The sequence below is a fragment of the Meriones unguiculatus genome, chromosome 12 (genome assembly GCF_030254825.1).
Source record: "Meriones unguiculatus strain TT.TT164.6M chromosome 12, Bangor_MerUng_6.1, whole genome shotgun sequence".
Lineage (NCBI taxonomy): Eukaryota > Metazoa > Chordata > Mammalia > Rodentia > Muridae > Meriones > Meriones unguiculatus.
Genome location: NC_083360.1, coordinates 67,830,645 through 67,902,407, shown reverse-complemented (window position 1 = coordinate 67,902,407; position 71,763 = coordinate 67,830,645). Strand labels below are relative to the sequence as shown.

Genomic DNA, 71,763 nt, shown 5'->3' with positions numbered 1-71,763 from the left:
ACAGCTCACTCAGGATGATCCTTTCCAGGTCCCACCATTTACCTGCAACCATTTCATGATTTCCTTATTTTTTATTGCTGAGTAATACTCCATTGTGTAGATGTACCACACTTTCTGTATCCATTCTTCAGTTGAAGGGCATTTGGGCTGTTTCCAGCTTCTGGCTATTACAAATAAAGCTGCAACAAACATGGTTGAGGAAATGTCCTTATTGTGTACTTGAGCCTCGTTTAGATATATGCCTAGGAGTGGTATTGCTGGGTCTTGAGGAAGCGCTATTCCTAGTTGTCTGAGAAAGCGCCAGATTGATTTCCAGAGTGGTTGTACAAGTTTACATTCCCACCAGCAGTGGAGGAGGGTTCCCCTTTCTCCACAACCTCTCCAGCATGTGATGTCACTTGAGTTTTTCATCTTGGCCATTCTGATGGGTGTAAGGTGAAATCTCAGGGTCGTTTTGATTTGCATTTCCCTAATGGCTAATGACGTTGAGCATTTCTTTAAGGGTTTCTCTGCCATTCGATATTCCTCTACAGAGAGTTCCTGTTTAGCTCTGTTCCCCATTTTTTAATTGGATTACTTGGTTTGCTGCTTTTCAGCTTCTTTAGTTCTTTATATATACTGGATATTAGTCCTTTGTCAGATAAAGGGTTGGTGAAGATTCTTTCCCAATCTGTAGGCAGTCGTTTTGTTTTGATGACTGTGTCCTTTGCTTTACAGAAGCTTTTCAGCTTCATGAGGTCCTATTTATTGATTGCTGCTCTTAGAGCCTGTGCTGTTGGTGTTCTGTTCAGAAAGTTTTCTCCTGTACCAATGAGTTCTAGGGTATTCTTCACTTTTGTTTTTCTAGGCGATTTAATGTGTCTGGTTTTATGTTGAGGTCTTTGATCCACTTGGACATCAGGGTTGTACAGGGTGATAGGTATGGATCTATTTTCATTTTTTTACATGTAGACATCCAGTTGGACCAGCACCATTTGTTTAAGATGCTATCTTTTTTCCATTGTATGATTTTGGCATCTTTGTCAAAGATCAGGTGTCCATAAGTGTGTGGGTTTATTTTTGGGTCTTCTGTTCAGTTTCATTGATCTACCATTCTGTTTCTATGCCAGTACCATGCAGTTTTTAAGACTCTTGCTCTATAATACAACTTAAGATCAGGGTTGGGGATACCTCCAGAAGATATTTATTGTAGAGGATTATTTTAGCAATTCTGGGTTTCTTGTTATTCCATATGAAGTTGAGAATTTTTCCTTCCAGGTCTGTAAAGAATTGTGTTGGTAGTTTGATGGGAATTGCATTGAATCTGTAGATTGCTTTTGATAAGATGGCCATTTTTACTACGTTAATCCTGCCAAGCCATGAGCATGGGAGATCTGTTGTAAGCAGAGATTAATATTTGCTATTGTTTTATCTTCTTGTAATGTTGCTGTTAATCCTCAGCAGCTGTATAACCAAATCACCACACAGAGACTGGGTTTTTAGTTAACCTAGAACACAATGCTGGGCAATATTTACTCCCTCCTAAACCTCCAAGCCCTCAGTTTCCTAACATTTAGATTTCCCACATTATACTTGCTTTTTGTGAAATCTTAGGTCTGGTTCATGCTCCATGTCCTCCAAGATCTCTCCTCCTGCTCTGCTCTCCTCATGCTCTCCTCTCCTCGAGCTCCTCCTCCTTCTCATCCCTTCCTGTTCTTTAGCTCCTCCCCTCTTTCCTGTCCTCTGGCTCCTCCCATTGCACATCATTGTATCTAGTTGCTTTATTTGTGTCCTGTTTACACAAGAGTTGGGACAGGATGTTTATAGTGAGTATCACAATGCAATATCCAGATTGAAACCAGAGAGTTGGGGGTGGGGAAATCAGCATTTGAATTAACAAGGGTAAGGCATATACATTTTAAAAGAACATTATACCAACACTTCCCCCTTTAAGTCTAATAAAAGGCTCCTTTTCTTTCAATACAATAATAATTATGAAATTATGAAAACTGTTAGGTAAGATCTACATGTGCAATGTCTAGTCCATGTGTATTTAGCACATGGAGAGGGTATCTTAGGAGAAAGTGTCTGGTTATCCTATCTATCTTGACAAGTTTAAAGTTCTATACCTAAGTTAACTTTTATCCTTATTGGTATTACCTATATAAAAAGATTTCTTCATTTCTAAACAACTTAAGCTTAAATGTGGTACTGTAATTATTTGGTCTTCAACCCCAGCAGAGACTTGAGAAGGAATAAAATTAGTTATGAGAGTAAATAGGAAGTGCATGTTAGCAGCTTCCAAAAAATAAAAAAATTGACAGAGACAGTTTGCTGCTGAACAGTCACCCATAACTCTCTATAACGTTGGAGCATCATCTTCAGCCTTCTGGCTCAGAGTATTTTGACAGACATATACGTGAAGCAGGAACTTTTTAGGACTTGCTTACCCTGTCTTGACAGAGTTCTGCAGTCGACTTGTTCTGCATTTAAGCTTGCCCATTTTAGGCAGAATTTGTCTGTTGTAAAGTGAGGGTATTTTCTTTACCCAAGTGGCTTGTTTACCACATTTGAAGCCATCTCCATATGGAGGTTCTTTGATGCTCATTATCTTCTTTCAGATAGGCAGAATGCTGTCAGGAAATGACTTGTCTCATTGTCAAAGAATCTTTAAAAAATAAGAACATTTTAAATGCCATATTCTGTAGGTCTCTGAAGTTTTTGAAGACTACCTATCTTTATGTAATCGCTTTGTGTACAAAATCATATCTAATTGTTAAACCTATAATTTATACTCCTGTGATAAATTAGACTAGTGTCTGACATGACTATGAGTTGAATAACTAACAATTAACTTGCATACCTAATATCCTAACCACCTATAATGATAGTTTAAAAGTATTGGAAGTAACCTTGACTTTCTATCAATATAGTAAAGCTTATACCAATGTATTAAAAATACTTATTTTTGCATCAATATGCAAAATCCTATACCAGAGTTAAAATTAACCTTATTTGGTAATAACAAATAAAACCTTAAGTTGAGTAGATTCAATAATCTACCCTTTTTTCTATTTTTATGAAATATCCCTGTATATTCCTTGTTTTACTTTGAATAAAACCGTTAATAATAAATATCTCCTAATGACAATAAAATTTCATAGCCACAGCAAACAACCAAAAACATACCCAACCCCCTTTAAAGGAAATTGGACGCTGTTCTCATGAGTTTCTTCAAGCTGACATTGTGGACATGTAGAAATCCTGTAGGGGGCTCAAATAAAAATGGTAAATTAAGCAAGCAATAACATTTGTGGTCCAATAACATTTGAATGTTGAGAAATTTCAGGCTTAATAAATTCCTCTTTGGAACAGTCTAAAATGCTGCACCAGTTAAAATTAGTAGCTTTCTTCAAAGTTCTTTTGGGAGCAGGCTTTGATGAGAAAACAGCAATTGAAGCAGTTGAGGCAGGAACAAGCAGAATGCTGGAACATGCAAGATGCTGGAACAGATGTGTCAATTTCTCAGCATGCTGAAGAATGATTCTGTTAGGACTGATCCAGCATCTCTGGTGTCCAGTTCTTTTGTTCTGCAAACATATAATTCCTCACAAGCATTATAGAGTTCTAAAGTTATAAATGTATGAGATGTGCAGGATGAAACTAAACTGTAAGCCATTTTTAATCTATGTCAATTAAAAGGTTAGCATAATGCATTTTGAGGATATTATAGCCAAGGATTTATTGGCCAAGTATTGTTGAAGTTCTGGCTAGAGACATTTTTTTTTAATCTCTCAGTCAGTTTCAGAGTTGTTCCCATGTAAAGGGATCAGCAATATAAGGTATCATATTATTGAACATACAATCATTATCATGTTGAAATCAAAACAAGGTTGGATAGATCAAAATATCTTTCAGGCTCTTGCGTGCCTGTTGTATTAGGCCAAGCTGCTACCTATTTCCCTAGAGAAGCCTCCCATTAGAGAGACAAGCTGGTCACCTTGAGCAATAGAAAATGCATGTTTTAAGTAAACTTTACATAAGCTCCTTTTTAATTTAGAATATAAGGATACCGTAGGTATCTTGTACCTGTTTTGAGGTTTAGCCCTAGATTTTTATATATATTGTAGCTATTTGTCCTATCCCCTTGTTTATATAGAATGGGCAGTTATGCCTTTATAGCCAAACTTTATTTAAACTCCCTCTTACCTTTAGCATTTAAGCATACCCTAGGCATCTTGTACCTGGGCTTTACAGTGATAAGCATACCCTAGGCATCTTGTACCTGGGTTTTACATTGTTAGTGGCTATTTTTTGGCTTAACCCTTATTTATACAGGATGGGCAGTTATGCCTTTATAGCCAAACTTTATTTAAACTCTCTCTTACCTCTAGCATTTAAGCATACCCTAGGCATCTTGTATCTGGGCTTTACATTCATAGTGGCTATTTTTTGGCTTGCCCCTTTTTTATGCAGACTGGACAGTTATGCCTTTATCGCCGAACTTTATATATAAACTCTCTTAGCATTAGCATATAAACTCTCTTACCCTTAGCGTTAAGTATATCCTAGGCATCCTGTACCTGGATTTTTACATTGGTTTTGACTATTCTTTGGCTTGCCCTTTTTGTGATATGGGATGGACAGTTTTGTTTTTTAAACATATGAATATAATTTTTGAGTTTTTAGGACTAAACTAGGTTGGCATGTACTTTGCCATCTTTAAGCCTCTTGTGTCTTTTTTACATTAAGCATGACCAACATTTTTCCCCCGTGAAAATGTTTCACGTTTAAAAGGATAAGGTAGTTTCCAGAGCAGTGTGACAGTATCTCTCTTTACATAAACCTAAAAATGATGTGAATCCAACCTTTAGACCAGTAAGGATATAACATCTATTATTAAGAAAAAAGAATTTACATGGTAACCTTAAGGAAAATTTTGTCATTTAAAATCTTAGACTATCTCTGTAAGTGGCTAAACAGCAGGAGTTGCCATCCTGGCTTTTATTATGTAAATAAGCTTGATCCAGAATTCAGAGATCTGCCTGATTCTTTTTACTTTGTGTTGGGAAGAAAGGCATGTGCCTTCACCAACTAATTCAGATATATATAGTTTCAAATAAGTATATTTGTAACTCAAAGCCTTTAAATGAAAATCAAACAAAGAGACAAGAAATTTTTAAGTTTGGAATCAGTTGTGCCAATTTTCGCTGTAACAAACAAAGCCCAGTTGGTTATTTTAGTTGATGTTTCAATAAATTGGCGGACCCTTACCAGAAAGAGCTGACAAATACCTTGCAGCCAGAGAGCTTTGAATTTTAGCCGTTATTAACCTAATTATTTGGATGAGTACTATTTTCTGTAACTTAGTACCGCAATCCTTGGCTTTTTCCCCATTTTCTCCTTGAACTTTCTTGGAGAAGGCATGGAGAAGAACCAACACCATTAAACATATTGCAACCAGATCCATGAATATCACAGCCAAAATGAAGCCAAAAGATATTAAAACACCCTCTGCCATGGCAATTCTTTATTTTACATGCAGTTTAGGCCAAACTCTGTCTAGAGGTTTGTCTGCCTCCAGTTTCTTGCTTTCCTGCCATGGCTGTGGAGCTGAGCCAGTTGAGCCAGCCACAGTATAAAAGATCCATGCTTGTTTACCCCTTAGTTAAACTGCAGCAGCACCCAGTCTCAGGTCTGCCCACAGGAGGCTGTCTTTTGCTCTCAGACTGGTTTAAGACTTTCTCTTAAAGAAACAGTAATTGACCTGGGAGTTTTTTTGGTTTTAAGTTTGGGTTTTATCACTGGGAGCTTATTCCCCCTTCCAAATTATCATAAAATGTGATTTAAAGGGTGTGGATTCTTAGATTAGTTGGGCACCATTTGTTGTAGGAAGTTATTGATATTTGCTCTTCTTTTATCTTCTGTAACGCTGCTGTTAATCCTCCGCAGCTGTATAACCAAATCACCACACAGAGACTGGGTTTTTAGTTAACCTAGAACACAATGCTGGGCAATATTTACTCCCTCCTAAACCTCCAAGCCCTCAGTTTCCTAACATTTAGATTTCCCACATTATACTTGCTTTTTGTGAAATCTTAGGTCTGGTTCATGCTCCATGTCCTCCAAGATCTCTCCTCCTGCTCTGTTCTCCTCATGCTCTCCTCTCCTTGAGCTCCTCCTCCTTCTCATCCCTTCCTGTTCTCTAGCTCCTCCCCTCTTTCCTGTCCTCTGGCTCCTCCCATTGCACATCATTGTATCTAGTTGTTTTATTTGTGTCCTGTTTACACAAGAGTTGGGACAGGATGTTTATAGTGAGTATCACAATGCAATATCCAGATTGAAACCAGAGAGTTGGGGGTGGGGAAATCAGCATTTGAATTAACAAGGGTAAGGCATATACATTTTAAAAGAACATTATACCAACAGAGATCTTTCCATCTTCTCATATCTTCTTCTAATTCTTTCTTCAGAGACTTGAAATTTTTTTAATACAAGTCTTTGACTTGCTTGGTTAGGGTCGCTCCGAGGTACTTTATGTCATTTGTGGCTATTGTGAAGGATGTTGTTTCTCCAATTTCTTTCTCAGCCCTTTTGTCTTTTGTATACAGAAGGGCTACTGATTTTTTTGAGTTAATTTTGTATTCAGCCACTTTGCTGAAGGTGTTTATCAGCTGTAGGAGTTCCCTGGTAGAGTTTTTGGGGTCACTCACGTATACTATCATATCATCTGCAAATAGTGATAATTTGACTTCTTCCTTTCCAATTTGTATCCCCTTGATCTCCTTCAACTGTCTTATTGCTCTAGCAAGCACTTCCAGAACTATGTTGAAGAGATATGGAGAGATTGGGCAGCCTTGTCTTGTCCCTGATTTCAGTGGGATTGCTTTAAGTTTCTCTCTGTTCAGTTTGATTTTGGCTATATGCTTGCTGTATAAAATCTTACTGTGTTTAGATATGTGCCTTGTATCCCTGATCTCTCCAATACTTTAAACATAAATGGATGTTGGATTTTGTCAAATGCTTTTCAGCATCTAGGAAGATTATCATGTGTTTTTTTTTTCTTTCAGTTTGTTTATATGGTGGATAACATTGATGGATTTCCGTATATTGAACTACCCCTGCATACCTAAGATGAAGCCTACTTGGTCATAGTGGATGATATCTTTGATGTGTTCTTGTATTCGGTATGCAAGTATTTTGTTGAGTATTTTTGCATCAATGTTCATAAGGGAGATTGGCCTGAAATTCTCTTTCTTTGTTGGGTCTTTGTGAGGTTTAGATACCAAGGTGATTGTGGCTTCATAGAATGAGTTTGGTAATGTCCCTTCTGTTTCTATTTTGTGGAATAGTTTGAAGAGAATTGGTGTTAGCTCTTCTTTGAAGGTCTGGTAGAATTCTGCGCTGAAGCCATCTGGTCCTGGGCTTTTTTTTTTTTGGGGGGGGAAGACTTTTGATGACCGCTTCTATTTCTTTGGGGGATATAGGACTATTTAATTGACTTACCTGGTCCTGATTCAGCTTTGGTAAGTCAAATCGATCAAGAAAATTGTCCATTTCATTTAGATTTTCAAATTTTGTGGCATATAGACTTTTGAAGTAAGTCCTAATGATTGTTTGGATTTCCTCAGTGTCTGTAGTTATGTCCCCCTTTTCATTTCTGATTTTGTTGATTTGGATGTTGTCTCTCTGCCTTTTAGTTAGCTTGGCTAAGGGTTTGTCGATCTTGTTTATCTTTTCAAATTATCAGTGCTCTTGGTTTCATTGTTTCTTTGAATTGTTTTATTTGTTTCTAATTGATTGATTTCAGCCCTGAGTTTGATTATTTCCAGCCGTCTACTTCTTTTTGGTGTGTCTGCTCCTTCTTTTTCTAGGGTTTTTAAGTGAGCCATTAAGTTGCTTGAATGAGCTGTCTCGAATTTCTTCTTGAAGGCACTTAGTGCTATGAACTTTCTTCTTAGCACTGCTTCCACGGACCGGCCCAGTCTGGCTCCTGTCGTCCACAGGAGAACAAGGCTTTGGACAGGAAGACCCTTTTTCAGTGATGAATTGACAGACAGAGACACCTTGATGGTTTTGGCTCTGCTGCACTTTACTGAAATCAAGCTAGTATTTTTATAATGATTTCACAAAAGGCACCTTAAAATTAGCATACTTCCCAGAACATTTAGACTTTTACCAAGAATACAAAGTTTACATTTTAACTCAAAATGCTGTCAAACATAAAGCAGTGCCCACAAGAAATCTTGGCCTAAAAACTTTTTGATCAGAGCAAACAAAGAAAAAGAAACCTCAAATGTAGTTTCATTATTGCTACCAGTGAAGAGTAAAGTCAGGAGCTAAATCAGATGCCTGCCAAAATCTTTCTCTATATCAAAATCTAACTACACCTTTGTTAACCATCCTCCCATATGTCCTGCTTAAGATTTACGATCTTCCCTAGGAACAAAGCACTGAAGGGAGGGGAAACTCCCACCAGCTGCACCTCTCATGCTACTTTTTCTTAAGAAGGAGCCCATTATTTTTTCACTATTCTTAATGCCTATTAATACTAAATCTAATTCATTACTTTTTTAAACTTATTCCTTTTACATTTTATTTTTATTAAAGCCTTTAATAATCTACTATAATTTCTATTATAGTACTATAATTTCTATTATAATTTCTTTATAAAATTAGTTGTGCTCTTTCAGGAGTCACAGAGAAAGATCAAAAAACTCATTAATTTAGCCCCAGAGCCACAACTGAAAAAGTGTAGAAATCTCAGAATGCGTCTCTTTGCCAGACGGGGGGAGGGGAGGGTCTGCCAGGGACCTCCAGAGAGCATAATCCCGAAGGACACATATCTCTTAGTCTGAGTAGCACTATCTCTTGACATGCTACACCAGAAGCTGGAGTGGGTGTGGCACATTGTGTCCCACAAGTTTGGGTATGTTGTGTCTTCATTTTCATTGAATTCTAGGAAGACTTTAATTTCTTTCTTTATTTCTTCCCTGATACAGCTGTCATTTAGTAGCAAGTTGTTCAGTTCCCATGTGTGTGTAATCTTTTTGCTATTTCTGTTGTTGTTGAGGTCCAGCTTTATTCCATGGTGATCAGACAGGATACAAGGAATTATCTCAATCTTCTTGTATCTGTTGAGGCTTGCTTTGTGACCATCTATATGGTCTATTTTGGAGAAGGTTCCATGAGGTGCTGAGAAGAAGGTGAATTCTTTTGTGTTTGGGTGTAAAGTTCTGTAAATGTCTATTAGGTCCATTTGATTCATGACCTCTGTCAGAGACATTGTTTCTTTGTTTAATTTCTGTTTTGTTGACCTGTCCTTTGTTGAGAGTGGGGTGTTGAAGTCTCCTGCTATTAATGTGTGGGGATTTATGTGTGGTTTAAGTTTTATCAATGTTTCTTTTACAAATGTGAGTGCCCTTGTATTTGGGGCATAGATGTTCAGGATTGTGATGTCTTCCTGGTGGAATTTTCCCTTCATGAGTATGAAGTGTCCTTCTCCATCTTTTTTTATTAATTTTGGTTGAAAGTCTATTTTATCAGAAATTAAAATGGCTACTCCTGCTTCCTTCTTGGGTCCATTTGCTTGGAAAGCTGTCTTCCAACCCTTTACCCTCAGGTAATGTCTATCTTTGTGTCTTAGGTGTGTTTCTTGTAGGCAACAGATTGCTGGTTTTTGTTTACACATCCTTTCTGTTAATCTGTGTCTTTTTATTGGAGAATTGAATCCATTGATGTTGAGAGAGATTAATGACCAGTGGCTGTTAGATCCTTTGATTTCTATGTTGGCTGTGGTCATAAGGTTGTGTGCTTGGTTGCTTTTTGTTTTACTGTAGTGGGGTTAGTTATTTCCTGTGTTTTCTTGAAAGTAGCTAGTTTTCTTGGGTTGTATTTTCCCTTCTAGTATCTCCTGTAACACTGGATTTGTGTGTAGGTATTGTTGAAATTTGTTTTTGTCATTGAATATCTTGTTTTCTCCGTCTATGAGGACTGAGAGCTTTGCTGGGTATAGTAGCCTGGGCTGACATCTGTGTTCTCTTAGGGTCTGCATGATATCCATCCAGGCCCTTCTGGCTTTCATAGTCTCTGTTGAAAAGTCAGGTGTGATTCTAATGGGTTTGCCATTATATGTTACTTGGTCTTTTTTCCCTTGCAGCTTTTAGTATTTTTTCTTTGTTCTATATACTTACGGTTTTGATTATTATGTGGCAGGAGGATTCTCTTTTTCTGGTCTAATTTATTGGGTGTTCTATAGGCCTCTTGTATTCTTATTGGCCTCTCCTTTAAGTTGGGGAAATTTTCTTCAGTGATTTTTGTTAAAAATATTTTCTGGGCCTTGGAGCAGGGAATCTTCTTTTTCCTGTATTCCTATTATTCTCAGGTTTTGTCTTTTTATGTTGTCTTGAATTTCTTGGACAGTCTGTGTCAGGAATTTTTTAGATTTAACATTTTCTTTGACAGATACATCTATTTCTTCCATTGTATCTTCCACACCTGAGATTCTTTCTTCCATTTCTTGTAGTCTATTGCTTATGCTAACCTCAGTTAGCATAAGAAAGTTCCTGCTTTCTTCCCTAAGTTCTTTCTCTCCACAATTTCTTCCATTTGTGTTTTTTTTTTAATTTTTCCAGTTCTATCTTCAGATCTTGAGCCGTTTTGTTGATTTCCTTCAACTGTCTGACTGTATTTTCCTGTTTTTCCATCAATTCCTTCAGCTGTTTGTTTGTTCCTCTGTTTCTTTTATTTCATTCAGTGATTTAAGCATTTCCTCTCTAAAGGCCACAAACTGTTTGGCTGCAGCTTCCTCTATTTCTTTACGTATTTTATTTGTTTCCTCTGTTATCTTCTTCATGATCATAGATGTTAGATCATCTTCTTGAATTTCAATTATGCTGGGTGTCTAGGGCTACTTGCCCCTGGATAACTGGTTTCTGGAGATTCCATATTGCTCTGGGTTTTGTTGGTTGAACTTTTACGCTGGCCTCTACCCATTGGGCTATCTTAGGTGTTTGAGGTTAGTTTCTGGTGGTTCCTGGAATCCTGTGGAGGTGAGAATTCCGTTGACAGGAAGATGATTTTTCCTGAAGGAAGTCTTCTCAGCTTTTTGGGTATAGTCACTGGATGGCCTGTGTTTTTCAGGTTTTGCTACAGCATAGAGACCTGGGTGGTAACTGTGGTCCTTGCTAGTCGAGAGGGCTCTCCTGTCACCCGGTGAAGTCCTTAAGACAGCTGCCCTGCTTCTAGGCTTCTTGCTGTAAATTTAGTGATCTGCTGCTGTAACCTGTGTGTCCCGTGGTTAGGTCGGTTTTGTTAGGGATAACTGGTTGCCCCTTGGAGCAATATCTGGGGGTTGTTCTCAAGGATCCTGGGTTTTTGTAGGTCTGAGGTTGGGTCTATGTGCCCCGGTACCCAAGGGGTAATCTGTGGCGGGTGAGTACTGCTCTCCTGGTAACAGCAGGCTATCTGGGGCACAGCAGGTCTCTGGGTTGTGCCAGTCTGTGGGACCTTTTCTGGGGATATCCTGGGTGGTCTAGGTCCATCCCCTTTCCTTTGTTCCTTGTGAGGGTTTCCCCAGACAGTGACTCCAAGACTCTGGTGTCCTGGGGCACACAGTTCTGTCTGTGAGTAGTAGTTGGTACAAAGCAGGTCTCTGGGCTGGAGGTGCGCGCACCTGCCCTCTAGTCTGTGGGAGCTGGGTGCCCAACAACTCTGTGCTCCCTGCTTGGGCCCGGAACAGTGATGGCGGCACATACTTGCTGGTCTGGGTGAAACTTTCCCCGGGGAAAGCCTGGGTGGTCCTAGTCAGTTCTTTTTCCTTCCTTTCACTGTAGGGGGCCTCTCCCGACAGGTATTCCCAGTCTCTGTTGCCCTGGGGTGCACAGCTGTCTGTACTGGTGAGCTGTGCATGAAGCTGCTCTCAGTGCTGGTGCTGGCTCTTGGAGCTCAGTTCAGTGATGGCGGTGAGTACCCGCCAGTCTGTGAGACCTTCCTCAGGTAAAGACTGGGTGACCCGTGGCTAGTCTTGCTACTTTCCTTCTCTGTGGGCTTTTTTTGAGACTGGTGTTTTTGTGTCCACAGATCAGCCTGTGAAGGTGATCAGGACACACAAGCTTGTGGCTCTGGTCTGGCGACCTAGTGCCTCTGCAACTCGGGATCTCTTCTGAGTTCTGACTGGGTGGACTGAGCGTGGACCCTACTGGTTCCCACGCCGTGAGGGTTTCCTCCTACCTGGGAAACATGATCACTGTTGTTTTAGGGCCCAGAGTTCAGTCTCTTGGTCGCTGTATGGGAAATGTCCTGCTGCTCAGACACAGTGTTCTGGCGCCACCATCTTGCCCCTCCACCCAATTTTGACATTTTTTTAATCAGATGGCCACCATATTTAAAGCACATATGATCTATATTTATGTGTCGCTTAGTTTTTGTTGACTTGCCACAAGCTAGAGTTGCCTGGGAAGAGAAAGCTTCAGTTGAGCAATTGCTCCATCAGGTTGGTCTATAGGCAGGTCTGCCAGGTATTTTCCTAATTGCCAAATGATGTAGGAGGGCCCAGACCGCCATGGGCAGTGGCATTCCTAGAGGGCAGGGCCTGAGCTATAGAAGAAAGGTAGCTGAATGTGAACCTGTGAGCACACCAGTAAGCAGCATTCCCCTGTGGTCACGGTCCCTGCTTCAGTTCCTACCTCCATGCTCCTGCCTTGGCTTCCCTCCATGAGGGACCGTTAAAGCTGCCTTTAGTCTGTTTCATCACAACAACAGAAGTGGAGCGGAATAGCGCATCTTTTACATTACTCCCCAATGGAGGATCATAACTAAAAGGTATAATAGAACATTACATATATTTATATGTATATATATACATATATATACAGAGATGTATATGTATATATATATGTATATATATATATATATATATATATATATATATATATACACACACACACAACTTGTGCATATGTGCACATATATACACATGAAAAATACATGTCGGTATCATTTTAATGACTTCTTGGTTCAAGTTTACATTTCTACTGTGAAAAGATTTTCCCAGCTGGTGCTGTACTGCCACATAGACCTGCACATCTCTGTAGTCATGTGACTCCCAACACTAGAAGTTCCTTTCATGTATGGGAAAAGCTGGGAGTGCCAGCTTTTTTTTTTCCCCTGATGACTATATTATGGGCTTGCAGAACCAAGCCCAGGTTCTGCAGTAGTTCTGGGGTTTTATCACCTCACTCACATGGTGTCTGCTGAGAAAGAAGGTGAGGAGAGACCTTTGCTATGGAGTGCTTGTGGGAAATCACCATACTGTGACAGCTGGAGGCAGCTGCATTGCGACCTGGTCACAGTTTGCCCGTCTCCATATGAGAACCCCCCGCGCCAGTGGCAAGGCTACACATGGGACCCAGCAGGCACAGAAAAACAGATGGCATGGCATTTACCCTTTGTGGAAAAGGGTGTTTTCAAGGCACGTATAACCTTTTCATTTTATAAAAAACTGGATGCAACTTCTTAAGAGAAGTTGTGTGTGTTGTATACACACCCATGCCTTAGGAAGAGCCTCCCCCTCCCCCTGAGCAGCAATTCTGCCTTTTCCCCTTGAGATAAAGTTACTTCTTTAGGTTGATCTTGACTCATATAAAGTATGGACTTTTCATTATTGATGGTGTGTTTTTTTGTTTGTTTGTTTGTTTGTTTTTAATTGTGCTTTTGAGACAGGGTTCTTTTGAGACAGGGTTTCATCATATAGCCCAAGGTGGCTTGAATTCAAAATTCTCCTGCATCAGCTTTACCAATGCTGGGATGACAGAAACATGCTCACCAGAAGTGCAGTTGCTAATGATTTCTAGAAGGTGTAGGTACGTGGACGGAAGGCATACCAGAAACAGTAGCAGAAGCTTAAAAGTCTTATGAGTAAGAATCTGCATATGGATTGCAGGTCCATTGAGAGTTTTGGTGTTCACAGTGAACTGGAGCATTTCCCCTGATGACTATATTATGATTTTAAAGAATATTTTGACGACATTGATTATTGAATATACTAGACCTGATGTTATAGCTAGTTGGTCGGCATGGAAGAGCCTGGTCCACTGTGGGCGATGCCATGGTTATATAAGAAAGCAACCAGAGGGGCTGGAGATGTGGCTTGCTGTTCTTGGAGAGGACCTGGGTTTCATTCCCCGCACCCGTGTGGCAGCTCACAACTGTCTGTAATGCCAGTTCCAGGGGATCTGATGCCCTCTTCTGACCTCTGAAAGTCCCAGGTGTACATGTGGTGAACGTACATATATTCAGGCAAAACACTCATACATAAAATAAAAATCAATACATCTTTTAAGAGAGGGAGGAAAGAAGCAAGCAAGCAGGCTGAGCAAGCCATAGAAAGCAAGCAAGTAAGCAACACTCACTCCTTCATGGTTCCTGCCTCCAGATTTCTGCCCTGACTTCCCATCATGATGGTGTGTCTTGTAAGATGAAATAAACCCATTTGTTCATAAATTGTTTTTGGTAAGTGTTTTAGAGCCAAACTAGGACACCTGATTAAAAAGAAAAGGCAGATGAGTCATTAATAATTATGACCTACTGTTGGTATAACGTGTTTTTTTTTCATCCAACAAGAAGCCATAACTTTATTAGTGATAGAAACAGCACAAATTTCAAAGCTGTAGTTCCACTTTTCAAACACCCAAAAGGGAGGAAGGGGTGGGGGGAGATGTCCTTGCTGTCAAATAGTTACATTGTTAATTCCATAATAGCATTTACAATATCATTACTGCTGTTTTTCAGGGCTCGGACTGCTTTTGCTCTCGAGACATTTGCTTGTGACATGACTAATTCTATGTCCTTAACTTCCACACCTGTTTCATCAACCTCTTCCTCTTCACTCTCCTCTTGTACAGTTGGAGTCTGAGTATTTTCTTGAATGTTTGAAACAGCTTCACCTTGAACTTCGAATTTCTCAGCAGCTGCTAACTGTGCTTGCTGTGACAAATCTTCAATCTTGGTTTCTCCATAAACTATGTAGGTATCTGAAGCTGGGCCTTGTAGACATCTGGTTTTGTGATGACAAAGAGGATTTCCGGATAGTGACTCGAGTGACCCCTGTAACCTGCCGAAGACCAAGCTTGGACATACATAGCCTTCCTTGCCTTCTTTTCACTCCGACTCTGCTTTGCTTTACTGACTGGTTCTTCATCGATTTCAGCTGCTGCTACCAGCTGGGCTTGCTGTGTGGTTGTCTGTGTGGAGTCTTGTTCCTCACGCTCTGGCACTGACTCGTCACTGTCAGATTCTGTCCCAGACCCTGTCTCAGCCTGAGGCTGTGGCAACTCCTGCTCTGTAGCAGGTATGGTTTCTGTGGCTTCACCAGGCATTTTGTGCAGAGAACACAGAACCAAAATGGTGGTAGAAAGAGAGCGAGGGAGAGCGTGACCCACGCCTGTTGCCATAATGTGTTTTTTTTAATTTATACACCTTACCCTTGTTCATTTAAATGCTGATTTCTCCCTCCCACCCCCAACTCTCTGGTTTCAATCCAGATATTGCATTGTGATACTCATTCTAAGCATCCTGTCTCAACTCTTGTGTAAACAGGACACAAATAAAGCAACTAGACACAATGTTGAGCAGGGAGGAGCCAGAGGACAGGAAAGAGGGGAGGAGTGAGAAGGCAGGAGATGAGTAGAAGGAGAAGGAGCTGGAGGAGAGCTAGGAGAGCAGAGCTGGAGGAGAGATCTTGGAGGACGTGGAGCATGAACCAGACCTAAGATTTCACAAAAAGCAAGTATAATGTGGGAAATCTAAATGTTAGAAAACTGAGGGCTTGGAGGTTTAGGAGGGAGTAAATATTGCCCAACATTGTGTTCTAGGTTAACTAAAAACCCAGTCTCTGTGTGGTGATTTGGTTATACAGCTGTTTAATATTAGCAGCAAGCTTTATTAGAAGATAAGCCAATAGTAAATATTAATTTTCACTTACAACAACCTACCAGGTAAGTCTTCTTGCCTATCACCAAAGCGTTTGACTAGTTTTTGGCTGGTATGAATCAAAGAGCAAGTCTCCACTTTAATACCAAAAGAGCTGAGGGCACACACCATAAAGAGTTGGATGGGCTTTCACTGATACATGTTAGGAATGGGGACTGGGAGTGTCTGCATTAATAAAACAAACCAGATATCTGAGGAGCTTCATGCCCCTAGAAGATGAAAGTCCCTTGAAGGAGAGGACTTGTGACTCGTCTCCTAATCGGCACTAGTGAATAGGATAATGGCTGTTACCCAATTAAAACACACCACAGACCTTGTGTCAAATGGCTGTTCTTACATCAAGCCCTTCTTTCTGTAAAGTTTCAAAAGAGAAAATGTTAGTGTGAACAAGTACCTTATTGAGTAAATCACAGACTGTCCTAATTAGAAGATGAACATCTTCAATCCTTGTGTGTTGGTGGCTGAAGACTATACCAAAGGGGAGAAAACAAACAAACAAACAAACAAACAACAACAACAAACAGCTTCAGGCAGACCATGCCAAAGTGTATGGAAAGTGGGGATCAAATCTCATTTTCTAAAGCCAGGCAATTGAGTTGCCTTTGCCAATGTGGACTTTAGTGAGCTCTGGTGTGATGGCATAATATTCTCCATTGCTGTTCATTTTGATCTCTGGCAGTTGCAGTAAACAGATTTTCCATATGCTTTGTAAAATCTGTGTTCTTTTTAGTGGATAACACCCAATTCAAATAACCATGCTATGTATTTTCTTATTGCACTAAATAAAACTAAAATTCTCTATCTTTCCTTTCTTTACATATGTATCATTCTCATATTTCCAAGGTGGACCCCAAGGTGCAAAGGCGACACCTGCACTCTTGGAATAATAGCCCCATGATGCCGATGTTTCCTGGAGTTTGAAAACCCAGTATAATACTCAGAAGAGATTCACATTAGAATGTCAGATTTTCTTTATATTTAACTCAAAATCTAGAATTACATCTATCTCAAATATTTATCTTTTGTATGAATGTGATTAAAGCCACAAGAGGTCACTTACAAAAATATTATTTATTAAGAAAATTATTGAAGCTAGACTCATGCTAAATGTTGTGCTATGCTCTCAATATGCTGGCTAAACGGGAAAACTCTTCATGGCTTTCAGACTTCTAAAAGGTGTGCACAGGAGATTCCACTAGCTAAAGTACCAGTAGGCAGGTTTTCTATGGATTGTCAGGTTTTATTATTTTTATTTTATTTTATGTGCATTAGTGTCAAGTTGTCAGATCCCTTGGAATTGGCATTACAGACAGCTTTGAGGTCATGTGGGTGCTGGGAATTAAACCCATATCTTTTGGAAGAGCAGACAATGCTCTTAACCACTGAGACATCTCTCCAGCCCTGGACTGTCAGTTTTTTGGAAGCCAAATCTCCTAATTTTATTATGTGATAATTATCTTGTTTTTCTCAAGAGGTGATTAGGAAACTTGGAGTCTAGACTAACATTAAGTAAAATTTCTTTTTTACTACTGTGTCATAGGTAAAGAATCATGTTGCAGTCCTAACCCAAAGATACAATGAAAATACTTTTCTAGTTATAATGTCAAGAGATTGCTTATACCAATAAATTTTTGATGCTGAGAATTCACTGTTAAAAGATATTTGATGCAGCATCAAACTTGAGGCTTATTGAAAACTGCTTACAATTTTTTACCATCAGAACTTCAGATACTGTCTATCTCCTAGTTCAGTGTAGATACATCATTCATCAGGGTTCTTGGTTCAGCAGAGCTGACTGCAGGAAAAGAATACATGTTGGCCCCTTATATCTGCTTCTTATGCATGCACATGGAGGTCACAGGACAACTTGTGGGAGTCAGGTAACTCTTCTACCATATGAAATCATACTGGACTGTGGGGCTGTGCTGGATAAGGTTGAAGTTTATTTATTTGTGCTTAGTCTAAGATGATAGACTCCTTTTTCTCATCAGGGTTCTATCCCCTCTTATCTGGGTAATTCCAGATCTTGTAAGGAGGTCACATAGCCTTCAGGACAGATTACAGGCCAGACCCTTCCCTAATAAGAAAACTGTTCTAGGAATTCCTAGAAATGGCCCATCTGCTAAGGATCTTAGTCCAGCAGTGACCTTCAATTGTACTTGGAGATCCTGTGGCCACTTCCCCTGCCGACCCCTACCATAGGATAATTAAGGCCTGTATTTTTCTTTTTGTGATATGTATTACTGACCCCTTGACTCCAGAAAATCAAACACGTTTACCCTCGGAATCTCTCCCTTTGCCTAGGGTTTATCTTGCCCTTAATTTCATATGAATAAAAATTCTGCTTTCTCACTTCAAGACTGTCTGAGATTCATCATTTATCCTCTGCTGGGTCTTGCCGGGCCCACCCTTTGGAAGCTTGGGTTCTGGCCTTGCCAGGCCTGTGTCTTGGTTACAAGCCAACCAGGAACGGGCCTTGGCCCAAAGCACGTTGGAGCTTCCATTGCTACCTGCGATCTCACGCTGAAAGAGCCAAACTATAACACTGTGGAAAACCTTTTCCACTCCCGGGCTTAGTGTATTCAGGCCTCACTCTAAGGCACTGTAGCTGCCCCTGAGAGAAATGGGATTTGGTTCTCTGTTCGGAAGCTGAGTGCCAGAGCCCAACAGAAATCCAGGCCCTTACTGAATGGAGAATGACACTGGACCATCTCACTGGCCCCAAAGCAATAGCTTTTAGATGTGTTTCTTCTCTAATCCATCCTCTAGTCACTACTTTCTCTGGATCATCTTTCTATTGTCTGGCCATTCCATTCCAGTGCTCTTTCAAATTCCTCATTTTACTTCCCTACACTGCAATGTCAAGTTCTCATGATTTAACTTTGTAAATTAATTTCATCTCTACTCAATTACTCTGACTTCCTTCATCCTTCGGCTTTTGATGACCATCCTTAGTGTAGTTCCCAACTTAAAACCTCCTAACCACATCTTTCTGTAAATCCCAGACAATATATCCAGGTGTCAAGGTCAAACCGTCCAGTTTCTTGTAATGAGGACACTTTCATTTTGCCAACAATGTTAGCATATGATGTAATTAAAATTGAGTATCTGATCCTAGAGTGGTGATGTGCATCTCTAACACCAGCACTAAGGAGGCTAGCTTGCACCACACAGTGAGACTGTACTTCAAAATTATTAATAATTTTATGTTTCCTACCAATAAAGGAAATTTTCCATGAGAAAAATGAGGTCCCAACTGTTTAAACCATGTTCTATTTTATCTGAAAGCTATCATGACCAGGTGTTACTTGGCTTGTTGTTGTTTGTTTGCTTTTTAAGACAGGGTTTCACTGTGTTGCTCTGGCTGTCTGGGAACTCACTCTGTAGACCAGGCTGGCCTGGAAATTCACAGAGATCTTCTGGTCTCTGTTTCTCCAGTGCTGGGATCAAAGTTGTGTGCCACCACAGCCTAGCTTCAGGTATTACTTGTAATTTGATTATACTGAACCTTCATGCTTCATTTGAGATTAAAGAAGCATCCTTGACATTGAATTAAGAATAAACAGGTAAAGTGTCTAAAAGTAAAACTTAAATAAAAATATTAATTAAAATATGAAGGCAAATGCTTTTTGTTGCTAGTGAGATGTGAAGGTGAACATGATCTCCTATGTGCTAAATACTAAGATATAATAAATGAAAAGTACAGTAAGTGTATTGGAATTGTTATAAAAAAGCACAAGAGTAAACGCTGCTGCTGAATGGCCCTAAGTAGATGCTTTTAACACATACTGTTTAACATGGCCACCAAATGCGGGGACAAAATGGATTTATTTCATGATGAAAGCCGAAAGGATAGTCTTTTAAAATAAATGCTGGTGGCTGGCTCAGAGGTTAAGAGTACTGGCTGCTTTTCAGAGGACCCCGGGTTCAATTCCCAGCACCCAAGTGGCAGCTCACACCTGCCTGTAACTCCAGTCCCAGGGTTTCTGACATCCTCACAGAATCACACATACAGACAAAACACCAATGAGCATTAAAAAAAAAAAAATTAAACATTGGAATATGAGGAGCATCTGTCCCTAATAGCCATTAACGTTCTTGTCTGTTTTTTCATCTAGTAACCTTGCAAGCTTAATAGTGAAAGGATTGATGTCATGATTTTGCTCTGATAACTTCTCAGGTAGTGATCTTGTTCTTTCTTTTCCTGGTAGAAAGTAATCCCTTGGAAGTGCCTCTTCACAGTCAGGCCACATTTCACAGCCAGTGAGGGAATGCTCACCCCAACTCCTGTACCAAACACCTTCCCAGAAAGTCCCTTGCTGGTAAGAATTTCTCAAGACCAGTCTGGTTTCAACAAAGCTCTTGCATTAAACAGGATGGAGATCTGCGGGAGCAGCTGGGAGAAACAATGTTCTACTAGTCTCCCTGGGTTCCTGCAACTCATCAGAAACAACAGGGAAAAGAGGGAAGGAGGCCGGGAGGAAGACTAGTCACTCACAGTTAAGTAACTTATGGTGTATACATTTAGTGGTCAACACATGTTGTATGTAAGCTCTCCATACCAATTTTGGAAAATAAACTGAAAAAAAAAATCTAGCAGTGTATATGCCATTTAGAAAAGAACCAGGAAGTGGAAGAGAAGAATATATGTATATTCTTAGTTTGCATACAAGTAAACCCTAGAAGGAATTGAAAGACAGTAATAACTTCAAACTTCGGAGAATAGAGAATTATGGCAAGTTATATACATATTTTCAAATAAAAATTAAAATCTGCCATTAGCTAAAAAACCACGTTAGTAAAAATACCCATAAAAGGGAAATTTCACCGAAGGGAAATGCAAACCCAAGAATTCATGGTAACAATATTTTGGAAACATTGACTTCAATATTCTACCAAATATTATCATTATCCAAGAAAGGATAAAGTTTTGTCTCCAAATCCTCTAAGCTTATTACAGATTCGATAAGACAAGAGAGGACAAGGATTGTACACTCAGGAGAAAACAGTGGACCAAGTAAATTATAACATGTTTTAACTTTTGGGAAATTGTGTAACCATCTCTTTGGCCGCCTCCCCCTGATGGGGGAGCAGCCTAGCCAGGCCACAGAGGAGGACAATGCAGCCAGTTCTGATGAGACCTGATAAACTATGGTCAGATGGAAGGGGAAGAGGACCTCCCCTATCCTGGGACTTGTAGAGGGGCATGGGAGGACATGAGGGAGGGAAGTTGGAATTGGGAGGGCATGAGGGAGGGGCCTACAGCTGGGATACAAAGTGAATAAACTGTAATAAATATAAAAAATAAAATTTTAATTTAAAAAATAGTGTTTGAAAAACAAAATTGCGAACAAAGTATTTATAAGGGCATTATTTCTCTCGATAAAATAGTTAAAATATATCATTAGGACCAAAATTTGGTAACAAGTTAAATGTCATGTGTTTTAAAGGCTTAAAAAAACTTTTACAACCAACATTTTAATTGGTGTGCTTATTAAAGTGTGATTCAAACTGTAAAATTGTTCTTGAAGAAAAATAAAATAAAATAATACAATGATTTCTTCTGCCATGTTTCTTTTCAGTTTGGACAAAGGCTGCATTTCGTTGCTGTTCTGGCACGAGACAGTAGGCGCACATCTTAAAAAGAAAGCGCTCTTAAAAAGTGCTGAGAAAACATCGCACAGCTGGCGCTGGCTCACGCACGCGCATTCCTGAAAGCTTACATCATGGCCCCTCCCCAGGCCTCGCTGGCTGCGCGTAACCCCGCCCCCAGTCCCGCCCGCGCCCTGCCCCCACAGTCTCCCAGCCCGGCCAGCCGCGCAGGCGCACTAGCTGTGCAGCCGCTCCTAGCCCGGGGGATCCTGGGATTCGGCCTTTCCGGAAGGACGGGCTCGGTGTCGTGGCTAGGCCGCCGTTCCAGGCCCAAGCCGGAGTTCCAGGCCCCGCTCTGAGCCAAGCCTGTGGCCGCGGCGACGCGGCGGGGACCGCAGAGGGCGCAGCCGCGGCTCGTTGAGGTGCGGAGCCTGGCGGGCGGCGGCCGCGGAGCGCAGTCCGTGTCGGCCCCTCCCCCGCCCTGAGCGCCGCGGCGGAGGACGACAGCGCGGGCCGGTCGGGGTGAAGCGGTCCTGTAACTGCCTCAGGTGATGACTCACCCGCCCTCGGGTCAGATTTGAAGGCCGCGGTGCTCGTCGGTCCTGCTGCGGGGCGGGCGTCGGCGTGCCCGGAGCGGTGCTGCGGCGACCGCTTGCCCTTCGGTTGCCCCGCGTTTCCGCAGAGCGTTCTCTTCTGTAACGTTTGCGGCCTGCGGCTGGCTCGCTGCGAGCGCAGGGCTTTCACATGAAGGTGTCTCTCGGCAACGGCGAGATGGGCGTCTCTGCCCACTTGCAGCCTTGCAAGGCAGGAACTACTCGGTTTTTTACCAGCAACACGCACAGTTCTGTCGTGTTGCAAGGCTTTGATCAGCTCAGAATAGAAGGGCTGCTTTGTGACGTGACTCTCGTACCTGGAGATGGAGATGAAATCTTCCCGGTTCATAGAGCCATGATGGCGTCCGCTAGTGATTATTTCAAGGCCATGTTCACAGGAGGAATGAAAGAACAAGATTTAATGTGCATTAAGCTTCATGGGGTGAACAAGGTTGGTCTGAAGAAAATCATTGATTTTATTTATACTGCAAAACTGTCTCTTAATATGGACAATCTTCAGGACACTCTTGAAGCTGCCAGTTTCCTGCAAATCCTACCGGTTTTGGATTTTTGTAAAGTATTTCTTATATCAGGCGTTTCTTTAGATAACTGTGTTGAGGTTGGACGGATTGCTAACACCTACAATCTTATAGAAGTGGATAAATACGTCAATAATTTCATCCTGAAGAACTTTACTGCCTTGTTGAGCACTGGGGAGTTTCTAAAGCTCCCCTTTGAACGGCTTGCCTTTGTGCTTTCCAGCAACAGTCTCAAGCACTGTTCTGAACTTGAACTCTTCAAGGCAGCCTGCCGCTGGTTGAGGCTGGAAGACCCTCGGATGGACTATGCTGCAAAATTGATGAAGAACATTCGATTTCCACTGATGACGCCACAGGACCTCATCAACTACGTGCAGACAGTAGATTTCATGCGAACAGACAATACCTGTGTGAATTTACTTTTGGAAGCAAGCAATTACCAAATGATGCCATATATGCAGCCAGTAATGCAGTCAGACAGAACTGCCATTCGATCTGATTCTACTCATTTGGTTACCTTGGGAGGAGTTTTGAGGCAGCAGCTAGTTGTCAGTAAAGAATTACGGATGTACGACGAAAGGGCTCAGGAATGGAAATCGTTAGCCCCCATGGATGCTCCTCGATACCAGCATGGCATTGCTGTTATTGGAAATTTCCTTTATGTAGTTGGTGGTCAGAGTAATTATGACACAAAAGGAAAAACTGCCGTTGACACAGTTTTCAGATTTGACCCTCGGTATAATAAATGGATGCAGGTGGCATCATTAAATGAAAAGCGCACATTCTTTCACCTGAGTGCCCTCAAAGGACATTTGTATGCAGTTGGTGGGCGCAGTGCAGCTGGTGAACTTGCTACAGTAGAATGTTACAACCCAAGAATGAATGAATGGAGCTATGTTGCAAAAATGAGTGAACCCCACTATGGCCATGCAGGAACAGTGTATGGGGGCTTAATGTATATTTCAGGAGGAATTACGCATGACACTTTTCAAAATGAGCTCATGTGTTTTGACCCGGATACAGACAAGTGGACACAGAAGGCTCCCATGACTACAGTCCGAGGGCTGCACTGCATGTGTACAGTTGGTGACAAGCTGTATGTCATTGGTGGCAACCACTTCAGAGGAACAAGTGATTATGATGATGTTCTAAGCTGTGAATACTACTCGCCAACTCTTGACCAGTGGACACCAATTGCTGCTATGCTAAGGGGTCAGAGTGATGTTGGAGTTGCTGTCTTTGAAAACAAAATTTATGTTGTTGGTGGATATTCTTGGAATAACCGTTGCATGGTGGAAATTGTCCAGAAATACGACCCAGAAAAAGACGAGTGGCATAAAGTTTTTGATCTTCCAGAGTCACTTGGTGGCATTCGGGCTTGTACTCTCACAGTTTTTCCACCTGAAGAAAACCCTGGGTCACCTTCTAGAGAATCACCTCTTTCAGCACCTTCAGATCATTCTTAGATCCAAGGTGTAATACTTTTTCAGTGTATTATGGGTGATCTTATACTTCTTCAGTTGTCTCTTATTACTACAGTTAATAGACAAAAAGGTAACTTAGGTTTTCTTGTTTGGCTTAGTATGTTCATTAAATGTCTAACAAGTGCATTTTGAAAAATGTATTAAATATATTCAGTTGTTTAACAAGTAAAAAAGATACATAGAAAAATAGACGTCAGAAAATTAGATGTCTTTTGTGGTGTTATATATGTTAAATTTTAGATAATCATAGTAAATGTGTAATTATGTCTATTATGCTACAAAATTAAAAGTTTTGATTTGACTGAAACATTAAATGGAGGCCCCATATTCTAACCTAAAATAACAAAAAAAAGGTTGCCAAGGTACAGCTACCTCCATCTTGTATAGTTTTTGACAATCTGTTAACTAGGCTATGTGAGGTTTCTTAGGTAGACAGAAATAGTAAAAATACTAACTAGAAGAAACAGTAGGTCAGGATTTGTTATCTCATTGGAGAGAAAAAAAAACTTTAAAATGTTTGTACACTAATCAGATATACATGCTCACAGAAAAATCTGTGTGTACATAACTTTTAGAGTTGATAGAAACTTCAACTGTAGTGAAAATTTTTTTTTCTTCCAGAAAGCAGCTAATTTTATTTCAATGAAAATTCAATACCAGAGAGTTAGTGTCTAAAGTCTTAAATAGAACTTGGATAGCTACAACTAATTAAATTGACAGCCAAATTTGTCATTTTTTGGAATTGTTTCTTTAAATGAAATTTAATTAGTTTTTCTGTATATTCTGTAGTTACATGCTTATAGATTATCTAGCAAGTCAGGTTTCAAAGAATTGTTTTTTTTTTTTTCATTAACTTCTGGTGAAATTTGGGAGTCAGGAAAGGCAAAGAAACATTCTGAACAAAGCTATAGGGTTTTACATTTATTTTCCTGTCTCAGTCACTCTGACATGTTTATTGTGTGATTTTGAGTGATTTCCGGTGCTGCTGTAGCTGATCAGCATCCTGCCTCAAGACTGATCTGAGCAGAGATACACCCCTGTTCTGCATCAAATTAGAAATTTGCCTTTTCTGCCTTGACTCAAGGATAGGACCAACTTCAGATCCCCTAAGAAGCCAGCTGGTTTCTTTAAGGCTATGCTAAAGTAGGCCTTTAGCCTTTAATACTCTGGGAATTCTTTCTGGCTGAGAATTACATGGGAAAATTTTAAAGGGACCTAATCAGACAAATGGAATTATAGTGGTCTCCTTGGTAATGAGTGATACTGAGTATGTACTTTCCTGGAAAAACGTGTGTGTATGCATAGTCCTGGAAGTGCCAGAGTGTAAATCAGGAGCAATGCCAGTGATAGTCCCTTAATGTAATTCACCAAGGAAAAGATTTTGGCTTCTGGCACTTGAAATTTACTGCCCATACAAGTGTTGATTCATTTTAATGCTGTTTATGATTTCTGCATTGACATAAATTTTCATACTTTCTATGTTTTTTTAATGACTCCTTTTTTTATTCAAACATATTTGAGTACTTTTAGAAGTTAAGGCAAAAATTGCTACTAACTTTGTGTATTAAATAGACAAGTGGCATCCTGATGTTTTTTCTTTTTTTTTTTTTTTATAGCAAGATTGAATGCTTGTATAGTTTGAATGGCTACATTTTCTCTTTGGTAAAATGTCCATATCTCTTACCTTTTGGAGTTGCTTTGTTTTTCATATCAAGTTACAGGATCTCTTTATATAATAAAATTATTAACTCATTTTCTTGTGTTGCCTTTTCCCTTACCCCCAATCTTAAACTTTTAGTTTTACAATTGAAGGCTTCTTAGTTAATTTTTGAGGCCAAATTTCTCTCTTCTATATTTTGAGTTTTGGATAGCTTTCCTATGGTTTATTTTTAACACAGAATTGATGTATTACTTTTTCATTCTGATTCTGACATGCTGAGGTGATACTGCACAGCCTGTTTTCTATACATGCTTTTTTCTTTTGCTAAAAAAGAATTTCTGCCCTCTACTCATTACATTTAACATTCTTGTTTAATTAACAAGTACTCCTCAACCAGGTAAGCATTCGCTCTGTCTGCACCACCCTTCAGTCTCATACATGCACCTCTCTTTTTACTTTCCATATTCTGTTGTTGATGGCTTTCTTGATAATTGTACAAGTAGCTGTCTCATACTCTGTTACTATGACTGATTAAAACCAGAATTCCCCTTAAGATGGAAGTTTTAGGTTACTAAATGACAGGCATATATCATTACAAAGTATTTTCCCAGTAAGTTTTCAACAAAGCTTTTCTGGTATAAAAATAAAGTTTGTCCTACAGAATGAACAGGAAAATAAAATGAAGTAAAAGTTATCCTTGATTTTGCATGCCAACCATAACTCCTGTGAATTTTGGGTGCATCTTACACATACATAGAGACATTGGCAAATATTCAAAGCTGCCAATTCAAGTTTCACAACTACTATCAGTATAATTTGCTTAATTTTTCATGTGTAGATGATTGAACATGGAGTTTATCTCTCATTTTTTTTCTTTTTATTATCTTTATAATTTATTCACTTTGTTTGCCACTTGTAGGCCCCTTCCTCATCTCCTGGTCCCACCCTCCCTTCCTCTTCCTCCCTGATCCTCTCCCCTAGTGCACAGGGGAAGTCCTCCTCCCCTACTGTCTGACCCTAGTCTATCAGGTCTCATCAGGACTGCCTGATTTCTCTTCCTCTGTGGGCTGGCTAGTTGTCCCACAAGGGAGAAGTGATCAAGGAGCAGGCAACTGAGTTCATGTCAGAGACTGTCTTACATGGAGACTGAGCTGCCTATGGACTACATCTGAGCAGGAGGTCTAGGATGTCTGTATGCATGGTCTTTGGTTGATGAATCAATCTCTCAAGTCCGCCCTGGACCTAGCTTTCTTTGGAAGGTTCTGGAGGGGACAGGAGTTTTTTTTTAATATCAAATGCGTCTTAAGAAAAACAGATTATGTTGGAAGTGGTAGACCATGTTTGTAATCCTAGACTTGGGAAACAGAAACAGGGATTAAGGCTGGTCTAGGCTGCATAGTGAGACCCTGTTAGAAAACAAAAAGGTAAATCGTATTTTCATGCAGCTAAGTCCAAACTTGAATTTTTTTTCTTTCTAGCATAGTTTGTACATTGATCATATTAAAAATTTTCTGTCTTCTACGTGAAGTACTTTGTTCTTACGAAGAACATTTCTACATATCACAAAGTGTCCTTAGGGCAACTAAAGTCCTCTGACAAGACTTTGGAGGTAAGTTTACATCTATAAGATTCATGTTTCCTCTTAACCTGTGGACCTTGTCAAGTTTGCATCTTAGGATCAGAGAAATGGTTCAGTACCTGATTGCCCTTGCAGAGGATTAGGCTTCAGTATCCAGCACCCACATGGAGGTTCCTTACTATTCATAAATAACTTCAGACTGACTTCTATGGACACCAGACATGCACATAATTCATATACATGCAGGTGAAACAGTCATAAACCTAAAAGAATTGTATGTTGGGGTTATAAGGAGGTGTTTCAAAACTGCTTTACACAAAAGTATTCATTAGGTAGGCAGTATTTGTGACAAAGGCATGTTATAGCTTGTGTGCATGTGGGTTCATGTGTATGTGTATGCATGTATATACATGAGTTCATATATCTGCATGTGTGTGTGACGTGTGTCAATTCAACAAGGCTGGCTAGCCAGGAAGCACTGAGCATGCTCCAGTCTACATCTCTACAGTGCTGGAATTACAACTCTTGATTTTTACATAGGTCCTGGAATCCAAATGAGTTGTGCTTGTGTGGTACGCAGTTTATTGACTGAGCCATCTCCCCAGCCCCAGCACTTTAGTTTAGGTTTTAAATTTTGTTTAATCAGTAATTCAAACAGGTTGTTTGAAAATGTTGTATCCATACAATATTTAACTTCATGATAGTGCCATAGTTTTTACACTTCCCTATATTGATATTTTAAATGTAATTTCTTTAACAAATGAAAGAATAAACATTTAAATGGTCACTTCACCAAGACACTACTGTTAATTACTTTTTAGTGTGACCCCATAAGACCCTTCATATTTTTTAAAATGGATGTTGCAGAGTTCTTCACACTGATTTTGATATTTAGTATCTTTGTCTTTGAATAGTTCATTGTTGTATTTAAATGGCTGAATAATGGTGAAACCTGACTTGGTTTGACTAGGAGTTAAACTTATTAGGATATCTGTTCCCATTGGTCTATAGCTAATGGCTTCTGTTGAAAGGAGTGCATTCTTAGAACAAGCTAAAGTTTCTAGACCTAGCTCTGCTGTAACCGCAAAGGGCATCATGGCATTTTGTGGTTCATATGGAGCAAGATCATCAGAAGTAGTGATCACTCTTTTTCTGAAGGTTTTGTCTAGAGCTTGGTTCTAAGGCATCTCACATTTCAATAAACTTTTTTTTTTTTTTTTTCTGAGATGGGATCTCACTATGTGGATCTGGCTGGCCTTGAACTCATGGAGATCTGCCTCCTGAGATGGGATTAAAGGTGTGTACCACCATGCCTGGTTTAACAAGCACTATCTTGTTTAGCTCTCAGTCTTAATATTTAGTTGTGCCCTAGCAATTTGCAACCCCGCAGATAATTTCTAAATGGATTAATTATCTCCTGTGATACAATCACTATTTTCTAATGGGTTCCCACCCTTCTTTCTATACAATATGTGGAACCTAACTTGAAGGCAGGTATTAAAGATAAACAAAAATCTGATTTTACTTGTTACAGCAGTATGGTGTTTGAAACATTATTGTAGTTCCAATAACTATATTTGTGGACTCCCAACACCCTAATTTCTTACAAAGCCTTCAATAATATAACCCCTGTTGCCTGGTGAAGGTCTAAAGACTCTTGAGATGCCAGTTTACCAGTGACTTCTGGAAGCTTCCTCCAATCCTCACGTTCCCCGACTGCTCCGTGATCCTGCGTTTTCCTGTCACAGTCCTTGTTCTTGCTGTAAGTGAATGCTCTCTAGTCCACACACACCCACAAGACTGGCAGTTCAGAAAACATAGGTAAACACTTAGTACAGAAGTGGAAATAGATTGTTATAGAAAGGACATGCATTCGATTGCTGTTGAATTGTCAAAGCTGATGATTTTATATGTTAGTTTCCAATTCATGCAATTGCTAAGACCAAATCAACAACCATCTGATTTCTCTGAGAATGGAGTAGTAAAATGGGTTTTTTTTCAGCTGATGTTATGTTCTCCATTAGAGCTGTGGAAGACTTTCTAATTTTTAATTAGAATTATTTCAACTGACAGTACTTAATTAGAGAAAGTAAAATATTTAAATTACAAACACACAAGGCTAAGTAAATTGCTGGTAGCAAAGATTTTATGACTAAATGGGATTAATGTTCCTTCTTGATTTGAGAACAGATTAAAGGTTTAAAGGTACTTTGTTTCTCTGATTATTAGTATGTGTTTAAACAATAGAACAGAAGCAATAGAAAATGGAAGCTGACCATATTTGTAAAGCATAACTTCTGGCAGCCTAATAATTGTCTGAAAAGAGAAGTTTGAATTATTACTTATAAAATTCAATTTCTTTCTCCACAAAAGTACAGTTTCTTTTTAAAGTTTCTTTTGTAACTGAAGCAGAAAAATGTCCTTGAGTTGAGTGAATATTTACAGTCTAGAGGTATAGTATATTAGTAATTGAGACTCAGTTCATCAAAGTTGGGTCTTACATCTCCCTTCTAACCCACTGAGGTTTCCACTATGTACCAGGCACAACTGCTATGTATTGTTCCACAGAGACTGGTTCCTTGGGCACATCTCTAGCAGCCAGGGTGAATTCTCCATGATCAGGGCCTCTTTTCATTTCCTGTACCAAACGGTTAACCAGACATTCCATACTGATTAGGTCTTAAAAAATTTTAAGTCTTCAGGTTGTGTCAGGAGAACAGGTAGCCTGAACCTTTTGGGATTTGTTACTGTCTACTTGTCTTGAGGGAACCTACGAATATAATCTTAGAACGAGAAAATACTGGCAGATTCCTGATTTGGCAAGGAATTGTGCAGGGCTCCTGTGGGCCAGCTATGGCTTCAAGGCAGGCCACAACTAAGAGCATAGAAAAACTAGAAGCTACACCTTCAGGACATGGGCAACTCCATTCGCATGGAGGGTGCAGCGGGTCTGTGGGATTCCCATGCAACATGTCCAAGACTTGCAGGTTTTGTATTTATACCAGTTCTGGTTCCACTCTTCACTTACGGAACCCAGATCATGACCTCAGCACTTCTCTCAGTGGGGTGAAAAATGAGTACCCTCACAGAAAATGGCAGCTGCCCATTTCAACACTATGTGTTCATCCAAGGCCCACTGTTGTCATCTGGGTGCTAATCTGTCTCTTAAATTCTAGCACAACTACCTAGGTGTTTGATCCTGGATGTCATTTTTATACTTCTGAAATTGTACACAAGTACACACATGCCTTAGCTCTTTACATTTCCCTTTAGAGCTACTCTCTAGAATTGATTTAATCTACTTTTAAAATAAGAGACATTGTTCATAGTTTCTATGTAATCTATCGAAAATAGTGCCATAGGCGGGAAACTAAATGATAATACAGACAGCTGTCGTCACTCTATCTAAAAAGGCATTGGCAGCATTTAAATGATAGACAGCACACTTGGCAAAGAGCACTCATGAGTAAGAGAGACATTTGAATGGTGATTGCCCTCAGGGAGCAGGGAGGACATGACTACGATTAATTAAACACTAGCGTGCTCAGTGTAGTTTGCTACTTACTGTTAATAATGAGAGGAAGTGGGTTTTCTGTGTATAAAACCACTTTGTTGCCAACAGGCATAATTTGACCTCCTCATCCCTCTTAGGATGCCTTTTATTACTTTGTTTTGGCAAATTGCTCTGACTAGCAAATTGCTAGTACTATATTGAGTAAGAGCTATAAGAGTAACTATTGTCAGGTTCCTTATATTCTTTCACTTTTCAGTCTGTTGTTAGCTTTGTACCTGTTATATAAAGACTATTGTGTTAAGATATAACCGTATAACCTTTCTATATATTTTCTTTTTCTTTTTTGGTTTTTCAGGACAGGGTTTCTCTGTGTAGCTCTGGCCATCCTATAACTCATTCTGTAGACCAGGCTGGTCTTGAACTCAGATCCACCTGTGTCTGCCTCCTGGGTGCTGGGATTAAAGGTGTACACTCCCACCACCCAAAATCTATCTAATTTCTTTCGGAGTTTCTTTGAAATGTGTGTGTGTGTGTGTATGAAGGTGTGAGGGTTCATTCACTCCTCTGTGAATGGGATAGAGGGTGTCAGCATCTGTCTTCTGCTATCTTGCCCCCTTACTTTTTAAGACAGAGTGTGCACTGAACCCGGAGCTCTTTCAGCTAGGCGGACTGGCCAGTAAGCCCCCAGGATCTTCCTGTTGCCCTCCTGCACCAGTACACACGACATGCAAGTGTGTCCCACAGTGCCTGGCCCTACATGGGTGCTGGGGTCCCAACTCAGGTCCTTGTGCTTGTACAGCAAGCACTTGACATTCCAAACTAATTCTGTAGCCCTTGTTCACAACTTTGCTCATGAATTTTAGCAGATCTTTTTCCTGAGTTTTTTGGGGTGATCAATGTTCTTTATCTTCCATCCTATTACATACTTACTGGTTACCATATGCTGCACTATCTCTATTTCTGGAATGAAACCAAGACAATTTTTGTGCTAGTCACGGTCCATTTGAAAAATGAAAAGGCAAAGGAGGAATGTCTTCCATTTCCATGCTTCTTTTTTTTTTTCAAATATTTTCCACCCATGCAAATGCACTCCCTCCATCCCACTACCAAGCCTTCTTTAATATGCCCTGACATCAGCCGGTATTTGGGCCTGGTTCACCTAAGTAAATCCATAGAATTAACAGTAAAAAATATGACCAGGCTGCTGATTGGAGACAACAACCACCAAGCAGTTGGCAAGCTGGGTGATGCAGTCTTGCCATTCTGTTTCTCCTGCTTTATTGTGCTGGGCTTTCTCCTCTTGTCTTGTTTCCTCTTCCATAGCAGGTGTCCTTCCAGGCGTGAGCTCTCAGCCTTAGCTCACTGATTTAGTTCTGATTCATTGCTTGTCTTTAGCCCAGTCATGACCCACAGTTTTAGGCTTGTAAATGAGGATTGAACGTCTTTAGATAAGTGAATAAATCGACAGTAATACACAGGCTTAAAAAAAACATTTCTAATATGCACCCAAAGCACAAGTATTTTCCAAACACACAAGCTTATGAAAATGGAGGACAAAGAAGACGAAAACTTAAGATGAACATGCAGGGAATTTAGTAATATGTTCTACAAGCAGTGTGGCTTTCCTGTGTGAAGAAGAGAAAAAGGAGCTGAAGGGAGTCTCTGCCAAGATTTAGGCAGAACACTACTGGAGTCTATGGATCATCTTAGAATCAACTCTTGTTCTGTGGCATGAGGCATCTCCAGAGGGGAGGGATGGGATGAGGGTTCAAAGTAGGATTTGTCGAGGTGCTGGCTGGCTCTACGTGACATAAGCTTTTTGTACTTTTAATTTTTTTTCTTTTCTAGATGGTATTATAGCACAGCCAACTTTACACTGCTTTACACACTCATCTCCAGTGATTTAGGCTGGGAATATAATAGGGCCGAAAGATGGGCATTCTTTATGAAGTAAAATAGGGTTGATTTAAAATTTTTTATTATATTGTATCTGTATAATATATTTTGCTGTATGTACATATGTGCAACATGCGTGCCCCTGGTGCCCATGGAAGCCAGAAATGAAGGTGCTCTGGAAAAACACCCACTGCTGTCCTTAACCATCTCTCCAGAATCAAGGATTGTTTTTTTTTAAGTGCTGAGAATTATGTCTGACAGATTATTAACATATACAATACAGTGGCGCCATTTCTTTATTAGTATTATCTTTATTTACTATTTATATCTTCTAGCATTATCTGAAACTATTCTGTTGGAAAAGTATTCTTTGAACTTAGTTTCCTGTCAGACAAGACAAAAATAACACTGATTTCTAAGTTTATCAGTTTATTAAGGGAGAACTTAATGTAATTAACACTTCTTGTCAGCAGAGAGTGCATTTGATTTTCTGCCATATACACACTTTTAGTGCTGGGAAGCCTTCCTCAAGGCTCTGTGAAAGCTGGATTTCGCTAGACTGAAAAGAGCTAGTGAGTGATTGTTTTGAGGCCTTCTCTGCTTGGTACCTTGAGCTTTATGCCTTCAACCATCTTACTTCTACTCTACCTTCTTATCTCTACTCTCTGTCTTGCTGGAGACTGGCTAGCTACATTTTATTGACATCATCTCCCAGTGGGATGCTACTTCCCTTGGTTAGTTTTTTATTTAGACACGCCTTTGTTTTCTTTTTGTCCTCAATCATTGGGGGGTTCAAAAGTGTTTTGCTTTCTATAATAGGGGTAAGAATATCTACCACATACATGCCCCATTGGGCTTCTGTGCAGTTATTTACCTTGTTTTATCGGCATTTCATTGTTGACATTTAGCATTAACTCCAACTTTTCTATAATTTGTAAGGAATTAACTAGTAGTTGATCGCTGAAAACTATTGAGGAGCATGAATGCAATTTAAAAAATTCAGTGAGATCTCTCCATTGAATATTCTCATTGGGAATAATATTGCTTCCATGTGTTAGAAGATTGGTTTGTGGGACTATAAAAATAATCTGGGCTATTATGATTGATAGATCCCTAAAGCTCAACTTCAACACAATCTTTTTCTTTTTTTTGCTTGTTTTACATTTTCTTGTATATCTTATGAAAATCATTGACACTGAATTCATAGAACATAAGTAAAATGTATACAAGATTAATGCTACAAATAACAAACAATAAATGACAGAGTTTCTATTTTGGACTTTATCTCTGTCCTCACATACCTTGGCCTACCACTGCATATCATAAATATGGCTTATGCTTAACATGAATATTGAGCGTTTTGTGATTACATGAATTGAACACATATGGTTTGCACTTTATTGATTTTTCTAAGGTAATTAACACATGAATGATTGTGTCAAGTTCTCAAAAGAAAAAAGAAAGTTAACCGTGTCTATAGTGAAGTCTAACAGCAAGTAAAGTTATAAACTTCTGACAGTGTTTATAACTCCATGAGGTAAGGTGCTTGTTGAGCAAGTTTGAGGACCTGAGTTCAGATCTTCAGTATCCACATAAGACACTTGTCAACAGCCTGGAGCACAGTGACGGGTAGATGATGGTCTGAGTGAGAAGTCGCCCATAGGTTTTTCCATTTGGATCCTTGGTCTCCAGTTGGTGGTCAGTACCAGTTAGGAAGTGTGGCCTTGTTGAAGAAATATCACCAGAGCCAAGATTTGACAGCTTAAAGACTCAACACCATTTGGAGTCTGCTTTTCTCTGCTTTGGGCTTGTGGTTCAGGATATAAGCTCTCAGGTTCCTGCTTCTCCTGCCCTGTCTTTGCTCCACCATTACGGACACTAACCCTCTGCAACCATAAGCTCAAATAAACTTCTTCACCTATGAATTGTCTTGATTATGGTGTTTTATTACACCCATATAGATGTAACCAGTACTTCTGGTACCAACTTCTGTATTAGTTACTTTTCTATTACTGTGATTAAACCACCATAACCGAGGCAACTTATGGAAGGAAGGATTTATTTGGCTTGTGACTCTAGAGAGGTAAGAGTCTGTTTGCTACAGTGGGAAACATGACAGCAAGGAAGTTGGGTGGCTGGACCGGCAAGCTGAGAGCTCACATTTTGAAATACAAATATACAAGCATGGAGCAGAGAAAGCAAAGTAGAAATGGCATGAATCTTTAAACTCTCAAAGCTTGCCTCCAGTGGCATATCGCTTCCAACAAGACCACACTTCCTAAGCCTCCCCAAGCAGCAGCAGCAGCTGGGACAAAGTATTCAAATTATAGGGCCTTGGAAGGGTAATCTCATTCAAACCAGGGTCATGGAGGCTTGCCGGCCAACTGCTCTCATCCAGATGGAAGAGGACTGGTTCAGTGAGTCAGTGAGACTCAGTCTTAAGAAATGAGGTGAAATTGGCACAGGACAACACCCATGGTTAAACTCTGGCCTCTACATATGCACGTATGGGTGAGAGCACCCTTCACCATGCCCGTTACACACACACACACACACACACACACACACACACACACACACACACACTTACATGGTGGGGTGGAGGAGAGGGAGGTAGAGAGAGAAGTTGAATCAAACTTAATTTATATACACACATAAAAAGTTTTAGAAAAGTGTATTTCAGTAGTTTCTGCAATTTTGAAAGATGCTTAAGGATAAACACTTTGCAGATGTATAGGCTTATAAATTTATAAATTTGTAAATGTAATAGGATTTTTACAGCTTATATAATACATAAATTACATTAGAAGTCACTAAATCATGAATAAATAAGTAATTTATACAATAGTAAATCACAATAAGCCAATTAAATGTACTAAGCATAAAGGCAAAAGTGATTTTAGGAAGTCAGCATAAATATCAAGAGTTTTTAAATATAACTTTCTACTTAAAATTATTATTTTGTAATTGATGAGTTTAATTTAAAACATTAAAAAATTTAAAAAATTTTCACCTTTTCTCTTTTTTCTAAAACTAAGAGATAAAGTGCATAAATATATTATCTTGTATTTGTTATTGAAAATTAATTATGAGTGCAATTAGGAAAAAAATATCTAACAAGGCTCTGGGGGCAGGAGGAGGAGGAGGGAAATAAAAGAATTGAGAAACACTGCTCTAAACCAAGTAGAAAATACATGGAAGAAAACAAAAATAGAAGTAGAAAGTAACATGGGTGACAATAAAAAAACTAAACCTCAAACATTCCTTACTTAAGTCATAGCAACAAAACGAGCTGTAGGAAACCTAGAGGTTCAGGACCACAGAGCCCAGGGGACCAGCAGCATCTGCAACATTCACAATGTCGAAGCCCTGTGCCTTCCTGATGGTCCTGGTGGTGCTGAACTGCTGGTCAACCTGCTCTCTAGGATGTGACCTGCCTCACACACACAACCTCAGGAACAAGAGAGCCTTGACACTCCTGGCACAAATGAGGAGACTCTCCCCTGTCTCCTGCCTCAAGGACAGAAAGGACTTTGGATTCTCTCTGGAGAAGGAGGACGTCCAGCAGATCCAGAAGACTCAAGCCATCCCCGTCCTGAATGAGCTGACTCAGCAGGTCCTGAGCCTCTTCAGCTCAAAGGACTCCTCTTCTGCTTGGGAGACAACCCTCCTAGACACATTCTGCAGCGGCCTCCACCAGCAGCTCCAGGACCTGCAGGCCTGTCTGAGGCAGCAGGTCAGGTACAGGAATCTCCCCTGACCCAGGAAGACCCCGTGGTGGCTGTGAGCAAGTACTTCCACAGGATCACTGTCTACCTGAGAGAGAAGAAACGCAGCCCCTGTGCCTGGGAGGTGGTCAGAGCACAAATGTGGAGAGCCCTGTCTTCCTTGGTCTGCTGGCTGGCCAGACTGAGTCTTATTCTAGCACAGAAATGATTCTCAATGCCTGTCATTTCAAAGACTCATTTCTATTGTAATTTTGAGACGAATCCATTCAATCAATTGCTAGATATCTTTAAGAATATTAAGCTACATTGTGTCAACTCTAGGGGAACCAATTATTTTTTTATGAACACAAAGATAGATCCATCTCTTAAAACTATAATATTTAAGTGCATTTATATGTGTGTGTACTTTCACATTTTGTTCACTATAAAATAGGTTATTTATAATTGTTTGGCTATTTTATTTTGCTTTATTTACTAATTCTAAATTTTTTGTTTGGTTTATTCATTGAAAGACACTCCGAGATATATTCTGTAAATTTATACAGAGTAGAACATATCATTGACTTGTTCTTCACTCTCATACTCAAATCAAAGTATGGAGAGTTGGCTATCATCATTTTAAAGAAGCACAACTAGGCTACTAGGTATCATTGCCACAAATTTCCTACTGCGGCTTCAGAGTGTCAATTTCCTGGAATAGGGACATATGATAAGGACCCCTGTTTCTGTACTATTTCTCCCCTAAAAATAGTATATAGGGTGCTATACTTTATAATAAGTTTGCTTAGCATACTTTTGCCAGACTTCCTGATCAAAAACTCTTGTCTTCTCTATCTCCCATCTTCTTTATCTTCTGATCTCCTGGTTCTCTCTCTCAGGACCCCCTTTGCTACCCCTTTAGTTTTCCCACCTTTAAGAATATTTCAGGATCATGTGGGTCCCAAACAATTTCACAGAATCAGTGAATCTTCAGCATTGCACATAGAAGAGAGTTCTCAGCTAGCTGAAATTGCAAAATGAACCATGGGATCCAGAGAACAAGAGAAATAGGGTAATTCTAGGGCAAAGGGCCTGGAAATTATAAAAGGAACTGAAAATACAAAACCTGCAACCCAGCTGTATAGAGACAAAAATAACTTGAAATTTCTCTCTCTCTCTCTCTCTCTCTCTCTCTCTCTCTCTCTCTCTCTCTCTCTCGTGTGTGTGTTTGTGTTTGTGTGTGTGTGTGTGTGTGTGTGTGTGATGAACCTTTTCAATCTCTCCAAGCCTCAGTCTCCTCTGGACTAAAATGAAGCCAAAGTATATACATAGTTGTTCTGAAGAGCAAACAAAAACATGCACTGTAAAGCACTCAGTTACTCTTCACCATAGCATAGTGTTTTAAATACGGTAGGTATCTATTTAGAAGTGGACTGATCAACTCTGGCTTTCCTTGAGGTCCTGACTGACAGAGAAGAAAGATAGCTGAGCAGAGCCAATAATACGCTGGGGCCAGGGCCTTCGGAGAGTTGTGGTTTTGGATTCGGAACACCTAACTCTTCCTACTGTATGGGGCTATGGTTATCAGCCCCAAGGCTGCAGTGTGCTTGTTCTATAATGTTGGAGATATTCTGTGTTCTCCTTGTGCAACATTGTTTTACAGCCTCTTGCTCACTTAATCCCACTGTATGGTTGTTTCTGCTGTTTCTGTACTATTTCTCTCCTAAAAATAGTATATAGGGTGCTATACTTTATAATAAGTTTGCTTAGCATACTTTTGCCAGACTTCCTGATCAAAAACTCTTGTCTTCTCTATCTCCCATCTTCTTTATCTTCTGATCTCCTGGTTCTCTCTCTCAGGACCCAATCACTAAAGAACCACCTGCTAGTCCAGATCAGGTATCCCCACTATTTCTTTACTGTATGTGAAAATATTATTTCTTTCTGTGTCCACTACTCAGTAGCTCACCTCAAAGGAAGAAGCTTAAAAAGACAGTATTGGGTTATAAAGTCTAGAGAGGCAGAGAAGCACCAGAGCTCAGGGGATTTGTTCATTTCAAAGAAGTCTCTTTTTTATATTTATTTAGGAGATGCAAGCTCAATGGGGAAACATTGAGAGGAAAGTGCAGAAGACGTGTGGTGTTCAGTTAGTGATTGGACAGCTGTCACCCTTGCCACGTTGTGACCTTTGCCATCTTCCCCTTCACCTCTCTGCCTTTCACATATTGTTGCTTTCTCTTCCATCTGGTTTCAGACCAATGGTTTCCCTAAAAAGCAGAAGCCACAAATAAAAAGCAGAACTTAAATAAGCTTGTCTGTGTTTTATGACATGTCTGCTAGAGGGCCCTCCTAACAGCTGTTTAAGGTATAACTAAAGAAAGTATGCAGGATACGATGATTTTCCTAAGGACAACTCAGGGAAGCATTGTGCCTGGAGAATAAGTGTACCCAGGGCAGTGACCCAGGCTGGGGCCACATTCTGATCATGCTGAAATCTCACACTGAATGGGGAAATTTTCTTCATGCTACTGAGACCATTTTTTTTGGGGGGGAGGGTAATCCTAACAGTTACATATTGTACCTTAAAAAAAGACTTATATGAAAATACATATCGCAAAACTGAAATCTTTTACCTATATTTGTAGACATCTTCCAAACAATTTAAAAAAAAAAAAAACATTAAAGAAAAGTTCTGGAACTGAAGAAGTCACCCCTTACAAGGGAAGAGTCTAACTTCATGTTCAGCTAGGACGTTGAAAGTAGGAGTTAGAAAGACAGTTAGTGTCATGTACTAAATTGAAATATGCAGTGTTCCCTTGCTGATTCAGACACCTGGCACACTTCCCACTTCTTTTTTCCTCTTAGAACAAAACCTTTCAATGAAAAGAAATCACAGTAAGCATTTTTCTCACCCTTGAGACGTGCCTGGTGCCTGATTGATCTGCTCACTCATACTCATTAACTCAAACTTAGTCCAAGAACCTTTTTCTGTTTTCTTGTGTCTGCCCTTAGTTACCCCACCTCCAAAGAGAACAAAACCACAAATTAAAATCAAAATATGAGTGGACGTTCTCATTTTGTAGAAATTCCTAAGGAAGGAATTATTTTTTCTCTTTCTTTGGAGGAATAGTTTAGAAAAGATTTATGCATATTTTATGTGTATGGGTGGTGTTTTGTAGGTGTGTACGTCTGTGCATCACCTGAGTGCTGGAGGATGACAAAAGATGGCATCAGATCCCCTGGGACTGAGGTTACAGACAGTTGTGAACCTCCATGTGATGCTGGGAATCAAACCTTGGCCCTCTGGAAGAGCAGCCAGTGCTCAGAACTGCTGAGACATCTCTCCGGCTCTAGCTTTTTAAAATTAGAGAATGTTACCCATGAAGATGATGTAACTATAGCTGTAGATAAAAAAGAAGCTGGACCATTTTATGCTTTTCCTGAGAAAGAAGCCAGTCAAGTCTGGAGACCTGCTTGTTTTCTGTCTCTGCAGAAATCCACTTGTTTCGAGCTAATGAGCAATCTTTTCCTGCAATGAGTTTATTGATACAGCAGAATGAACCCATTTGCTTGGCTTTTGTATCTTGTAGAAACACTTCCTAATTCAGGAAAACATGTTCTCTTTTTGGCAATGGATAGTGTTGTGGGAATAAAATATTCAGAATGTATCCTTTGCCGCCAACACACTTAGAGAACAACAGCTCTTGACACATTAATCCCTTTGGGCTCTGCAGGTCTCAGGTCCGGAGGAAGGACCTTGCCATCTGGATGTGGCATTGCCTCCTGTCTGATGTGCTTCACAAGGTGCTAAGCAGAGGTGGTTTGTTTTACAAATTTCTTCTTTCTAGAAGTTCCCTTCTCTTCACAATACAGGGAGCATCCTGCCACTTTGAAGAAGAAATGAGCTTGCATCAGTGCCAATGTCACTGGTTCCTTAGAGAAAATACAGACGTGGCTAAAGCAGCATTAGAGATGATTTGGATGGCCTGCTGACATCTGTAGACCACGTAGAAGCAACACGCACCAAAGTGATCTGTGGCACATTGTAACTACAGAGTTCATGTGACTGCTGAGGATGATGGGGGCTTTCACTGCTGTGGAGCCCAGCCTGGTCTCTGCCTGTGGTCAGAGAAAAACTTGAGCGTTTCTCCAGCCCTGTTACTACTAGATCACTGCTATGTTTTACATAGGGGAGAACTTTGTCTCTGGCATTCTCTCCTCTCCACCACTTGTAAATGGGCTCAGAGTGACATAGATGTGTTTTTAACCGAATTTCAATTTAGTTGATACCTTAAACTATGAAAATTGTCCATCTTTTGTATTCATACATGTATTCATACATGTACATACATTCTGAGGCTTTATACAGCTTAAACATGAATCTCCTCAAACACTGTTTTCTTGTTGCAGTAAAATCACTGAAAATATCCCCCCCTTTATTTTTTTTTGAAATTGGCCATAACATCATGGTTATCTCTTTGTAAAAAATATGCAGCAACACACATGACCTTCTCCTTTCTGCACAAATGTCTCCATCAGCCTCTTAAACCCAAATTCCCTTAGACTTTGCTGACCATTTTTGGGGGGGGTTGGTGGGGTACAATCTTGGCTGACTTTGTGACTGCATAACATAACTGACTACTTCTATTTGTGTCCTTGCTTGTCTCATTAAGTTATTTTTTCAATATAATTACACCCAAAAGTTTTGTCTTTGTCACCCATACTGCTACATTGCTGTATTTTCTTTCATAGGCAACATTATTGACTTGTTATGTATTCCCAAAACTATAGAACCGAGAAGGTGGGCTAGATGCGGGTGGGATGAACTGGAAGAGTATTGACCTGCCTCGGTGGAGCCAGACTTTAATTCTTTTCCTGTAGTTCTGCTGTGATGTTTCTAGTCCACATAACAAGAAGCACAGGATGGTGGGATGCTATGACTTGGTGAACACAGAGTCCTTGGGGAAAGATCAGTGTGCAGGGTCAGATAGAATTAACTACCATTTAAAGCCTCAGAACCAAGAATATGACTGTGGCCATGACTTGAGTTTTGCAGCTCATTGATTCATGAGTTTCAGGGGTGAAGACTCACTAATGTCCAATAACATACAGGACACATTTAAAAAAAGAGCCTTAGCCATGAATGCCAATCCTCAGTAAAATGGTTAAGAATGTAGGAGCCCATCTTTCCCCTCTTCAGGTGCTTCTGCATCCTGACTCCATCAGAAAACAAAGAGGGCACAGGAAGTCCATTTGATCAGGAAACAAACATGTCACACCGGGGAAAGTGGAAGGAGAGCAGAGTGGCTTAAAACATTTCCAGAACATTCTAAGAGCTGGAGCAATGCCATTGGGCTCTAGGGAGTCAACCATTTAAAACTTTCCATTTTACAGAAGAGAGATGACTAAAGAGAATTTTGAGAGCACAGTGCTGTTTCAAGGAGAAGGCACCAAGAGCCAGCATCCCCAGCAGAGATGATTCAGGCCACAGAAGCCTGTGGACTATTTAAAAGGAGCTACATAGGTTATTCTAGCACCCTGTGCAAACACGTGTGCGTGTGTGTGTTTCCGGAAACACAGCACATCGTCATAATGTAGAGAAACTTATTCCTGGAGCCCAGGCATCCTAAGAAAACTCTATCACTAATTCAAATGCGGCTCAAATAGTACACGCATGCACGGAGGGTCAGAGCCTTTGAGCACATTTAACAGGAAGTGGTTAGGGCCTTCCAAGCAGAACAGACACAATGCATAGGTTGGGAAATCACAGCTGCTATTGGCAGCAATCTTTTGTGAAGGTGAGTTTACGGATTTTATCTAGTTTACTTAGATCAGTTCTCATTTCTTCTGCTTGGTGCATTGTGCCCTGTGCAGGCAAATTTAAATGTGGGATCAGTCCTGAGGATTAGGCTCCACCCAACAAAGAGCATGAAACCTCTCGAAATACATTAGAACCATTAGTCACTAATGTGAGTGGCATAAGGTCCGTTATGGAAGGTGTGACAGTTATCGGCCTGGTGATGATGGAGTTTTTAAGAATACGTACAAACAAATAAACACTTCATTCTGTTTTCTCTTTCTCTTCTTTTCTTATTTAGAGTCAGGATCACGATGAACTCAAGAGTCATTCACTATGCAGCAGAGGCTGACTTTGGACTTCCGGTCCTCATGCCTCTGCTGGGAGAGGTGTGGGATTTCAGGCTCTGGCTGCCACACCAGCTTTGCTATGGTGTTGGAGACTGAACCCACTGCTGACGCCATTCTTTCTTCCTGCTCCCTGCTAATGCTAACCCTGTGGGTTGCTGCTCACAGGCTGTGCCACCAGCCTGTCTTCTCTAATAGAGGAAGGAAACAACTCTCTGAAGAGGCGTCATGAGCTCCGCCCACTCTGAGTCCTTGTGAAGCTAACAGACTTATCTCTGACGGGCATCATCCCAGCTCCCCAGGCACCTGACAACTCCCAGTGACAACACTGTGTGACCCAGGATGGCCCTTGCTTCTGGTAAAATTTGACGGTTTCACCTAGGGCCACGAGAGAGGCTCCAGGTGACACAGTCTGTGTACATGGTCTGTATTTGTCAGAGAGGATGACACTTCAAATGTGACAGATTTGTTAAATGTCTGTAAAACCAGGACGCCAGCTTAAAAAACTAGAGAAACTCATGATACAAACGTGTGTGTTGAAGTTGGGGGGGGCATTTATCTTAATACCAGTGATAAACAAGATAAATAAGTTCAACCACACTTGGCACATGCGCAGGGACACACTCATACAAGTAAAGCAAACCTAAGAGAAATGTTTTGTTTCTTACAAACGGAAGTAAACCCATTTCATCTGCTGTTACCCCGACCTCTCTATCTGCTCTACTGATTGCATGCCATGGGTTCTCCTGGGCCCTGAATTCTCATCTGCATCTCCACTCCTCAGTTCTTTTAAGGACTATTGCAGACAAAGCAGACCTCAACGTGACACTAGATATTTTTTTCTAACTTTGAATATTGATTTTGTCTTTGAAATGTTCTATAAGTTAATATCATTGGCGTGGTTTTCCAGAGAGGGGTGACTGAATGGTCTCCTGGTCAGCTTATCTCCCCTACCACATAAGTATATGAGTGAATATTCTCCAAGACCTCACAGCAGTATAAGACCCATTAGTAGCATTCCTTAAACATGAATGCCATCATCATTGTTTTCCAGGTTAATGACAACAAAATTAAAAACCATCTAATTCTTTTTCTTTTATCTTTTAGATTTCTGGAAGTAATATTTTCACTGCCTCAGAGGATTGCTAGTATATAATCCTGCCAGGCGGGTTAGTGCTGAGTTGGGGCTGGCTGCTTCTTACAAATAGAGTTAGTCTTCTATAAGTAGTTGGTCTTATTCCTCCTTTTCCTCTTCAAAACTATTCAAATCTCCACTATGAGAGAGAATATATGAGGCTCGAGGAGCCGGTCCTGCAAAGGTAAAGTCAGTTGATTGGCATGGGGATGGTTGTCCTTTTAATCTCTGCCGGATGCACAATCCCCTTAGGTGTCTTTTCTACTTTTTGGAAAAGCGGAAATAATAAATAAAAGGCGAAGAAGAGCCATAGTTCTTCTTTAGTTCTTCTTTTGGTTCCTTGTATTTTCATGACTTTACCAAAAGATAGAATGTAATGAAAGGATGAATAAACCAAAATGTCAACCATTCATCCACCATCACATTCAGAAACCATTAGAAAAGTTACTGAGCACATAGTTTTTTCAGCTGAATCACAGAACGTGTGTCTCTCTGACAGACTGGCCAGGATGTTTGGGCTACACACTAATAGAATGAGAGACAGCGGTGATAATGTGGGTTTTGGGCAGGTTCTGGGGTATGGATGGTACATCACATCGCCTGCATAAACACATGTAGGACACCAGTTCCTGAATGATCAGCTGCCAGTGAAGGTAAGCCATCAATCTATCATTGTCACATTGTCAAATATAGTAAGTAGTCAGCGTTGAAGAAAAAGATTAATGATAAACAACATTTAGAAAATTAAAAAAATTGAATTATGACAAATTGGACATTTTTTTCAGCAATGGAACAAGAACAATTCATTTAGCTTTTGAGGATTCCTGACACAACAGTATCCAGGGACATGAGTTTTTTTTGAAGACAGGTCTTTCACACAGATACAAATGCGAGGATTTAATATGCTGGGAAGCTGAAGGAATGACACTTCTGGAGCTAGAGTTTTGAAGTCATAGGGTGTGTTTGTGTTCTCTGGGTGGGAAGTGGAAGGAGGGGTGCTGAGAAACGCCCATCACTGTACATCAGAAGAAAGTGTTTAGATGGCAGCGTGGTCAGGAGATTAGAATTGTCACACTCAGTCACAACTGGAAAGAACCTGCTCTCAGGGTGGTTACAGCTGGGAGAATCTTAGATCTCAAAAAACGGAGGCAGAGAGGGCAGAGTCTGCATTAACCGTGACCCCAAGAGACCAGTGACACACAGTGACCTTCAAGAATGTTTTCCTGGAGGAAAACAACTTCAGAGAAGCTCTTTCAGAAGTAATGAGTCACTGTGAAAGAAAAACACAACCACCCCACCGCTCCTGACGCTAAGGGCTTCTTGCCATGAATGCTCCAGCAAGTCACGGAATACCTGTGGAAAGCCACAGGGCAGTAGGGACATCGCTACAAATGGAGGATAGAAAATGGAGGTACAGACTGTGGCTAAACAAGGTACCTATATCAGACTAACAGTTAATCAAACAAAAAGTCCATGGCGTGGATAGGTGAGTGATTACACACCTATACACGCTTCTGAGTAGAGATGAACTTATGTTTGGAATGATGATATCCATTTGGCGTGGTACTCCACTCTGGTTTACTGGGAACATTTACCTTCATTGCAAAAGGATTATTCTAGGCTTGTGCTCTCAGTTTGCATGGGGAACACACAAACAAAAACACGGAAGTAAACTGTGGGGAAGTGTTCAGAGATGACAGTTGTGTTACTGCATAAAAGCCAGGACGCGCAGGCTTTCTTTGCAGAACCTAGAATTCAAGACTCACCCCGCCTCAGCTCAACCAGGCCAGCGGCGTCCTCATTTCCCCATGGCCCTCCTGCTCCCTCTACTGGCCGCTCCGGTGATGTGCCGTTATGCCCTGTTGGCTCTCTGGGCTGTGAGCTCCCCCATGCTTAGCAGAGAGACATTTGTGCTCCTGGGCCAAGTGAGAAAAGTCTCCTTTTCCTCTTGCAGGAGTGATAGAGAGGCTTCCATTCCCAAGGGAGATGGTGGGTGGCACCCAGTTCAAGAGGCTCCAGGCCATGTCTTTCCTCCAGCTGAGACTCCAGCGGATCCCACCCTCCAGTTCTTCCTCACAGACAGCTCCTCAGTTGCCTGGAATGCAGCCCTCCTGACAAGCTCCCGCAGCAACTGGAGGACCATTGTTCTTCGGTACTCTGACATCTCAGTCTTCTGTTTTTTGTTTGTTTGTTTTTTTAAAGAGTTCTATCGTTTCTTTGTGAGTTTCACTTCATGCACCTCAGTCCCGCTCATCTCCCAGTCCCCTCGTATCCACCTTTAGCCCTTGCAAACCACCCTCCCCATTAAAAAAAAAAAAAAAAAAAAAAACAAGCACAGAAAACATCTCATTGTGGAAGCTGTGTGGCTGTATGTCACAGTGTACCCCTCTGTCTTCACTTTCGTATCTTCATTTGCAAATGTTCTTTGCAATGAGTCATTGGTCTGGTTCAAGACCTCTGGCTTCTGTGACACCATCTATGTTGGATCCTCGTGAGGCCTCCTCCCAGGTCTCTTGTTGCCCTGTGTCAGGAAGATCCTGCAGCTTTGGGTCAGCAGGATTGGCCCTTTTATGCATCCCAACAGGTTGCAGATGATACAGCTTTTGGGGTGGCCAACACAGAGCCCTGGCTCTGGGCTTGGGTGGTAGCAGAGCTGGTCAGCCGGCTAGCTTTCACTTATCTGCACCGAGAGAGAGAGAGAGAGAGAGAGAGAGAGAGAGAGAGAGAGAGAGAGATCTCCAGCACTGCTCTGCCTAGGCTACCCAGTGATTCCACCAGCAGGAGGCAGAGTCAGCTTGCCTGATCTCATTCCCTGGGGCCTGCTCTTCAGTCTGCCGCACGTGGTGTGGGTGGGGAGCATCACCTCTGTGCCAGTGCTGTTCTACGGCAGATCAGGATCAGGCTCAGTCAGCTGCCCCACACTCACACCCTAAGGGCCGGCTCACCCCTGCTTCCATCAGGCCATCTCCACTGGACTGCCTGGGCAAGGCACAGGGCCAGCTCTCCTGCATGCTGCTGGTGCTGAGAGGCTGGGCTAGGTTTCTGGAGCACTGCATCCAGTGAGGAGCAGGTAGTTAGGCACAGCCTCTGGATACCCAGATGGTCCCCAGGAGCTGCCCTGACCAGGGACATCCCATATTCTCTAGTGGACAGTGACACCGACCCCATGCCACTGCATAGCCATGAACTCAGACATGGCCCTCAGCTGCAGCTAAGGCTGCATTCTCACCACTGCTGGGCTGGCCGCTCACAACAAGCTGCTCCTCTCCTCCCTGGAGTGTCCAGTTCCATCTCTCTCCAGCTGCAGGCTGGTCACTTGGCCATCGGGCCCTGGTGTTACATTCCCCATCCATGCCGCGTGGAGTGTCAGCAAGCAGGTGTCTGTGTGGTACACTGGAGGACAGGTCCATGGCTAGCATGGTGGTCTGCAGGTCTTTGCCCATCTTCCTCCTCCCATGCTGGGCTGCCTAGATATGACTTGATTTGATTTTCATGAGTCCTAGACATAAAAAAGCGTTGGCCACCAAGCCAGGCATCAAGGTAGGACTGCCATCTGCTCTGCCCCTGATGGATATAAGAACAACACCACCAACAAGGTGTCTCTTTGTCCATTGCCAGGGTGTGGACTTTTATTTCAAGTAATACCTATTTATACGCTGGTCATATTTGATTTAGTTGAGTTTAGGAAATATTTTCATAAAGTTAAACATATATGAGAAATACAGGAATATATATCAGTCTCTCGGAGATGACTGACCTGATATTTATTCATTTACTTATCTATTTATTTTCATGTAGTTATAAGATTTATACAGTTTTCATGTAACAACATTTATCTTCACATTTTATTAAAATTTTCAGTGATTGACTTTTTATGTTATTTACTTGGCATTTTGTTTGATTTAATTCATGTAATTATTAACTTCTTGAATTACAGCTTACTGAAAACAAATCAACAATCACATTTTGTAAACCAAAGTAAAAAAAAAGTGGTAAGGTCCATGCTGTTGCATATGCGAATGAAAAATGTGGTGGTTTGTGATATATACTTCAAGAATGAGACTTGAGCAAGTGGACAGAGCCTGCTGCTTAGAACCGTCAGAATTACAGGGAAAGGTAATATCCAACTCATTGTGATTATCTTCAATGCTCTAAAGAAAAATAAAGGAAGCTGGTGGTCTCTGAGCAGAGGCCTAGGAATGAATAATTCCTGGCGTGAACTTTAAAACATAAAACTAGATTTTCTTGGCAAGCTGCCTTGGAGAAAAATAAAGCGCACCTCTGAAGATGATGAAGTCACATGATAAAATTCCTGAAAAGAAATATTTTAAAGAAATATTCAAAGGTGGCACTATGAAACATACAAACACACAAAAATGACATCGGGGAGTTAATACATGGTGTGAGTGACCATGATGGTGAAGAAATAGGGATGAGGAGAAGACACAAACTGAGGTATTGGAGTTAAAGAACTCTGTGTACATGTCCAGCTGGAGGCCTTAGCGACGGACCAGGCAGGACAATGGAATGAAGGATTTCTGAGCTTGCAGACACATGGGGCAGGATTACCTGAACAAACTTTGAATAGTGCATCTTCCAGAAGACGATGGGAAAAGTTAAAAAAAAAAAAAATCCAATGCAATAATAGCTACGATTTCCCTAATGTCTGGAACAATACGGACATACAGGTACAACTAATTTTGTGTTTTTGCAACATTCCACACACGCCACAGCCTATTTGCAGTGTTCGAATTTGTGCTTTCCAGTCGGGACAGCGAAAATGCACAGGGAGTCACTTGGTAGTACACGCTGTGGCTTTACCAAGAGTACGTAAGGCAGACATCCCTTCCAGCCATAGCAAACTGGCCTGAACCTGTTCTCAAATGATCCCGGGACTACAAGGACAGTAAGTAGATCCCTGGGAAAGGTCATATTTCCATGGGGGAAGGCTGCAGGAACGAAACAGAGCTGACCCAAGAAAGAAGACATTAGTGCTTCAGGTATCGGAGATGGGGGTAAAGGACGACTTAAGCTCTTTGGAGCCAAGTAGTTTCCATCACAAGCCCCAGATGCCATGAATCTGAAGGACTTCATGTTTGCCCCATGCGGTTTCTGTCTTACTTTGTTACATTCTTCCTTTCCTATAATCCCATTTTTTTTTCTTAAAGGGATTTTTTTTTGCTATAAATCAATGTTATATTTATAAACTTATTTAATATGTTTTCAGTTTTTATTAAATATTCCATCATTTTTCCCTCATCTCTTTCCTCCCCCTCATCCCCTCCATTATTCCCCTTGCACCTTCATGAAATCATGGCCTTCTTAAAAATCGTTATTTCACACGCATACTCACAGATGTAACATACATATATGTATACACATTCATACACACATTCATTCACACACACACTCATACCCCCAAATACATATATGTGTATATGTATGTATTTGTGTATGTCTAACCTTAGTCAATTTAGCGTGACTTGTATGTATATGATTCTAGTGATTACCATTCGGTATTAGATACTAACTAGGAAACACTGTTTTTCCTTTTCTCAGCAGCCCATAGTTACTGTTGTTCTTGGTCTATGGGTTAGGTCCTGTGAGACTTCTCTGGGAAGGGGAATCTTTATTCTATCTATGTCATTGTATTTCAAAAATACAATTTGTCATTGGCACAGGAGACAACTTCCTGAACAGAACACCATCAGCACAGGCCCTAAGAGCAACAATCAATAAATGGGACCTCATGAAACTGAAAAGCTTCTCTAAAGCAAAAGACACTGTCGTCAGAAAAAAAATGACAGCCTACAGACTGAGAAAGGATCTTCACCAACCCAACATCTGACAAAGGGCTGATATCTGGAATATATAAAGAACTAAAGAAGTTAAAAGGCAGTAATTTAAGCAATCCAGTTAAAAAAGTGGGGTATGGAGCTAAATAGAGAATTCTCTGTAGAAGAATATAGAATGGCAGAGAAACACATAAGGAGATGTTCAACATCCCTAGCCATCAGAGAGATGCAAATCAAAACGACCCTGAGATTCCACCTTACACCCATCAGAATGGCTAAGATCAAAAACTCAAGAGACAATGCATTCTGGAGGGACTGTGGAGAAAGGAGAACCCTCCTCCATTGCTGGTGGGAATGTAAACTGGTACAACCACTATGGAAATCAATCTGGCGCTTTCTCAGACAATTAGGAATAGTGTTACCTCAAGATCCAGCTATACCACTCCTAGTCATATATCCAAAAGATGCTCAAGTACACAACAAGGACATTTGTTCAACCATGTTTTGTAGCAGCTTTATTCATAATAGCCAGAATCTGGAAACAACCCAGATGTCCATCAACGGAGGAATGGATAAGGAAATTATGGTACTTTTACACAATGGAATACTACTCAGCAATTAAAAACAAGGAAATCATGAATTTTGCAGGCAAATGGTGGGATCTAGAAAAAATCATCCTCACCATCCTCCCCTCTTCATCTTATCCTTTTCCTTTACTCTTCCTCACTATGCTTCTCTCTTTTCTTTTCTCCTCCCCCTTAAAATATCATTTCGGATACATTATTACAGCTCGAAACTAACTGTGCCAAAAGCTAGCCTTGTGCTCCTGATCTTCATGTCAACTATTTGAGATTAGAGGTAGGTGACCACACTTGGTGTAAAAAAAAAAAAATCTTTTTTCATACCATCTATTTCTTTTGTTGGTTTACTTCTGTGTCACATGAGAAGGACTGACTACTCACCAACAAAGATAAAAGAGTGTCAGAAGAATGTGTAGCTTTAAAATATTCTTTTCCATGATCATTTGACCTCGAAGTCTGTTATAAGAGGTGGCATTTGGTGACATATGGGGTTTCCATGCACAGCAGGATGGAGACTCACTACACAACTGAGGGTTTGCCCTAATGATGATGGTTCTCCTCCATCCCCTCAGTGCTGGATGGCATGTGTGTACTCAATATCCAGTACAATGTACTGGAGATCAAATAGAGGGCTTCGGGTGTGCTACAGAAGCACTTCATTAACTGAACTACACCCATGCCTGTAAGTTAGGCTTAAGAGATTAAATACTAATACTTCACAAATCATGATTGAACTCTCCTGAAAAGTTTTAAGCATTAATAATGTGCAACCCTGAATGGAAAAAATATATTCTTTGTTGTTGTTTATTTAGCCTTTTTTGGGGGGCTGTTTTTGTTTTTTGAGATGGGGTTCTCTATGGAGCCCTGGCTGTCTGGTAGATGAGGCTAGCCTCAAACTCAGAGATCCACCTGCCTTTGCCTCCCCATGCTGAACGCTGGGATTAAAAGCATGTGCCACCAATGTCGCACAAACTTTGATACATAGCAAATAGCTGGAGAGGCCAAGATATATTTATGTATAAGTTAATGAACTGAAAAACTAAAAGTCAATGTGAAGATAATACTTTATTAACTAATAAAAACATTGAACAAATTTGAAATATATATTACCCTATCATAAATTATTATTTAAAAATGAATTTGTGACGAGACTTAGTTTATGATTTATGTATTATATGAAGAAAATAAAAATCATTCTGCAAATTTAGTTTAAAGATAAATTCTAAACTCAGTTAATGAAATACAATAATTTTCTGATGAAATTATTTTTATTCTTTACATTAGAGGAGTAAATTTTATATTTTTGATGTATATCTGTATTGTAAAAGTTACTTCATTTAGAAGAGAAATTCTAAAAAGCTTTTGTAGAGGGAAGGAGGAAAAGTTCACACAATAATGAAAGCCAAAATGGTTGAGAAAAACTTCCCAGACACAAGCAGAGAAAGAATGAAAGAAAGTGAAAACAAAATTGGGAAGTAAAAAAAGAGCATTCAGAAAATGGAAACTAGTGTTTCCCATTATTTAAGATGCATCCCCACAGGATGGGCTTCAGAGAACCTAGAGGGGAAGGTTCAGGACCACAGAGCCCAGAGGACCAGCAGCATCTGCAACATCCACAATGTCGAAGCCCTGTGCCTTCCTGACGGTCCTGGTGGTGCTGAGCTGCTGGTCAACCTGCTCTCTAGGATGTGACCTGCCTCACACACACAACCTCAGGAACAAGAGAGCCCTGACACTCCTGGCACAAATGAGGAGAGTCTCCCCTGTCTCCTGTCTCAAGGACAGAAAGGACTTTGGATTCCCTCTGGAGAAGGAGAATGTCCAGCAGATCCAGAAGACTCAAGCCATCCCTGTCTTGAATGAGCTGACCCAGCAGGTCCTGAGCCTCTTCTGCTCAAAGGACTCCTCTTCTGCTTGGGAGACAACCCTCCTAGACACATTCTGCAGCGGCCTCCACCAGCAGCTCCAGGACCTGCAGGCCTGTCTGAGGCAGCAGGTCGGGGTGCAGGAATCTCCCCTGACCCAGGAGGACCCCGTGGAGGCTGTGAGGAAGTACTTCCATAGGATCACTGTCTACCTGAGAGAGAAGAAACACAGCCCCTGTGCCTGGGAGGTGGTCAGAGCACAAGTGTGGAGAGCCCTGTCTTCCTCAGCCCACTGGCTGGCCAGATGGAGAGAGGAGAAGGACTGAGTCCTGAGCCAAAGAGGAGAGGACTGTGCTGGACTAGGACACTCTATCTCGCTTCATGAGCTTCCTTTAAAACTCTCATTCATTTTGGGATGAATATAATCAACGTGACTAGATGTTTCAGTGAAACAGAGCAAACTTTTTGTATATGTAAAAGCATTTTTTTTCTTTATCCATTTGGTCATATTTATTTATTTAACTATTAATATAATTTCAGGCATTTATTTTAAATCTTACTGTCTTATTGTTTCTTTAATGTACCAAACCATCATTTGTAATTAAACAATTTGTATTCAAATAAAATTGCTTTATAAAACACTTCATAAGTAAATTCAGTATTTTTACAAATTTTCCCAATGCTTTTAACATTATTCTCATCACCATAAAAAGCATACAAATAAACAGTATCCAAAAATCAGGCTGGATATTCAGGGACACTGTATAGTGTTTACATGAACCCTAGAGCCTTCTCTCTGCTCATCTCCAGTCTATATTAAGCTTCTGGAGGTTTAGCCAACATTCTGTGCAATGGAAAGCCAGAGGATCTTGCTCCTCTCACAGTGTTTCCTAATCCTCTTTCACCTAATATTTCCCAGATTAATTTTCTGTTTAGCTTCCATGACCTCTGGTACCTACCGTCTACTCTCAACTTTGATAGGTTTAACTGTTTTGTAATATAAATATGAGTGAGCTCATGTACATCAGCATACAGTAGATCAAGAAGAATGACTCAGCTGCCTTCATAGCACAGACAAATACCCGAAGGAAAACCTGGGATTAACCCCATTCATAATAGCCCCAAGAACCAGCCTGGAATAAATCCCAGTAGGGAAGAAAATACCACGAAAATCAAACTTTTCTAACACCGCTATTTGCACTCTATTTGATGGGCTTTTTCTCCTCCTCCTTCTCCACTTCTGCTACTTATCTTCATCACCATCACCCAAACTCCTCCTCTTCCTCCTTCTCTTTCTCCCCCTCCTTTCTCTCCTCCTCCTCCTTCATTTTTTTGCTCTTTGTCTTTAGTCCTACTTGTGCACAGTAGAGCACCATCTTTTGGGCTATGGGTAGCTTCTCTCTGGGGTCCCATCCCTGAGGATAACTGACTCTATCTCTCAACAGCCATCAGGTGCCATAGTTTCTCAGCTGTACAGGTGAAGTTACCTTCACTTTTCAAGATGTAATATTTTTATGTCGCTCGGTCTTGTTCATTCAGTCATAACCTTTTTTAGGTCATTTGTGCAACTCACCTGTTGTGTCCACGACGCTCCCTTTCTGTAGTCACACAACCCTCTGGCTCTTCCATCCTTCCACTCCCTCTTTTGTGAATGATTCTTGAGTCCAGGAAATCAGCCTTTTATTTTCTGCTCAGTGGTCAGGTGTGGGTCTCTGTGTCTATTGGTTTAGACTGCAATTAGTTCTGTGGTAAGAGTTATGCAGTGCAGTAGGTCTCTTCATATTAATAGCTGTGATTTGAAATCAGGTATTGTGATACTACAAATACAACACCGCTTTTAATTCTTTGGTAGCTCTGATTCCACGTGTCCTTTAAAGTGATACTTCTGGGAGAAACATTATTGAAAGTTTCATTTGGATTGCATGGGCCCAGAATATCACTTGAAAGATCGCTTTCATAACATTTTATATTATATAAAATGTTATAAAATATATTCTATTTTAAAAATATTCTATTTTAAAAATATATTCTGTTTTATATTAGTAGCTTACATGGTTGCAATTACTTTTGGTTTGGGTTTTTTTTTAATGACATGTATGTTCCTTTCTCTCAATTTCATTTTTATGACATTGTACTTTTTTTGATTCAATGCCACAAACCAACATCAGAGTGTTTTTTTTTTTCTACTTTGCTAGGAAAAAAAAAAAGTGGAGACATCTACCATGAAATGAACGTCTCAAGGAGAGATGAAATATTGAATGGAAAAATGCAGAGAGTTAAAGCACTGAGAGCAGTTGCTGTTTGTCAGAATTGCCTGAATATCTTTACTAGACACATGGACACTGAAGATTAATCTCCAATTCAATGTTCAATCAGAAATTGATGGGTGACAATCCTTTATATAAGACACATTGTTCTACACCATAACTGAAAGTGGAATTACAGATATATTTATGTAATATACATGATGTTCCATGTAATAGGACTTCATACTCTATTTAATTACATATATGTGCACATACACAGCTCTTTCTTCTGATACACTCCCTGTATGTCCCTGCATTCCCCGACCCCTCTTTCAGTCTCACAGCCCTTGCCCACCCCCACTCCCATATAGAATGGCACAGTTGGGCTCCTGGCTCCCAGCTCTGCTCACTGCACAATTGCTTTCTATTACATCTTGATTCCTTAGTAATATTTCATCTAAAAATGCATAACCATGTATTAAACTAAAAATTCACCTGTTCAAAGTTAATTTTTTAAAAAAAACCTCACATGTGAGGAAATTTTCTCTTATTTTTGGAACATAGAGAATGTTCATCTAATGACCTAAAGTAGTGTCAAATGAAAAAAAAAGAAAAGAGAAAGAGAGAAAGAAAGAAAGAATGGAAAGAAAGGAGAGAAGGAAGGAAAGAAAGAAAGGATGGAAGGAAGGAAAACAGAAAAAAGAAAAAAGAAAGAAAAAATAAAAAGAGAGAAAGACAGAAAGAAGAAGGAAGAAAGGTTCGAAAGAAAGATAGAAAGAGACAGAAAGAAAGAAAGAAGAAAGAAAGAAAGAAATAAAGAAAGAAAAGAAGGAAGAAAGAAAGAAAGAAAAAAGAAACGAAAGGAAAAAAAGAAAGAAAAAAAGGAAAACAGAATCTTCAAAGCTGAACAATAGTTAGAGACGAGCGCCCCCTACCGGCCATGGCCTCCAAAAAACAAACTGAGTCCAACTCTGGTGACTTCTCCAGAGAATTCAGTTTCTTGGCAGTTTCCTCCACACTAAAACAGGCTTTCCCCCAGGAGAACCGATATTCCTTTGGAGGATTTCATTTCCTTCACTTCTCATCCGAGGGAGGGAAAATTCTCTCAGGTTCATGTCCTCAGCGTTCATGTCTTCTGAACCGACGTTTAGCCAATCGGCTACAGGGGCACAAAATGGTCACTGTGTGTCCTTTCCCTCAAGCCTTCTACAGTCGAAGTTCTCTGGAGAAGGAGGAGTCTTTCTGTAGTCTCCTCAGGAGCTATTCACAACCAAGCTCACAGTTTCTGAATATTAAGGAAAACATTTGGACTGCATCGTGCAACTGAGCAAACCAACCCTGAGCTAGGAATGCGGGTATCTTCTGAACCCACAGAAGAGTCTCCACCTGCTGCTCTGCCTGCTGCTACCAGCAACAATGAGCTGGGTAAACGCACGGGTTTGTGACTGCCTTTGGATCTGAGACTTCAAGAGTTCAGATAACCTCTTCCACAGAGGAACGTGCTACTTGGTGTAACATGAATCCAGGTTCTGGTCATGCTCACTCTTTTTTCTTTTGACGTTTATATCATCCTCGTTATTACTATTCTCATGATTTATTATAGTTTATTCAATTTGTATCCTGGCTGTGGCTCCCTCCCTCATCTCCTCCCAATCCCACCTCCCACACCAATACTACTCAGATATTAAAAAAAAAAAAACAAAATAATGAATTTTGCATTTGAATGCAGGGAGCTAGAAGAGATCATCTTGAGTGATGTTTCCCAGAAGCAAAAAGACACACATAGTGTTTTCATACCCATAAGTGTTTATTAGATATATAATATAGGACAAACATACTAAAATCTATACTCCTAAAAAGCTAAACCATAAGGAAGACCCTAGGGAAATCCTCATTCAGAAGGACAAATGCTATAGACAGAGGAAGGCAGGGAACAGGACAGGAGCCTGCCACAGACGGCCTGGAAAAGTCTCCACTGATCGAGGTATCAAAGCAGCAGCTGAGACCCATAACCAAACTTTGGGCAGAAAGCATGGAATTTTATGAAAGAAGGGGTGATAGAAAGACCTTGAGGGGACAGGATCTCCTGGGTGCCCTGGAGAGACTGGTACCCCAACCGTGGGCAATCTTAATGGTTTCAGAAAACCTAGTTCTTAATCCTAATGGAACAAGATCTGTGGTTTTGCGCATACCAGCACAGAGATTCTACTTTTTTATAGTTTAACATTTATTTCCTTATCACAGTTTATTTGCTTTGTATCCCAGCTGTAGCACCCTCCATTTCCTCCCAGTCTCACCCACCAACCAGTTTCTGCCCCCATGCCATTTCCTAGTCCACTGAAATGGGAGGACCTCGTCCCCTTCCATCTGACCCTCGACTACCACGTCTCATCAGGGCTGGCTGCATCATCATCCTCTGTGGACTGGCAAGGCTACACCCCCACCACTGGGAGGTGATCACAGAGCTGTTAGCTGAGTTCATGTCAGAGAAACCCTTTGCTCCCCTTAATAGAAAATCCACTTAGAAACTGAGCTGCCCATGGGCTTTATCTGAGCAGAGGGTCTAGGTCCTCTCCATGCATGGTCCTTGGTTGGAGTATCAGTCTCTGCAGGCCCCCCTCGGCTCAGATGTTTGGGCTGTGTTTGTCTTCTTGTGGAGTTCCTGATCCCTCCAGGTCTTTCTATCTCACTCTTATTCCATGAGGTTTTCTGCAGTCTGTCCAAAGAATGGCTATGAGTTTCAGTATCTCCTTCAATCAATATCCTGATGGGTAGAGTCCTTCAGAGGTCCCCTTGGAAGGCTCCTGTCCTGTTCTCTGTCTTCTCCAACTTCCCATGTCTATCCTGAGGATTAAGCATATTCCCTAGGGTCCTCCTTGTTGTTTAGCTTCTTTGGGCCTATAGATTTTAGTATGTTTATTCTCTATTATATGGCTAATATCCACTTATAAGTGAGTATATACCATATGAGTCTTTCTGTTTCTGGGTTAACTCATTCAGCATGATCTTTTCTAATTCCCACCATTTGCCTGAAATTTTCACAATTTCCTAGTTTTTAATTGCTGAGTAGTATTCCATTGTGTAAATGTACCACGATTTCTGCATCCATTGTTTAATTGAGGGCGTGTCTAGGTTGTTTCCAGATTCTGGCGATTATGAATAATGCTGCTATGAACATAGTGGAGCAAATGTCCTTGTTGTGTACTTGAGCATTTTTTGGCTAAATGCCTAGTTGCAATATGGATGGATCTTGATGTAGCATACTCCTAATTTTCCGAGAAAGCACCAGATTTTTTTTTTTTTTTTTTTTTTGGTTTCCAAAATGGTTGCTCTAGGTTGCATACCCACCAGCAATGGGAGGAGGGTTCCTCTTTCTCCACATCCTCTCTGCATGTGTCATCACTTGAGTTTTTTATTTTATCCATTCTGATGTGTGTGAGGTTTAATCTCTGGTTGTTTTGAATTGCATTTGCTGAATGACTAAGGACGTTGAGCATTTCTTTAGGAGTTTCTCTGCCATTTCATATTTCTTTTTTCACCCATCATCTCTGAGTTCTGCTGGACACTTGGAGGGAGGAAGACAGTGTGCATCTGTATGTATGGAAATCCTAGAGCTTTATCGACTCCTTCTTAAGAGTGAGCTGTCAACTAATGATCCATCCAGTAGGACCAACACCATTTGTTGAAGATGCTGTCATATTTCCAGTGTGTAATTGTGTATTCTCTGTAAAAAAAAACAAGCTGTCAGTAGGTGTGAAGACTTAGGTCATGGTCTTCCATTTTACTTCAACAATCAACTATCTGTTTTTATTATACTCACATGCTTTTTAAAAATCACTAGGCTTCTGTAATACACAAATTATAACAACCCCATTACATACACATGCTGTGTGTTTGCATTTCCATGTGCATACAGTGTGGCCAGATGTCTTTCAATGTTGGGCTTTTACTCCCATCACTTTCTACCTAGTTTTCTGTGACAAGTCCTTTCCCTTAAGCTAGCACTCACCACTGTGGTGAGACTGACTGGCCTTTGAGGTAGTTGTGGCTGTTATTGGTTATCAACTTGACTACAACTGAAAGATGAAAGCCCAACTGTAGGGTCACAGGTGTGAGGGAGTTTTGCTTAAATTGGGGTGGGGAGATCCACTGCCAATCAGAATCTTTAAGATGGGAAGATACAGCATAAATCTAACCTGTGAAGTGTGGAGACTCACTGCTAATGTGGGCCCCACCTTCTGCTGGAAGCCTGCATAGGAGGATAAATGAAGGAAGCTTTGCTGTTGGTCTGCATGTTCTCCCCTCACTAGCAAGTCCATTCCTGTTCTATCTTTGGAGCCTACTTGTTTTGCATTCTGGCACATACTGAATATCAACTAAGATATCCAGCCTTGTAGGATGAAAAGTTACTGGATTTTTGGACCTTCCATAAGTTAACAATGCTTTTTGCATTAGCTGGCCCACAGCCTAGAAGTAACTCTAATACTTCCTACACATATATATGTATATGTACATAGAGAGAGAGAGTGAGAGAGGGACTCTGTCTATCAATGTTGTTACTCTAGAGAACACTGACTCATACAGCACTCCACGTAAATGACTGTGTCTTCTCCTCAGTGTCATGATTACAGGCATGTATTCTTTTACTAGCTTTTACATGGCTTATGGGCAATCGATCAATTATTTGTGCATTTACTGCAAGCATGTTCCTGACTGAAAATATCCCTAGTGGGTATTTTGTTTAATAATGAGTAAGGATAAAAAATTTACAATATTTGTGTATGATAAATTAATAGCAATTGTGATTTTCAGAAAAAGAGAATTGTCAGACTCTGATATTGTTGTTGAACCTAAAAAGACAATTGTACTATTTGCTTAAGGAAGTGAGTAAGTAACACAACTTTCTGGTTATTCGGTTTACTGGGATGGAAGAATGTGACTTGTTGTGTTTGATGTTCAACCAAGTTAAGTGACTCAAAGAAGGAAAGAAAATAAGGATCTCTCAGCAGACACAGTCTTGCAAAGAAGAGTAAGGTGGGATTATAAATCGACCTAGATTTCATTTGTAAGGTGCTCTCGAGTCATGAAAATGACAGAGAGTGACAGATTTCGGTGAAGAAGAAAAGTGTTAATATGCTTGAAAAGATTTCAAAGCAATAATCAGAGACACAGCGAGACACAAGATCATGCAAAAATATAACAGATAAAATGAGAAAATGCTGTTTCTTGTTTTCTCCTTCTTCCTATGTCAGTTTGCCTTTGTGAGTGAGGACTGATCATCTTACCCAGTTCCTGCCAGCTCAGCTTCTCTAGGTGTTCATTTGTGTATGTTCATCCTATATTATATGTCTAGTATCCACTTATAAGAGAGTATATACTGTGTGTGTCTTTCTGATTCTGGGATACGTCTCTCAGGATGATCTTTTCCAAATGCCACCATTTTGCCTGCAAATTTCATGATTTCCTTGTTTTTAACTGCTGAGTAGTATTCCATTGTTTAATTGTACCACCATTTCTGTATCCATTCCTCCTCTGAGGGGCATCTGTGTTGTTTCTATGTTCTGACTGTTACGAATAAACCTGCTAGAAACATGGTTGAACTAATGTCCTTGTTGTGTACTTGAACATATTTTAGATATATGCAGGAGTGGTAGAGCTAGATAGGAAGCTCTCTATCCATGAAAAAGAAAAATCAGTGGAGAAGCACTATGAGGCAAAACAGAAAGAAGTCTTTGAATCGAAGAATTCAATATATCAAAAGAAAACTCAGGGAGAGAATCAAAACACACATGAGGTGTTGTCACAAATGAGTGAGTGTGTGAATGTGTAATTTTGTACATGATGGAGAATGGGGAGAGAGAAAGCATGAACACTTTGCCAACGTGTAAATTTGTGCTAGGAGCCATGTTACAGTTGTGGGTTTCTTGATGTAAACATGGGTTCAAGAAAACAGACTGAACTCATCAAGCTTCAAGGGGAAGCTGTTGTACACATTGTACCCTCATGATGGCTTACGAATCACTGGAAAAATAATTAGTATACAATGATGACTAAATTATCCTTTTATATATATTTATACTAGAGTTGATAACTCAATCAGAGAACTTCAAATATAGAAAAAAGTTAAAGGACAGCACTATTTTTACATGTTTAAATGTAAACAACTTTGCATCACCAAGAACCTTTATAGGACAATTTACAAAAATTTTGTCTTTATACTAAATGTGTGAATGTGAAAAAAATATCTGTTTTGTAATAATTAATGTCAATTCCGATCAGAAAATAGAACCTTAAAAACAACTTTTGGAAGGCAGTAGTGAAAGAGGAAGCAATCATGAAAACCAAAATGGTATAAAAATGCACAGACACAAGCAGAAAATTAGTTAAAGAAAGTGAAAAGATATTAGAAAGTAAGAAGAAGGCATTCAGAAAGTGAAAAGTAGTGTGTCCCCTATTTAAGACACATCCACAAAGGACAGGCTTCAGAGAACATGGAGGGGAAGGTTCAGGACCACACAGCCCAGAGGACCAGCAGCATCTGCAACATTCACAATTTCGAGGCCCTGTGCCTTTTTGACGGTCCTGGTGGTGCTGAGCTACTGGTCACCCTGCTCTCTAGGATGTGACCTGCCTCACACACATAACCTGAAGAACAACAGTGCCTTGACACTCCTGGAACAAAAGAGGAGACTCTCCCTTATCTCCTGCCTCAAGGACAGAAAGGACTTTGGATTCCCTCTGGAGAAGGAGAATATCCAGCAGATCCAGAAAACCCAAGCCATCCCTGTCCTGAATGAGCTGACCCAGCAGGTCCTGAGCCTCTTCTGCTCAAAGGACTCCTCTTCTCCTTGGAGGATAACCCTCCTAGACACATTCTGCACCGGCCTCCTCCTGCAGCTCAAGGACCTGCAGGCTTGTGTGAGGCAGCAGGTGGGGGTGCAGGAATCTCCCCTGACTCACGAGGACCCCATGGAGGCTGTGAGGAAGTACTTCCACAGGATCACTGTCTACCTCAGAGAGAAGAAACACAGCCCCTGTGCCTGGGAGGTGGTCAGAGCACAAGTGTGGAGAGCCCTGTCTTCCTCAGCCAACTGGCTGGCCAGACTGAGAGAGGAGGAGGACTGAGTCCTGAGCCAAAGTGGAGAGGACTGTGCTGGACTAGGACACTCTATCTCGCTTCATGAGCTTCCTTTAAAACTCTCATTCATTTTGGGAATGAATATAATCAACCTACCTAGATGTTTCAGCAAAACAGAAAAAAGTTTGTATATAAGTAAAAGCATTTGATTCTGTGTCCATTTGCTCATAACTGTTTATTTATTTATTTATTAATTTTAATACTAACATAATTTAAGTATTTATGTTAATTCTTGTTTTCTTATTTTTCTTTGATGTACCAAAGCTTAATATTTCTTTATAATTTTTTTCTAAATATTTAATTATTTTATATTCAAATAAAACGCTTTTATAGTCACTTCTTGTTAGTAACTTTGGTATCTCTTCAAAATATTCAAATGTTGTCAAGAGTATAATCGGTACCATAAAAGTTAAATAAATAAACAGTATCCAGAAACAGATTGGATACACAGTACACTGCAGAATGTTTAGACAAATCCTACTGCCTCCCTTCAACTTCTCTCCAGTTTACAGTATTCTTCTGCAGGTATCCCAGTATGCTGTGCAGTGGAATGCAGAGAATCTTGCCCTGTCACATTGTCTCTTAGTTCTCTTTGGCCTAATATTCCCCAGATTAGTCTTCCATCTGACTTCCATGACTTCTGGCGCCTTTGATGAGTTCAACTCTTTTGGGTTCTAGATATGAGTGAGACCGTGTAGAGCAATACAAAATAGATCAAGGAAAATGACTACCTCCCTTTACAGCACATACAAATATACCAAGAACAATCTGGGAAACAACCTCATTCAGAATAGCCTCAAGAACCAGCCCTTAGAGGAAGCCCACCAGGGGAGTGAACTGCCTCTAAAATTAGTCATTTCAAACATTGCTATTTCCTCTCAGTTTTATGGGCTTTGCTCCTTATTTTCCTCTCTTCTGATTCTTCTGCTTCTCCTCCTTCTACTCTTTTTTTCTTCTCCATCTCCTCCTCCTCTGTCTTTTGCTCTTCCTTCTTCTCAGTCTTCTACTTGTGCACAGTACAGCACCATTTCTTGGAGAATGAATAGCCTCTCTCAGGAGCCCTGTCCCTGAGGATAAGGGAATTGCTCTCTCCAGCAGCTGTCTGTTGCCATAGTTTCTCAGCTACAGGCCACACTGCCTCCATTTTCTGAGATGGAATTTTTGTCTGGCTTAGCCTTGTTCATTCTTTCATCACTAATTTTAGGCCATTTGTGCAACTAACCTGTTGTGTCCAAGAACACTCTTCACTGTTGTCCTCTACTTCTGGCTCTTCCCATTCTTTAGTTTCCTCTTCTACAACGATCCTCGAGGTCAGCAAATCAGCCTTTTATTTTCTGCTCAGTGAGCAGTTGCAGGTCTCTCTGTTTATTGGCTTGGACAGCAAGAGGGTTCTGTGATGAGGGTTGTCCAGGGCAGTACCCCTCTACCAGATGTGTAGATGTAATTTTAAATCAGGAATTATGACACTACAATTATAACACTGATTTCATTCTTTTCTATCTTCATGATTCCATGTATGTTTTCCAAGTGAGAGAAACATTATTGAAAGGTTTATTTGGATTACATTGAACCTGAAAGTCAACTGAAAATATAGGCACTTTCATAATATCATTTTATTTAGTGACCATAGATCCTGTCTATTTTATCGTAGACGCTAACACTGTTGCTATTACTTTGTTATTTGGATTAAACTTTTTTTTCTTTACCTTTCATTGCCGATGACATCTCATTTGGTTCAGTTCCATCACCCAACGTCAGAAGTTTCTTTCTAGGAAAGTAGAAAGGAGAAATAAAATGAAAGTGGAGACTTCTACCATGAAACCATACCTCAAGGAAAGACAAAAGAGTAAATGGAAACGTACAGACAGTTGAAGCACTGAGAGCAGATGCTGTGTGTCAGAACTGCATGAGCATTTGTGCGCTAGACACACTGAAGACTGAAGGGTAATCTCAGATTCAGTGTTCAATAAGAGATTGATGGCTGCATAACACCTTATGTTTGTGTATATCTATATTCTCTCTGTCTCTCTTTCTCTCTCTCTCTCTCTCTATATATATATATATATGTTTCCTAGATGAAAACTGAAAGTGAATGACAGGTAAACTTATATACTGAACAGGACGGACTGTATAACAGCAACACACACTATATATAATTATGGACACATGTGCACACACACAGCTTCCCTTCTGATAGACTCCCAGGCCCTGCTTGCTTCCCCAGACCCCCAGCTTTCAGTCTCACAGCCCTTGTTTCCCACTCCCTGATGCAGGAAGCCCCAGTGTGATCTCCTCATTTGCTGCACACTGACCCGCTCTGCTCACTGTTCAACTGCATTGCATTGCATCTTGATTTCTGCCTAGATTTTTTTTTCTAAAAATATATAGGCACCAGTTGAAACCAAAAATGAAGCAGTTCAAGGTTTGGAAGAAATTCATGTGAGAGACTTTTTTTCTATTTTGGAACGTTGAGAATGTTCTTTTAATGACTTAATACTATCCATGTCAAAGAAAAGAAAGAAAGGAATGAGAAGAAAACGAAAAGAATGAGAGAGGAAGAAAAAAGGAAAAGTAGAAAGAAGGAAAAAGTGAGAAAGGAAGAAAGAAAGAAAAAAGAAAGATAAAGGTGAGAGGAAGAAAGAGTAATTAAAAGAAGGAAGAAGAAAAGAGAGAGAGAGAAAAAAAGAAGGAAGGAAACAATGAAACAGTGCCAGAAAGGACACTGGATCTGCAGCGGTGATGAACCTTTGGAGAACACCGCCACCTGCTGGCCATCGCCTTAGTGCTTCTGCTTTCAGTGTCCTCCTCAAAAGTCCCCTCACTTGCCAAGGAGCTCAAGCCTGTTCACCATTTTTCTTCCATTAGATTCAGTTTACTACGTCATATAGCTAGGGCTTTCATCCTATGAAGCTGAGTTAGTATTTTACAGGAAGATGAAGATGGGTTGATTTTCATTCTTCTACAGGCAATCACCCAGTCAGACGAGAGCCATTTGTTGAAGATAGTCTCTTGTTTCCACTGTTTAGTTTTGTATTCTTTGTATTCTTAAAAATGAGGGTCAGTCAGAGAAGAGCATGTCTGATTGCATGCGGGTTGATGCCCCAGGTCCCGCCTCTGAGAAATAGGTATCGGACGGGTCTGATGCTCTTTGGGTGGATGACACCTAAATGAACATCAGTACAAAGTCCCAATTTATTTCTAATATCAGAGATCAGACCTCTACTCTTGCCTGATGCGTCCAAAACAAAAAGGGGGAACTGTAGAGAGCTGCGTAATGCCGCGCCTGAAAGATGGAGCTGGTTTCTGCCTTCCACCTTCCCGATGGTGAGTGCTCTCTGTCACAAACAACTCCATATTTGGCTAAGGCTGAGGATCTGGCTTGCTTCCATGTATGTGGACCTATCTGCATTGCCCACATGGCATGCTGAGGTTGGCTACCCAGAGGCTATTTAAAGTGGGCTGGCTTTCCCCAGGGTCAGATGATTGTTCAAGGTTCCTGAATTAACTGCATTGAAAAAAAAAAAAAAAAAAAAAAAAAAGAGGGTCAGTGGGTGTGAGGACTTCTGCCTGTGTCTTCAGCTCTATTCCACTGAGCAAACGCATGCTTTAATTCCAATGCCATGCTGACTCTATTGCTGTCGTTCTGCATTGTGAAACAGAGGATGGCGAGGCCTGCACCAGTCCTCTTTGTATTCAGTATCGCTGTAGGCTTTGCACTCAATTAGTAATTATAAACAATGTTAATTTTAACTAAGCCCAACATACACGTGTTATATCGTTTTAGAATATGAAAGCGCTATCATAGCCATGCTTGTGTGTTTGCATTTGCATGTGCATAGAGTGTGGCCTGAATAATACAGTGTTCCATGTACATGTCTGTGTGTCCTCCTCAAGGTCAGGATTACAGGCGTGGACACCTGTGCTGGAAAACCATCAGGCATTTCTGAACTTACTGACTGGTAATCTCCCCGTGCCTGTGTTACTTATTAATAAATCTCCAAATATTTACAGGATTTCTGTATGAAAAACTCATTGATATAGTGTCTGTCAGAAAAGAAAGCTGACAAATATGGATATTGAAATAGATCTGGAATAAAGGGGGGATGTTACTCTTTGATAAAGAAAAAATAAAATGAGGAGAAAAACAGTTTCTGACTCTTCAGTTGATTGGAACGGAAGCCAAAAAAAAATGACAAATTGTGCTTGACCATGTTAAATGACACAAAGAGAGAGGAGGAAAAATGGGGGTCTCTCACAGTGTGGTGTTAGTGATTTTCAGTTGGGATTATAGATTAATCTACATTTCAATCGTAAGGTGCTATAGAATCATGAAAGAGTAAGAGCAGATAGATTTCTGAGAGTAAAAGCAAAGTGCTGAAATCCTTGTCAAAAGATTTGAAATCGGTGCTCAGAGACACAAGGAGCTACAAGATCGTGTACAGATACAACCAATTAAATGAGGGAAACCCAGGCAATGAAAGAGAAAATCAAAAAAGAGATGATATAAAGACAGAGTCGTAAATCTTAGAACTGAAGAATTCAGTGTCAAAGGAAAATGCAGGGACAGCTTCAAAGCACAAATGAGGGGCCTTTGTCACGAATGAGTGAGTGTCTGAAAGTGTAGTTATGCCTCTGAGAGAGACAGATACACCGATGAGAGAATGAGAGAAAGAGACAGAAACACACAGATGAGAGACAGAGAGATCACGCACAAGCTACAAGTTACACGGTGAGTGCTGTGGATGGAGGTCACCTGTCAGGTGTTGGTCCTCCGGGCACACCGTGGGTTCCAGTAATCCAACTCAGTCAACAGGCTTGAACAGCAAGTCTATCACACATTAAGCCCTCAGTACAGCATAACAATAATTAGATATCTAATATACAGTGATGATTACATTGAACCTTTATATCACTTTATATCATACATAATGAAGGCAATTTGAAGAAATCATTTTACTGCTTTAAATATTGGAAAATTTTAAGGTATACCACTACTTCAACACAATTTAACTTAGAAAATTTTGCATCATACTTTGAATTATAAATTAAATATTTTTATACTTGATATAAATAAAAAACAATTGTATTGCCATAACAGTTATAAAATTTTTACAGGAAATTCTGTCTTCAAAATAGGCACATAAATTTCAAACAAAAACTGTTTATCTTTGTTGTAATATTAAATAAAATTCGAATTAGAAAAAGAAAACCTGTAAAACAGTATTCAGAGGGAAGATGTGAAAGAGGAAGCAAGAATGAAAATCAAAATGGTTTAGAAAATATGCCCAGACAAAACCAGATAATGTGTTAAAGAAAGTGGGGTGGCTTTCAGATAGTGAAAATTTGTGTTTCCTCTATTTAAGACACATCCACACAGGATGGGCTTCAGAGAACCTAGAGGGGAAGGTTCAGGACCACAGAGCCCAGAGGACCAGCAGCATCTGCAACATTCACAATGTCGAAGCCCTGTGCCTTCCTGACGGTCCTGGTGGTGCTGAGCTGCTGGTCAACCTGCTCTCTAGGATGTGACCTGCCTCACACACATAACCTCAGGAACAAGAGAGCCTTGACACTCCTGGAACAAATGAGGAGACTCTCCCCTGTCTCCTGCCTCAAGGACAGAAAGGACTTTGGATTCCCTCTGGAGAAGGAGAATGTCCAGCAGATCCAGAAGACTCAAGCCATCCCTGTCTTGAATGAGCTGACCCAGCAGGTCCTGAGCCTCTTCTGCTCAAAGGACTCCTCTTCTGCTTGGGAGACAACCCTCCTAGACACATTCTGCAGCGGCCTCCACCAGCAGCTCCAGGACCTGCAGGCCTGTCTGAGGCAGCAGGTCGGGGTGCAGGAATCTCCCCTGACCCAGGAGTACCCCATGGAGGCTGTGAGGAAGTACTTCCACAGGATCACTGTCTACCTGAGAGAGAAGAAACACAGCCCCTGTGCCTGGGAGGTTGTCAGAGCACAAGTGTGGAGAGCCCTGTCTTCCTCAGCCCACTGGCTGGCCAGACGGAGAGAGGAGGAGGACTGAGTCCTGAGCCAAAGAGGAGAGGACTGTGCTGGACTAGGACACTCTATCTCGCTTCATGAGCTTCCTTTAAAACTCTCATTCAATTTGGGATGAATATAATCAACGTGACTAGATGTTTCAGCGAAACAGAGCAATGTTTTTGTATATGTAAAAGCATTTTTTTTTCTTTATCCATCAGGTCTTATTTATTTATTTATTTATTTATTTATTTATTTATTTATATAATTTCAGGCATTTATTTTAAAGCTTACTGCCTTATTGTTTCTTTAATGTACCAAACCATCATTTGTAATCAAACAATTTGCACTCAAATAAAATTGTTTTATACAACACTTTTCATTAGTAAATTCAGTATGTTTTTCAATTTTTCCAATGTTTTTAACCTTATTCTCATCACCATAAAAATTAAACAAATAATCAGTATTAAAAAATCAGACTGGATATTGAGGGACCCTGTGCAGTGTTTACATAAACCCTTGAACTTTCTCTCTGCTCATCGCCAGTCTATATTATGCTTCTGGAGGTTTAGCCAACATTCTGTGGAATGGAAATCCAGAGAATCTTGCTCCCTCACACTGTTTCATAGTCCTTTTTGACCTAAAATTTTTCAGATTAATTTTCTGTTTGACTTCCATGACCTCTGGTACCTACCATCTACTCTCAACTGTGATAGGTTTACCTGTTCCGTAATCCAAATATGAGTGAGATCATGTACAGCAGCATAAAGTAGATCAAGAAGAATGACTCAGCTGCCTTCATAGAACAAACAAATATACCAAGGAAAACCTGGGATTAACCCCATTCCTAATAGCCTCAAGAACCAGCCTGGAATAAATCCCAGTAGGGGAGCAAAATGCCACCAAAATCAAACTTTTCCATTAGTACTATTTGCACTCTATTTCATGGGCTTTTCTCCTTCCCCTTCTCAATGACTCTTCTGCTTCTCTTCTTCATCATCGTCATCCACTTTTTCCTCCTCCTTCTTCTCCTTCTCCTCCTCACCCTCCTTCTCTTCCTCCTCCTCCTTTATTTTTTTGTCTTTCTTTTTAGTAGAGTACCATCTTTAGAACTAGGGTAGCTTCTCCTCTCTGGGTTCCCATTCTTGAGCCATTACTGAATCTCCATCTCCCAGCAGCCAACATTTGCCATAGTTTCTCAGCTGTAGAGGTGAAGTTACCTTCACTTTTCAAGATGAGATTTGTTTTTTAATCTCACATGGTTTTGTTCACTCAGTCATAACCTTTTTTAGGTCATTTGTGCAACTCACCTGTTGTGTCCACGACGCTCCGTTGCTGTAGTCATCAACCCTCTGGCTCTTACCTTCCTTCCACTCCCTCTTCTGTAAATGATTCTTGAGCCCAGGAAATCAGCCTTTTATTTTCTGCTCAGTGGTTAGGTGTGGGGCTCTGTGTCTATTGGTTTAGACTGCAATTGAGTTCTGTGGTAAGAGTTATCCAGGGCAGTAGGTCTCTTCATATTAATAGCTGTGATTTGAAATCAGGTATTGTGATACTCTGAATACAACACTGCTTTTAATTCTTTGGTAGCTTCTGACTCCACATGTCCTTTCAAGTGATACTTCTGGGAGAAACATCATTGAAAGTTTCATTTGGATTACATGGGCCCAGAATATCACTTGAAAGATTGCTTTCATAACATTATTTTATTTAATGTCCATAGCTTTTTTCTATTTTATCTTAGTAGCTAACGTGGTTGCAATTACTTTGGTTTTTTTATGACATGTATGTTCCTTTCTCTCAATTTCATTTTCTATGACAATGTACTTTTTGATTCAATGCCACAAACCAACATCAGAGTTGTTGGGTTTTTTTTTCTACTTTGCTAGGAAAAAAAAGTGGAAACATCTACCATGAAATGAACGTCTCAAGGAAAGATGAAATATTGAATGGGAAAATGCAGAGAGTTAAAGCACTGAGAGCAGTTGCTGTCTGTCAGAATTGCCTGAATATCTTTACTAGACACATGGACACTGAAGATTAATCTCCAATTCAATGTTCAATCAGAAATTGATGGGTGACAATCCTTTATATAAGACACAGTGTTCTACACCATAACTGAAAGTGGAATTACAGATAAATTTATGTAATATACATGATGTTCCATGTAATAGGACTTCATACTCTATTTAATTACATATATGTGCACATACACAGCTCTTTCTTCTGATACACTCCCTGTATGTCCCTGCATTCCCCAACCCCTCTTTCAGTCTCACAGCCCTTGCCCACCCCCACTCCCATATAGAATGGCACAGTTGGGCTCCTGGTTCCCAGCTCTGCTCACTGCACAATTGCTTTCTATTACATCTTGATTCCTTAGTAATATTTCATCTAAAAATGCATAACCATGTATTAAACTAAAAAGTAAGCTGTTCAAAGTTAATTTTTTAAAAAAACTGACATGTGAGGAAATTTTCTCTTATTTTTGGCACATAGAGAATGTTCATCTAAGGACCTAAAGTAGTGTCAAATGAAAAAAAAAGAAAAGAGAAAGAGAGAAAGAAAGAAAGAATGGAAAGAAAGGAGAGAAGGAAGGAAAGAAAGAAAGGATGGAAGGAAGGAAAACAGAAAAAAGAAAAAAGAAAGAAAAAATAAAAAGAGAGAAAGTAAGACAGAAAGAAGAAGGAAGAAAGGGTCGAAAGAAATATAGAAAGAGACAGAAAGAAAGAAAGAAAGAAAGAAAGAAAGAAGACAGAAAGAAAGAAGAAAGAAAGAAAGAAGAAAGAAAGAAAGAAGAAAGAAAGAAAGAAGAAAGAAAGAAAGAAAGAAAGAAAGAAAGAAAGAAAGAAAGAAAGAAAGAAAGAAAGAAAGAAAGAAAGAAAGAAATGAAAGGAGAAAAGAAAGAAAAAAGAAAAAGGAAACAAAATCTTCAAAGCTGAACAATAGTTAGAGACGAGCGCCACCTACCGGCCATGGCCTCCAAAAAACAAACTGAGTCCAACTCTGGTGACTTCTCCAGAGAATTCAGTTTCTTGGCAGTTTCCTCCACACTAAAACAGGCTTTCCCCCAGGAGAACCGACATTCCTTTGGAGGATTTCATTTCCTTCACTTCTCATCCGAGGGAGGGAAAATTCTCTCAGGTTCATGTCCTCAGCGTTCATGTCTTCTGAACCGACGTTTAGCCAATCGGCTACAGGGGCACAAAATGGTCACTGTGTGTCCTTTCCCTCAAGCCTTCTACAGTCGAAGTTCTCTGGAGAAGGAGGAGTCTTTCTGTAGTCTCCTCAGGAGCTATTCACAACCAAGCTCACAGTTTCTGAATATTAAGGAAAACATTTGGACTGCATCGTGCAACTGAGCAAACCAACCCTGAGCTAGGAATGCGGGTATTTTCTGAACCCACAGAAGAGTCTCTGCCTGCTGCTCTGCCTGCTGCTACCAGCAACAATGAGCTGGGTAAACGCACGGGTTTGTGACTGCCTTTGGATCTGAGACTTCAAGAGTTCAGATAACCTCTTCCACAGAGGAACGTGCTACTTGGTGTAACATGAATCCAGGTTCTGGTCATGCTCACTCTTTTTTCTTTTGACTTTTATATCATCCTCGTTATTACTATTCTCATGATTTATTATAGTTTATTCAATTTGTATCCTGGCTGTGGCTCCCTCCCTCATCTCCTCCCAATCCCACCTCCCACACCAATACTACTCAGATATTAAAAAAAAAAAAACGAAATAATGAATTTTGCAGTTGAATGCAGGGAGCTAGAAGAGATCATCTTGAGTGATGTTTCCCAGAAGCAGAAAGACACACATGGTATTTTCATATCCATAAGTGTTTATTAGACATATAATATAGGACAAACATACTAAAATCTATACTCCTAAAAAAGCTAAACCATAAGGAAGACCCTAGGGAAATCCTCATTCAGAAGGACAAATGCTATAGACAGAGGAAGGCAGGGAACAGGACAGGAGCCTGCCACAGACGGCCTGGAAAAGTCTCCACTGATCGAGGTATCAAAGCAGCAGCTGAGACCCATAACCAAACTTTGGGCAGAAAGTATGGAATTTTATGAAAGAAGGGGGATAGAAAGACCTTGAGGGGACAGGATCTCCTGGGTGCCCTGGAGAGACTGGTACCCCAACCGTGGGCAATCTTAATGGTTTCAGAAAACCTAGTTCTTAATCCTAATGGAACAAGATCTGTGGTTTTGTGCATACCAGCACAGAGATTCTACTTTTTTATAGTTTAACATTTATTTCCTTATCACAGTTTATTTGCTTTGTATCCCAGCTGTAGCACCCTCCATTTCCTCCCAGTCTCACCCACCAACC

At 40.4% G+C, this 71,763-nt stretch overlaps 4 protein-coding genes and 3 pseudogenes across 4 annotated transcripts; 5 read left to right on the top strand and 2 right to left on the bottom strand.

Annotated features, from left to right (window-relative positions):
- Positions 1 to 14,581: 14,581 nt before the first annotated feature.
- Positions 14,582 to 15,496, bottom strand: LOC110544829 (nascent polypeptide-associated complex subunit alpha-like; annotated as a pseudogene).
- Positions 15,497 to 21,798: 6,302 nt separating this feature from the next.
- On the top strand, positions 21,799 to 25,929 carry Klhl9 (kelch like family member 9). Its single transcript, XM_021628693.2, has one exon. The coding sequence runs from the start codon at positions 22,306 to 22,308 to the stop codon at positions 24,157 to 24,159; it is 1,854 nt and encodes a 617-aa protein (XP_021484368.1). The 5' UTR covers positions 21,799 to 22,305; the 3' UTR covers positions 24,160 to 25,929.
- A 129-nt stretch (positions 25,930 to 26,058) lies between these two features.
- On the top strand, positions 26,059 to 36,947 carry LOC132646827 (interferon alpha-1-like; annotated as a pseudogene).
- A 10,355-nt stretch (positions 36,948 to 47,302) lies between these two features.
- LOC132646890 (small nucleolar RNA SNORA48) lies at positions 47,303 to 47,434 on the bottom strand (annotated as a pseudogene).
- A 3,650-nt stretch (positions 47,435 to 51,084) lies between these two features.
- Positions 51,085 to 52,637, top strand: LOC132646746 (interferon alpha-1-like). The gene has a single exon (XM_060365240.1). The coding sequence runs from the start codon at positions 51,807 to 51,809 to the stop codon at positions 52,377 to 52,379; it is 573 nt and encodes a 190-aa protein (XP_060221223.1). The 5' UTR covers positions 51,085 to 51,806; the 3' UTR covers positions 52,380 to 52,637.
- A 3,011-nt stretch (positions 52,638 to 55,648) lies between these two features.
- LOC132646699 (interferon alpha-1-like) lies at positions 55,649 to 61,746 on the top strand. Its single transcript, XM_060365213.1, has 2 exons — positions 55,649 to 55,724; positions 60,760 to 61,746. Exons 1-2 carry the CDS (start codon positions 55,649 to 55,651, stop codon positions 61,422 to 61,424), a joined length of 741 nt encoding a protein of 246 aa, XP_060221196.1. The 3' UTR covers positions 61,425 to 61,746.
- Positions 61,747 to 66,892: 5,146 nt separating this feature from the next.
- Positions 66,893 to 67,763, top strand: LOC132646745 (interferon alpha-1-like). The gene has a single exon (XM_060365239.1). It carries the CDS (start codon positions 66,893 to 66,895, stop codon positions 67,463 to 67,465), a length of 573 nt encoding a protein of 190 aa, XP_060221222.1. The 3' UTR covers positions 67,466 to 67,763.
- The last annotated feature ends 4,000 nt before the right edge of the window (positions 67,764 to 71,763 follow it).

Coding starts and splice junctions, on each gene's coding strand:
- Klhl9 (XM_021628693.2), top strand. CDS start 22,306: ATGAAGGTGTCTCTCGGCAACGGCGAGATGGGCGTCTCTGCCCACTTG.
- LOC132646746 (XM_060365240.1), top strand. CDS start 51,807: ATGTCGAAGCCCTGTGCCTTCCTGACGGTCCTGGTGGTGCTGAGCTGC.
- LOC132646699 (XM_060365213.1), top strand. CDS start 55,649: ATGCGGGTATCTTCTGAACCCACAGAAGAGTCTCCACCTGCTGCTCTG. Junction 55,725..60,759: donor TACCAGCAACAATGAGCTGG/GTAAACGCACGG, acceptor CCCCTATTTAAG/ACACATCCACAAAGGACAGG.
- LOC132646745 (XM_060365239.1), top strand. CDS start 66,893: ATGTCGAAGCCCTGTGCCTTCCTGACGGTCCTGGTGGTGCTGAGCTGC.